The following is a 72,089-nucleotide window of genomic DNA, read 5'->3' on the forward strand; positions in this document are numbered from 1 at the left end:
TTAAGCAGACCACTCTTACCCAGTCCAAAGATCAGGGCTTGATCCATCACCGTTATTTAGCTCACTGGGACAGGAACAGACTAATTTGCATATAGCCAAGTTCTGAGCTGGGATGGTGCAGTGAGCTAAAAAATGGTGATGGATCAAGCCCTGATCTTTGGACTGGGTAAGAGTGGTCTGCTTAATTCAGGCACTCTGTTCATCACCACCCCCTTTTCTGAATCATTTTGTCCACCATAAGCGTGGAAGGGTATACTCAGATGTGAGTCCCTTGCTCATTGCACCATCAGGATTCAAGCAAGCCGGGATGACGACGCCTGAAATGGCAGAAACCGGTCCCCGGAAGCTTGTTTCCTTCCCAGTATAAGAATTGGCTTGGTAGTTTGGTTTGCCCTGTTCCCATCATGCACTGGGACAGGAACAGACTAATTTGCATATAGCCAAGTTCTGAGCTGGGATGGTGCAGTGAGCTAAAAAACGGTGATGGATCAAGCCCTGATCATTGGACTGGGTATGAGTGGTCTGCTTAATTCAGGCACTCTGTTCATCACCACCCCCTTTTCTGAATCATTTTGTCCACCATAAGCGTGGAAGGGTATACTCAGATGTGAGTCCCTTGCTCATTGCACCATCAGGATTCAAGCAAGCCGGGCCGACGACGCCTGAAATGGCAGAAACCGGTCCCCGGAAGCTTGTTTCCTTCCCAGTATAAGAATTGGCTTGGTAGTTTGGTTTGCCCTGTTCCCATCATGCACTGGGACAGGAACAGACTAATTTGCATATAGCCAAGTTCTGAGCTGGGATGGTGCAGTGAGCTAAAAAACGGTGATGGATCAAGCCCTGATCTTTGGACTGGGTAAGAGTGGTCTGCTTAATTCAGGCACTCTGTTCATCACCACCCCCTTTTCTGAATCATTTTGTCCACCATAAGCGTGGAAGGGTATACTCAGATGTGAGTCCCTTGCTCATTGCACCATCAGGATTCAAGCAAGCCGGGCCGACGACGCCTGAAATGGCAGAAACCGGTCCCCGGAAGCTTGTTTCCTTCCCAGTATAAGAATTGGCTTGGTAGTTTGGTTTGCCCTGTTCCCATCATGCACTGGGACAGGAACAGACTAATTTGCATATAGCCAAGTTCTGAGCTGGGATGGTGCAGTGAGCTAAAAAACTGAGATGGATCAAGCCCTGATCTTTGGACTGGGTAAGAGTGGTCTGCTTAATTCAGGCACTCTGTTCATCACCACCCTCTTGTCTGAATCATTTTGTCCACCATAAGCGTGGAAGGGTATACTCAGATGTGAGTCCCTTGCCCATTGCACCATCAGGATTCAAGCAAGCCGGGCCGACGACGCCTGAAATGGCAGAAACCAGTCCCCGGAAGCTTGTTTCCTTCCCAGTATAAGAATTGGCTTGGTAGTTTGGTTTGCCCTGTTCCCATCATGCACTGGGACAGGAACAGACTAATTTGCATATAGCCAAGTTCTGAGCTGGGATGGTGCAGTGAGCTAAAAAACGGTGATGGATCAAGCCCTGATCTTTGGACTGGGTAAGAGTGGTCTGCTTAATTCAGGCACTCTGTTCATCACCACCCTCTTTTCTGAATTATTTATAAGCCCAGGCAACACTTTTGTGCCGCATTTGCGTAATTTTTCGTGACACAGCGGCGGCGTAAACAATGCGCCCCATTGCACAATATTTACAAGGTGACGCATCTAGGCAGATGCGTCACTGTGTAAAGCCCAGTGCCACAATATAACTGCATCATGTATAATACACACAGGGTGGGCGTTCCCACGCAACAAAGACTAGTAAGTTTGGTGCAGTGACATCTATGAGATTTCACTGCAACACTTCTAGGAAACCACTGCATCAAAACCTTACGCTTGCCTCATGACAGGCATAAGAGTTATTCAGTAATTTAAAGATAGGAATCCCCCCTGCATTGCTGGAGTTGCGTCACACATCCGACACAACTCCAGTAATGTCTCAGTTTTGCGCCGGCAGATACTTAAGAAATACTGACATTTCTGTCACTCTTTGCGACATTATGCACAATACATTAAATACAGCGCATCCATGGTGTCGCAAGCAGGGTGCAGTCAAAACTGTACCAGAACCAAGGACTAAAGAACAGGCTACCCACACAGACCAACAGAGTTTTGGAGAACGTGAAAGGCTTGTTTAGGGCTACTTGATTCGCTACTTTACTCTGTTTGGTGTAATTTCGCTGAAAAGGGCTTTTCATGAGCAGGTGATTGTGGAGTGTCGAGTACTCCCTTAATTCCATAGTCATTTTTGCCAATCTGAAATATACAGATGAGTGAAACCTCAAATTAAATGTCGTAACAACCTTTGACCTGACATGTGGCCAGCCCTGAACCTGAATAACTGAAAGATTTACAAATATTTAACATTTGAGTAAGTTATTTGGAAATATCTTTCCTAAATCAATAAACATGCCAAGTCACTTACAGTTTCCATTAACAATGACTAAAAAACTGCCTTTCATACATTCACAGATATTTATGGAGAATTGGCCTCTGGCCAGCCCTGTACTTGAGAATGAAGAATGAAGAATGAAGATAAAGGTAAAGATGAAGATAACGTGAATAACAAATATGTAACAGTCGACAAAGTTCTTTCGAAGCCTATCTGTTAAATCATTAAACATATCTGTTAGTCAAATGCCTCTAAAGCAGTTTTTTAGTAATCTCTCAGTTAAACCATATCTATTTGTAATATTCCTACAAAGCAGTTTCCATAGAAATGTTGCACAAACTGCTATTCATGAAAGGTCCAGATGCTTCTGAAGAAATGCCTAGGAACTCCTGTGTCGCTTTACCTTTTGGGTATCTGATGTCCTGCTGCTCTAATTGCTATATTTGGAAGGAGTTCCCGAGGTTTCATGCTGCCTCGCTGCAAGGTTGTCACTTACAGAAGAAAGTTGTTCATCAGGAGTGCTAATGACTGTGCTCAACAGAGCACAACACTCCCCTGCTTTCTAGAAGGTCCAAGGAAGGAGCAGATGCAGTTCCTTCAGCAGTGAAACTGGTCATAATTGAGTTTGAGCACCCTAGGGGCTACAGGAGTTGGTGCCAAGTCAGTTTCCAATCTTCTGTTCTAGCAAGTCTTGATGTCTATATTCTTCTCTCAGGTCAGAAGAATCTCATTTTCAGGTGCCAGGGGCTGCCCTAAATATGGGTTTAGAGGTGTTAGGGGAGCGTAGGGTAGTAGCCAATGGGCTTGTACCCCTGGGGTCACTATAACCCATATGACCACTTCCTTTTGGGAGTGGGCATAACCCTGTCCCAGAGTTCCGAGGTTTGCCATAACAAAGCTGTATCCACTTCAGGTAGCCCACCTTAGGTGTGGCACTAGCCTGTGGAGGAACACACCTGTCTGACTACAAATATTCCCTATCGTCCATGTGCCAAAAGGGCTCTGGTTAGAGGGTTCTGTTTTTTCTCCTGAGAGGGAAGCCAGATTACCATACCAAAGGCTGTGTGCTCTTTAAAGCTCCATGCCTTGGAATGTTAATTTACAGGTCATCCTGTGGCAGGGGGCGTAAACACCCTCTGCCAGAGCAGGTTTTGTTCCTGACCTCCTGAGAACAAAGGTCCTCGCTCTGGGGGAGGGGAGGTCAGAATCTCTAACGCGGGGGCAGGCTGCCTCTAAGGTGCCCCCTGGGTGCATATATCAATAAATACATCAGTGGAATCAGTGTAGGTTTATTAATATGACATTTGTTATGTTTGGTTTCAGTGGTCATCATCATTTAGATGGGGAACTCGTTTTAACAGTGCCCCACATATGTTTTTAAATGGCTTCCCTGATCACTTGCATTGGTAGTACTGGAACTGACCAGCACAGGGGCATATCTACTCATGCAGATATGTGCTCACATGTAACATAATGCACCCTGCCTTAGGGCTGTAAGACCTGCTGTAGAGGTGACATAAATATTACTTGCAGGTTTAGGGGACATGGCACATAAATGTGTGCTATGTTATGTTTTCACTTTTTAGAGCACCCTCTAGTGTCTGTCTGTGAGGGTTTTGTGCTGGGTTCCTTTCAATGGAAAGAATACATGATGGATGGAATGCTGAACAATGTCAAACACTCACCCCCCTGTTCAGAGATCTGGGCCTAAATCAAAAATTTGTTTGCTTACCACACAATTCCAGTTTGCCAAGCCATGGCCTCCATCAACCAGAAAAAAGCACCCTAGCACCTGTTTTGGGTTATCATCCCATATCAGCCAGGATAGCTTGACTCAGGAGGCTTGGTAAGCATGGGACCCACATCTCTCCATACCCGTCCCACTTAAGGTATCAAACTCAAAAAATAACAAATGATCACAGGCAAAACTGTACAACAGCTGGTACGACGGAGGTATAGCAATCCCTAATCTCCAGCTGTACTACTGGGCCGTCCAACTCAAAGTCATAAATCGATGGATACATGTCCCCCATGATGACCCGGCCTACAGCACAGACAGGGCACAATTGGGAACAAATAACATGCTAGTGGCGCTCTACAACAGAGGCCTGGTCGCGAAACTATTGGGGGCCCACTAAACACACAGCGCTGATTTGGTATGCAGCACACGCCAGGCTGGGGTGGAAAGGGGTGATAACGAAACTAACCCCGCTCTGGGACACAAAGGCACTGGGACAGCTGCGGCGGTGCAAGGGCTTTACACAGTGGAAAACATAGGTATCTCCATGGTAGGGGACCTGTGGGACAAAGGAACGGTGATATCCTTTACACAGCTGCAACAACAATACAACCTAGGCAAATGCAAATACGACACGCTTTACTGACTGTACTCCCACCAGACACTGAAGTCCCTGAAGCTTCCCCGTTAGAAGATCGGTTACTGACGGACCACATGTCCCAATGTGCCACTTCTTTCACATATCGAAAACTTCTTAACAATCTGCCAGACCCCACAGGGATCTTGAAAGAGAAATGGACTGCAGAGATAGGAGACATGGATGACCCAGAATGGAGAGAGGCCCTAGCATCACCCAAGGAAGTAGGCATCTCGGCTCGGCTGAGGTTGGTGCAGCTTAAAATCGTGCACAGAATATACTATATTATGACAACCCAACATAAAATACATAGGGAAACACACCCATTTTGCCTAAGAGGATGCGGGGACGAAGGAACCTTTTTTCACACAGTCTGGGATTGCCCAATAATAGCTAACTATTGGAGACAGGCGCTACACACTATTTCACAGACAACAGAAACAACACTCCTGCCAGAGCCAAGAAGATGTTTGCTAAACATATGGGAACCTAATGACCTCACACGATATGGACTGGCATGGGCTACACTAGGGCTAATAATCGACAAGAGAGACATTGCACAGAAATGGGGAACGGCAGAGGCACCGACACTTTCTGCATGGTACAGACATGGACCTAACAATGATCACTGAACGTACAGTATATACCTCAGGAAAACGCCCACGGAAATGGAATAAAGTATGGGCGGCATGGAACACTTTCAGAGGGGACATTTGTGATCCATTGCCAGATTCTGATGGAGATAGCTCAGATGAGGAAATGGAAGGGGAATAGCAAGGGGATTGAATAGGATAGGGAACTGACACAGCAGTAGGGCACATGTAGCGTCGACGAATTGAGAATCTATAGGAGAAATGTGAGTCAATATCTAATGGAATGTATTTGATTTCTGTTTGAGATGCCAATCTTTACTGATACTGTAACATCGCCAACCTTACTGATATTGTAATAAAAACAGTTAAAAAAAATAAAAAAAATAACAAATGATGGATGGAATGCTGCACAATGTCAAACACTCACCTCCAGTACAGAGATATGGGCCACAATCCGTAGTTTTTTTTGGCTCACCACACCCTTCCTCTTTGGAGCCAGCCGTCAGCAAATCAGTCATCGCCCTGCTTCCCAAGGGAACAGTCCAGCCCGAACTGCCAGGCCTTATCCTCCCTGCACAGGAAGTAAGCATCCTAGGACCGGTTTTGGGGTATCACCACTCATCGGCCAGAATAGCCTGACTCCAGTGGCGAGGTAAGCACAGTACCCACATCTGTGCATGCCCGTCCACTTATGGTGACAAATGCAAAAAAAATAAATGATGGGAGTGTTAGATTTGGGGGTCTCTGGTTGGCACAGGTAGGTACTTGTGACAAGCAGGGACCCTGTCCTCCAGTCAGTATAATGGGATTACACACCTAAAATAACCCCTGCTCACCCTCTAGGTTGTGTGGCGCTAGCTGTCAAGGCTTATTTCAGAGGTGTTGTAAGTTAAGCAGTTGAGACCACATACAGTAACCCAGTGACAACACTACAAATGGACACCACACAGGTTTTATATTAAAAATAAGGAAACTTTATATAGAGTTACCTCAAGACCATAAACGACAAAAATACAGACTATGATTACTTTAAGATGGTAGATTTAAGCTTATTTCAGTTCAGTTCTTAGATGCGTCACTCTGCGTCAATGTACCTTGAAGTTGCATTGCGCTTCCACGACAAGCAATGTCGCAGCATTGGGAAATGCGGCAAAATCAGGTGCAAAGAAATAAAGACGTGAAGATTCTTCCAGGTGCGGCGCACTTCTCAGGGATGCGAGAAACTCTCGGTTCGATGCATGGACTGCAGCGGCGACACCCTTACGATGCGACGGCAACAGCTCCAGCAGCAACGCTCTTCTCCACGATGCGTGAGGCTACTGCTCGATGCGACAACTACAGCGGCGACATTCAAGATGCGCCGGCAGCAGCTCCGACGGCGGCGCTCTTCTCGGGGATGCGAGGTGCATTTTGTCGATGCGCTGCAATGTGACAGTTCCAACGGCGACACCCTCCGGCTTCGGAGTTCTAACAGCAGGCACAGCGATTGCAACATGCTCTGACCTCGTTGCAAGATTCTTCTCCTGATGCGGTGCAGTGCGACAATCACAGCGGCAACTCCCTCCTTCTTCGTAGTTGCGACGGCAGCAGCAGCGAATTGCGGCACGCTTCTCTCCGATGCGGTGCAGTGAAACAGTTTTAGCTGCGACTCCCTCCTTTCTTGTTGACTCACGCTTCCAGCTCCTTGCAACACACAGTTCCACAAACTGCCCAAAACAGCAGCAGGCACTTCCAATGGATCCTGGGGAGCTGGGGGGTGAAGTCTGTTGTCCCTGAGACTTCAGCAGGAGGCAAGCTCTTTTCCAAGATCTTGGAGATCCTTCACAAGTCGAAAGCAAAGTACACAAAGTTCCTTTCTCCTTCCTGTGGCAGTAAGGCAACCACTGCAGGCCAATCCCCCAAGCAGTACTTCAGCTTGGGAATAGTCTCTCCTCAGTTTCTTCAGGTTCCTCTCCTCAGTAAAGGTATCTTCTTCTAGTCCAAAAGTGATCTAATTTCATGGGACTAGGGTCCCAATACTTGTACTGTCGCAGGGTTTCTGTTCTCCCACAGAACTGTGCACAGAGGATTGGAACCTCGGCGAATTAGGGTGACCCAAAACTCACCTCAGTACCCAAAAAAACCCTTACCGAGCTAGCTACAGTGTCTCATTGGACATAAAGGAACATCCAATGTTTAGACAAACCAGAACATGAACTCATAATACCTCAGGTTACGTGGAACACATGAGCACTCTTTCGTTATACAATCATTTCAATTCAGAACGTGGAGTAATGAGGACACGTGCATATTTGAAATATTTATTTACTAATGCCTTTGTCTCAAACGCAGTATCTTAGACAATACAAGGAAACATATTATCAGAAGCAAAGTTATCAGCATAGTTACTAGTCCATAGAAAGCAAAAGGTGACAACATGCTATTATGCTGAAATGAATACATGCTAACCACATATAAATCTCACACTCCCTAATGGGTATATTATATTAATATATAAGAAGGTCTCTTTGGGTTTGTCAGGGCGGGCCCATACCTCAAGTTCCTATTATGAAGAAATCACATCTGTCTTCACCAGGTCTCTGCATGAGAACCGCATCAAGTGTGTCTATGTGCCCCGAACATTGCAATATAAAACCCGCCTAAAAACAGGATTTGGCAGGAGCTGCACTTATGTTATGTCTATGTAGGTGCGGAGATCAGTTCTCACAACAATCTGTATCTCATTATCTATGTGGCTTCAGCACTCACTGTACAGACATTATTTATTTAAGCAACGCTGATCTGAAAGCAATAACATATTATTCTCAAGTAAGCTACTAGGGTGAGAGCTAAATCAACAATTATGTAACGTGTGCAGAAGCAGCAAAGGAAAAAATGGCGTTTAAACATTAAATGAGCCTACGCTAACTTAACACAGTATCTAGAACATCAGTAGACATATGACAGTACCCCAAATTATTTTGTTCTTTGAGGGGAGAGGGGCCTCTGCCTAATCCAAACCAGTTCTGAAGCACTCTGTTTACCAGACTTCTCCTTTCTTTCACAGTGCAGGGCAGGCACATCAGATGCCCCACAGGAGGTAGAGCCAGCATTGTGAAAGTCAAGTGCAGTCCTGGAGCACTCTGTTTACAGGACTCCTTCTCTTCTTTCAGTGTGCAGGGCAGAGACATCAGCCACTCCCCAGGGGGGAGCATTGTGGAAGGCAGGCACAGCCCTATTCAACCTTCAGGTGCACTCCTCCCTCCCATATAGATGCAGATCTCTCTATTCACCACTGGGTGACTCAGCCTGTGTCCTGGAATTCCCCAGTCCTGTCACTCACAAAACCAGACATAGGAATACACAATCTAGCAGAGGCAGGTTTGAATGGTTAGACAAGCAAATACCTACTTTCTAAAAGTGGTATTTGCAAACACAGAATATTGAAATAAACTTCACGAAAAGATGTATTTTATTATTCTGAGTTCAGGCATACTAAACTCAAATTTCTACCATGTTCTCTGAGACAGTAGGATTATAACATGTAATAACTCTAACAGCCCATTCTGGCCTATGGAGAACAGATAGCCTTGCACTGGTGAAAAACGAAAATGGCTGTAATTCACTATTAGGACATGCCACACACATCAGGGCTTGTCCTACCTTATACTTACAATGCACCCTGCCCTTGGGCCTACCGTAGGGGTGACTGATATGAAGAAAAGGGGAGGTTTAGCGACTGGGAAGTGGGTGCACTTGCCCAGTCAGCATGACAGTACCAGTCTGCACGCAGGCTCTGAAATGGCAGACCTTAGACATATTTTACAAGGCTGCTTCTGTGGGTGGCACAACCAGTGCTGCAGGCCCACCAGCAGCATTTGGATTACACACCCTGGCACACTCAGTGCACTAGACTAGGGTCTGACAAGTAAACCAAATAGCCACACATGGAACCACTGATCAGTACATCAATTTATAGTAGGGAGCACTTGCACTGTGGCACTGAATAGAAGTGGCACAGTGCCCAAAGCATCTAACACCAGCAAAAATACATGAGGCAACAGCAAAAATGGAAGGGAGACCCACGACAATGGTGCCAGGTCTAACAGGGAGGAATGTTGAACAATGTCAAATATTCACAAACAGTACAGAGATATGGGCCTGAATACATTATTGTTTTTTTGCTTGCCAGTCCATTCCAGTTTGAACCAGCCATATGTAAATCAGTCTTGACTGTGCTCCTCATTGAAACAGTCAACGCTGATCTGCCAGGCGATGTCTTCCTGGGACCTGAAAAAACATCCTAGGACCGGTTTCAGGGTATCAACCTTCATCAGCCAGATTAGCTTGACTTTGTTTGCATGATGAGCACATGACTCACATCTGGGCTTACCCGTCTCACATACGGTGACAAAATTAAAAAAGAACAAATGATTAACGGAATGCTGAACATTGTCAAAACACTCAACCCCAGTCCTGAAATCTAGGCCTAAATCCATCATGTTTTTGCTCACTGTGTCTTGACAGTTTGGACCAAGCTAATCAGTCTTGACCCTTTTCCCCCGGGGTCCCTTAGAGTTGCACAAGATATGCTGCACTTCTTAGGGACCCTCGTTAGTACATATGCCATAGGTACCCAAGGTAGCACCTACTAGGGACTTACATAAGTGCTGAAGGCCTGGCCACATGGGATCAAGGGACCAGCTGTTTTTATTTTGGATGAAAGAACACAGGCATGTGGGACCTAGTTAGTAGGAACCCAGTGTGCTTCAGTCAAAGTTGCATCAAATACCAGGCAGAATGTGGGGGACTACTGCAACAACAACCTAGTTTCCTACAAGGGTTCCCTCTGTGTCTCCTCCATTGGGCCTAAGTGATCAGGGTATCCCTACCTTGCCTCTTATATATTTTTTTAACTTGTTCAGGACACTGGGGCGTAATCCCTGAGTCCTGTAATGGCAGGCAGGAACCTTTTTCTCAGGTTGCTGGCAGCAATTTAAAGCACTTGCCCCCACAGTAGTTTGACTCCTGCGGGAGCAAGATGAATGAAGGGAAATAAAGCTCCGCTGGCCTACCATAATGCTCTATGTACTAAAAGGATTTACACCAAATCACAAATAGCACAATCTGTGGACCAAGATCCAGCCTCCTGACAAATTTGGTATAATTTCGCTGAACGGTTTTTGCTGTAGCCTTGTCTAAAGAAGTCTATGAAAAATATTTTTCTCAACCTCCGCTTGGCGGTCTATCCCGAAACTTTCCATGCACAAACTAGTAAAAAAGTAGCACCTTTTTGGAGCGTTTCATGGAGATTCATCAAACTGAGCCAACATTTTTAAAACAGATGATCTAACTATACACCCCGAAAATCATTTTCCCACAACATAAAATGGACCACATTGCACAGATTGCTTATGTTGTCTGTGGAACATGACAAGAAACTAGACTACTTGAAGTCATCTGGTGGTACGAGTCATGATAAAATTGAAACTTCTCATTATTGATTAATCTTTTTTGGTTGACCATCTGCTGGGAAGGTGCTCCAGAAGCAAAAATTAGAGCATATTTCTGTAAATTCACACTATCTTCCTCAGCCTTATGAGAATAATACATGACATTCTCAGTAAATCATGTATACTATGTCAGGACCTTATGCGAGGATTATACATTACTTTCTTCACTCTTAATTCACAGCAGGTTCAAAGGTAAAAATAAAAATACTGCAACAAACCTATACTTTGAGTAACCATGGCCAACAATATCCCAATCAGGTAACAGTCCAGGGGCCTCATTTATGAGGCCCTGCGTCAGTTTTGCTGTGCTAATGCGTCACTTTTTGTGACGCATCAGCGGCGTAAAACATGCGCCTTGTTGCGCCATAATTAAAAAGTGACGCATCTAGGTAGATGCGTCACTTTTTAAACCCCTGCGCCACATTATGCCTGCGTCAGGTATAATGTATGCAGAGGGGGCGTTCCCCCGCAAAAAGCCTCGTAATAGTGACGCAGTGAAATCTATGAGATTTCACTGCGTCACTTTTAGGACGCTTTGCGTCAAAATCTTGCGCCTGCCTCACAGCAGGCGTAAGATTGACGCAAGCCCTTTCACATGGGTCTTTCCCCATGTGAAAGGACGCATTGCTGGAGTTGCGTCACTTTTGTGACACACTCCAGCAATGCGTCACTTTTGCGCTTACAGATACGTCAGAAATACTGACGTATCTGTAAGTCCTTGCGACATGATGCGTCATACATTAAATATGACGCATCATTGGTGTCGCAAGGAGTGCGCAGTGAAAAGTGACGCATCGCTGTTTTCACGCAGCGATGCGTCACTTTTCATAAATAAGGCCCCCAGAGTCTATGTAATACAGATCATTCCAATTTCTTCCTCTTTCTTCACTGCTCTAGATCAGTTAAGTTGCATTCTCATTGCTTCCTGCGTAAAGGTGGGCGTAGTTGCTGTTTCATTGCTTCCTGAGTAAGGGTGGGCGTAGTTGCTGTTTCATTGCTTCCTGAGTAAGGGTGGGAGTAGTTAACAGAATACCTCTACATGGAATTCTGCAAAATTGATTAAAAACTCTGTGAACTCCACTCAGATATTCAGTTCTGTCTCAGCCCAATTTACAAAATAAGAACCTTCACATACCCTTGGTAATACAAGTAACTACCAATACATACAAAAATGCATATAGCCATCTCACAAAAGTGAAAATTAAAATTCAGCAAACGGTGAGAGAGGTGATGATTTTGGTGTCCTCACTAACCTAGGGAGAGAACCAAGCAGATGCCTTGAACATAAAAGCAGACACTGCTGAACAAATGGTGGTGGTCCCATCCTCCTAGGACCACCCTAAGCACAGTTATGGGCACAAATACAATCCCAACCAAAGGCCCTGCAAAGCATTATGGGACGGGATTCTAGAGTGCAGTGAATATTATAGTATCCTATACCAAAACATTCCTAAAGGGGCAGGCTCTCCAGGCTCAGCTGAGAGCCAATACTATAATATTCACTGCACTCAAGAATCTCGCCCCATAATGCTTAGCTGGCCCTTTGGTTGGCATTGTATTTTTGTCGACAACTTTGCTTGGGGTTTTCCTAGGAGGATGGGACCACCACCAAATCGTTCAGCATGATATGATGTTTGTGTTCAAGGCATCTGCTTGCCCTCCCCCTAGGTTAGGGGTGATCCCAAAATCATCACCTCTCTCATTGCGTGGTATTTTTCTAAGTTCACTTTTGTCAATTGGGGATGTGCTTTTTTAGCATGCAAAGGTAATGTTTTTTCAAAGGGTTGTCGGTGCAGTGGCTTACTCCACCATGTAGTGGAGTCAGAACTATTGCACAAATTCTGTCTTATCAATGAATTGAGTAGTTACCAAATCTCTATCATTGCCCACTGTTATTCCTGATCATATAGTTAGTGGGATAGATGGGGTTCTGGCGCAGCAATGTTTAATAAAGAGGGATATTCTCAAGAACGTGTGATAACTACTGCAAAAGTAGCTTAATTCAACTACTCACATGTGTCGGGGGGAAAAGAAACACCTTTTCAACGTGGTATTCTCAACACTGCGTCACCATGCGATAGGACCACGATAACGCTTCAAATGTCCGTGATAAAGTCAACGTGATGCCACAAAAAGGTGAAACACCAACGCCCAAAAAGTTGCGATGAGGCCAATCACGACACAAAAACCACTGAAAACCGGCCACAGGCCAGCAATTCCCACGTGTCATGCGAGAAAATGCACCATAAAAGACACGAAAATAAAAGGAAGATAAAGGCCAAGGAGACAAGTGAGAGGAAGACGGGGGCAGTACGTAGGAAAAGCAGATCAGCGTCATGGAGGTAACAGAACAATACCATCAACTGACACAAAATTAGACCACCGTGAATGCAGTCGGAGTATCAGGGAGGTCAATGGAAGAGGACAGGAGGCGCTGGCATGAAGTGAAAAGCCAAAACAAACACAAACCCGCTTCCAACCGGAAGGCAGCAAAGGAAGCAGGAGGTGGGAGTTCTGCGCCACAGGAAAAGTAGGAGAAAACTGAGGTCACAATTATCAGTGTGGAGACGCTGCAAGGAGGTGGGAGTCAGGACACTGCCAGAGAGGACCTGACGCAACATCAACAGGGTGAGTAACGACCAGGGATTGGGAGCGGGGGTAGATGGGCACATTGGCACACATGCACAAGTAAATAGAGCACACTGCACACCCACAATGACCCTGGATCATGCCCCTGAACCCCGTGGCACACCGCAGCACACACACACAGCAATAACAGCACATCCAATGACTATGTGGCACAAAGTGCAACACCAACACTGCAGAACATAGGACACAACTGGGTACGCTCATGCGCATGAACAGGCCAATCACATCTAACATAGCAGAAAAATGTGAGATGGAGATGCACGTGTACAACCACACATCCGTCATGTAGACGGATGTGTGGACCAAATGTCTACTGTCCAGCAACAAAGATCCAACACCTCACAAACAGTCACAATGTACACAGTCATACATGTGAACTAGAACAATGTTCCAACATACATGTCAACACAATGTCAACAACTCTACAGTGATGCTGGAGAGAACACCACACCTTCGACCCTGCCGCACCACAACAGCTCATGGACATCCCTGGTATTCACCCACCAGGACCATGGCAGCCAAGCTACATAGAGAAGAACCCAGCCCTTGCACAGACCACACAGTCGGAAGCACCCGCCACTACAGCTGGCTCCCAGCACCTCAGCGAGCCACATATGGCATTCCAATGCTATGGGACAGGATGCCAAACGGAGGTGGCCGAACAGGTGTGTGTGGGGTCTGAACCCATGGAATACGAACTAGATCACATGCGTGGGTGTCTAATTCCCCTCAGGGACCACCTACACCACACAAAGGAGACACCACAATGCAACAGAGACACATGCATTTGCACATTTCCAGTACTGAACCATGCCCAGAGGCTTGCAATTATCATCCACACACCTATGCTGGACCTGCGTACAATAGCTGAGTACACTCCCCTTACATATTGAGTGGGTGACGATAAAGCTACATGTCCAAGGTCTAACACACTGCCTGCGGTAACATATTGGCGTCCCCTGTACACAACACAATGTAATGTTGTCGGGCCCGGGTCCCTCATGCATACATCATGACCACACGGACACACGAAGATAGTTTGTGGAAGTGGCCACAGGCATGTGCGCCCGGCAATTTATTGGCAGGACCACTTGTACAGTGAAGCCTGTGCTGGATGTGTGTGGGGTGAGTGTAAGACAGCCCGCAAGGAGTGGTTGGTGCAGGTAAAAAGTGCTTGTAAAAACTTGAACAGTGAACACCAGTAAAATGGAAACAGAAAACCCCATCATATCAGAGTCAACTGTGGAGCATCAGGGAGGTATCCGGAGCAAGTACAGAGGTCCCCCAATATGCAAACAGGGATGTATGACATTACAATGCATGCTTTTACCACGCATGCCTTAACAACGCGGTATTTACAACGCATGCCTTTACAACGCATAGCGCTTTGGGGTGCTCGATAGTGGAATAGTTTAATTTACTATTCCAACTCCAGTCCCCGTGGATAGTAGGGAAGGTGTTGGATAGCAAATTAAATCTATTCCCTATCCTAGAGCGCCCCCCAGCGCAATGCGTTGTAATGGTTTGCGTTGTAAAAGTTGTGTCGTAAAGGCACTGCGTGGTAAAAGTTGCGTTGTAAAGGATGTTTCCCATTTCAGGCATCTAAGTCGTGTGTCATTTTTAGGTTGGTAATCCTCCCCTGCAACACTGCAATGTGCTCTCTCTTGAGACACAATTTGTATTTAACAAGTAAGAGGCAACTGCATTCTAAATTTGCACTTCAATTGTTTGTTTTCTCAAAATTCGTTTTTTAAAATTGCTTTTGCTGTGTTATGATCACCACTGTTAGAAGCTTTTAAAATGACCTGTATCGTGCAGCAGAGCCTCGCTCAGGATGTGCTTAGAGCACTGCTCATTTGGTGGGGGGATTAGTGGGTGCTGTCCGTCAGAGCACCTGCCACACATAAGACTGGCGCCAGCTTGGAAGTGGCACTGGCACGCCGGGATGGGACTAGGGGACAGCCAGGGCTGGCCCTAGGACTTGCAGATCCCTCGGAATAAGAGTAGGTTTGAGGCCCCTCTAAGTTGGATGTGACATCATAGAAAACCAACATCACAGGACTACTGATTACAAAACTGCTAAAAGCCATCGACCTCCAAGCTTAATGGGATAGCCAGTAACCCCCGAGGAGAGACGTCCTCAAACTGCTCTATTGGGAATGGGTAGACCACCAGGAGAGTAGCAACTCTAATGTGGGCAAATTAATGCAAGAGTTTCTCATGCACAACCAAAACAGATACCACAAACCTTTTTTGATATAATTCAGGTCCCGAGTGATAGGAAGTTGTACATACACTTTAGGTATGGAACTCTTCCTCTTCGCGAAGTGACTGTCAAGTGCCACTCGTGCAATGAGACCTCAAAAGGCTTCCCATGCTGCAATGCCCAGATAGAGAGTGTAGCACACCTATTGTTTGCCTGCCCGGCATACAAAAACTCGCGAGGTAAGTGGATAAGATCGATCTGTCAGCAATTAGGCACACAGGACTACCAGGTAACACTGCGCATCCTCAGGTCCGATCCCAGACCTCTCTGTGCTTGTTGCGTTGCAAAGTTTCTGGGCCAGGCATGGATCACTAGGTGAAAGGTACTTTTGAGAGTCGCACGCCGGCAACCGGACTGAGGTTGCAACACACATGTGCGACAACCTTGAGCCTGCTTGACCAATTAAATCAAATCAAATTAAATAATCTTCTCGCATGCACAAGCCCTTTATTAGTTATTTCTCTATTATCCTATGGCAAATGTAAATGTAGTGTTCCCTCCAAATACCACCCATCTAATACACTTTTGGCAATAAGATGAAATGCCATTCGTTTTTAATCTGTTTTTACAGTATATTTCTATTTGTTGTATTAACTGTTTACTTTCATCTGAAAACCCTATTTCTTAACAAATTGATTATGACAATTGTTTTATTATGTCTAGGATCAAACAGACCATTCATGATGCATTGTTAGTTTATATGATGATTATGGTATTGTGTGATTGTTCTTTTATACTTCTTTTTAAAAAAAAAATATTCCGATAGCTTTCATGATATTATCTGTTGAATAAAGTTTTACAACATTGACTACTGATCTTCTTTGTCGTTGCTGGAGAGCGCTAGTGTTGATATCAGTAACATGGATTAAAATATAAATATCCAAATGAAATACGTCCATCTATTTTAAAACTTATTAAGTGGATTACATTACTCATGTTAGATGGAAAAGCTAGACACAGATCACACAAAGATGGCTATTCTTACTCAATGTTAACTGATTGTTAGTAGGATTACTGCATAGTAATAATTCGAGAGCATTGCAATAATAAATTGAATGCCATTTTGGGTGGTTGGCTTTCTAGCTCTCTGGCTCCTGGGCCCATTTAAATGCGCGCTGAACGGGCCCGCAGTGAACACGCCCAGCGGGCGTGCCGAAGACGCACCAAAGACCACCCCGTCTGCGCCCGTCTGCGCCCGTCAGCATCCCAAAAGCGTCCAGCGTCAGCCATGCTGCCCTAAAGTCCCCAGGTAATGAGCCAATGATAAGTTACTGTGGAGCTTCTCTTAAAGCACTGGGGGGCATATTACCAACGTTAAGCGATATTTATCGCTAACGATGCTTAGCAACGAATCTTTGAACGCTAAGCATCGCCAGAAATTATCGCAGATAAACCTTGCTATTATCAAGGTTTATCGCAAAAGCGATAAAAAACGGCCACAATGCATGAATATCGCTGAAAAGTCAGCGATATTCATGCATTACCGAGCTAATGCTCTTAGCCATGTTATCCACCTCCCATTGGATAACATGGCTAAGAACTGCTCAGGGCAGGTGTTAGCTTTTGGAGATATTCGCGCTCAGCGCGAATATCTCCAAAAGTTGGTAATAGGAGATAGCGATGTTAGCGACTGTTTCCAGTCCCTAACATCTTGGCACGCCCACTTTGCATGTCATTAGTGATAAAAATCACTGATATGCAAAGTGGGGACCAAGATCGTCGCTATCTCCTACTAGCTGTCACTAACTGGTGTTAGCGACAGCTAGGTAATAGGGAGATAATTTTATCTCCGCTTTCTTGGCTTTTAAAGCCAAAAAAGCGGAGATAAACCCCCTTGATAATATGCCCCTAGATTTCTTGGCTCGTTGTCACCGCCAGACTTGGGATGTGTCGATGCCTCCTCCTGCCCCCTGCATAGATTGTGGCTTTCATTTGAAGGGAGAGTGGGCTCCTCTTGCTATCAAGGACCGCTCTTCGGCTCAGAGGGCTAAGGAAGTTCATATTAGAGCTGCTCTGATTAATGTCCGTTCCCTTAGGAAACACTACGTCGATGTCCATGATCTTTTGGAGGACAACTTTTTAGATCTGTTGTTCCTCACAAAGACATGGATTGACGCTTCTTCCGACCCTATTGTTTCCTTTGCTGTCCCCTCAGGCTATAAGATTCTCAGAGCCAACCATTTGGGAGGCAGAGGTGGCGGCGTGGCCGTTGTTTTCAAAGATATATGGGAACTCCGTCTTGAAGATTCATCCCCCTGGGCCAACTGTGAGGTGCTTGACTTTAGTGTGCACTTCTCAGCGCACTTTACTCTGGGGGTCTCTTTAATCTATAGGCCTCCTGGCTCCGCGGGCTCCTTTCTTTTGAGCTACGGGGATGTTATTGCCTCCAGGGCAGTTAGGTTCCCGCATTACTTGGTTTTGGGAGACCTTAATATTCATCTGGATTGCCCTGACACTAGGGAAGCGGCTGACCTGTTGGATATTCTCCATCTGGCTCAACTTGTCCAAAACGTCCACCTTCCAACTCATCAGGCAGGCCATCTTTCAGATCCTATCTGCTCTAATTTCCCCCTTTCCATAGGAGACCCTTGCCCTGTGTCCTGGTCTGATCATTTTCTATCCCATTTCTCCTGGGCGCTTTCTAGTGCTGCTCCACAGGTCCAATCCTGCCTGAAACCGGTTTCTGGCAGGATCGATCCTTTGGAATTCAAACTGGCCCTTGACCATTCTAGACCTGTCCTGCCTGGAGATCCGGAGGAGTGTTTGAAAGGGTTCACCACATGGGTTACCAAGGTGGCGGCCTCTGCAACCTCTTCTCGTCCCTTTAGACCGGCCAGAGACTCCCCGTCTAAACCTTGGTTTAATGTGGATCTCAAGGGTGCTAAGCATGATTGCAAGGTTCTGGAGCGTACCTGGTCTCAGAGCGGCTACTGTCTTACGGCTAAGAGGAAACTGAGAGCTTCGCGAAAAATCTATTATGAGGCTATTGTTGTGCCTAAAGGACAATTTTTTGCTGCTCGCATTGATTCAGCTAGGAATAATGCCAAAGAAATGTTCTCCATAGTGCCGAATTTTACATCTCGGCCCAGGCGAGTGTTATTCTTCTCCCGCCTGGTGTGACACACTCTCCCGCTGCTTTAGAGAGAAAATTCAGGCCATTCAGTACTCCTTCGCTCCGGGCAACGGTTGTTGCATGGGACATTTGGTTGCTCAACCCAATGCCCTTGCCCGCTCCTTTACAGCTTTCAGAGCAGCTGCTCCTCTAGAATCTCTTAAAATCCTCAGGGGGCTTAAGTCTGGCTCTCCTTCTGACCCTTGCCCAACGAGGCTCCTGGCAGCGGTGGCAGAGAGCGTTAATACCGAGGTGAATGGTTTTGTCAACTTGTCCCTCCAAACTGCTGTGGTCCCTCTGAGGTGGAAGCAGGCGAAGATACTGCTTCTTCTTAAGAAAGCCTCTTTGGATCACCTTACCCCAGGGAATTACCGTCCCATCTCCCTTCTCCCTGCCATTGCGAAGGTCTGTGAGAAGGTTGTTAACAACCAACTCACAGAGTTTGTGGAGACAGAGGGACTCCTGCACCCAGCACAATCAGGGTTTCGTGCCTCCCACAGAACTGAGACTGTCTTAGTGGAGGTGTTTGAGGCCATTCGGGAGTGTTTGGACGCGGGCGGGAGGGCAGCATTGATTTTGCTTGATCTCTCGGCCGCGTTCGACACGTTCCCCCATGCTCTTCTTCTGGCCCGACTGACTGAGATTGGGGTATCGGGAGCAGTCTGGGGCTGGCTTAGGTCCTTTCTGGAAGAGCGGGCTGAGCAGATTTGGCTCCCCCCTTTTTCCTCCTCTCCCTAGCCGGTCACTACTGGAGTACCTCAGGGTTCCTCCCTTAGTCCGCTCCTCTTTAACATTTATGTTACGCCTTTTTTATATCTGGCAGAGGAGCTTGGGGCTAAGGTGATGGCCTATGCCGACGACACGCAGCTGCTGTTCACCTGGGATAAGACCTCCAGTTCTGTTTCAGCAGCTCAACAGTGTCTGGTCTCCATCTTTTAATGGCTGGCCGAAGCCCAGCTGAAGTGTAAACAAAAATCTGAAACCCTACTGTTTGGCAGGTTTCCCGTTGACTTTCGTGAGCAGCTGTGGCCCCCTGACAGCTCCTCCGGTGTCGGGATAGCCTGCTAAAAACCTGCAAGTATGGTTTGATGAGAGTCTCTCTTTCTCCGCCCATATTAAGAAACTGGCTGGCTGCTGCTTCGGTCTACTTAAGTCTCTGCAGTCCTTTTTCCCACTTCTTCCTCAAGCGGCTAGAGAAACTGTCACCTGCGCTCTGATACTTTCCCGCCTGGATTATGCCAATGCACTCTTTGCTGGATCCCCTGGTTCTCTGCTTAAAAAACTTCAGGTAATCCAGAATACGGCCGCGAGATTGCTATTGGGTATCTCGGCAAGGAATAGCGTGTCCTCTCAATTACGCTCTCTTCACTGGCTTCCTGTTGCTGATAGGGTCAGATTTAAATCTCTAGTGCTGGCCCACCGTGCCCTCTATGGTCTTGGGCCCCTTTATCTTCAGAAGCGGTTCTCCTTTTATTTCCTGGCTCGTGCCCTGCGAACTGCGACCAATGCCTTGACCGGGTGCCTCCCTTTAGGCTTCAGAAGATGGGCGGCAGTTCCCTCACAGTGAAGGCCAGTGCTGCCTGGAATGCCCTCCTCCTCTCCCTGAGGTCAATCCAGAACCCTGTCATTTTCAAAAAGAAACTTAAGACTCACCTTTTTGTTTGTTAATTTCCTCTTGTACACTCTCAGGCATCGCGCCGGGACACTTGTGAGTATCCGTGCGTACTACAAGTGGATTTAACATAACATAACAATGGCATCACTGGTAAACATTATGCAACAGGGTATAGCAATATGAAGTTGAATTCTAATAAATATACCTGTTTCATTCTTATTTGAGGGCTTCATAATTCACGGATCAGAACAAAACAAGCATTGGCAGGTGCCAATAGGGCGAACCGTATATTGGAGTTTAGTATATAAAAAGTATTAAAGAGCAGTGAAACTATTAAAGAGAAGTGGTAGCAAAATGGGAAACAAACCCTGACAACGTCAACAGAAAAGGAAAAAATAAATGATCTACCGTATTGTTTATTAACAAGCAATGCTTAATATTAGAAAAAAAGAAAATGCTCTGTCGTTTTCTTATAGTATTTTTAAGTTTAAGATTAAGGTATAGTTGTATTAATCACACCAACAGACACAGCATTAATTGGGGGGGATCCTGCCGGTGATCACCATTGTTAGCTCTAAAAAGCTGGTGTCGAAACAACTGCATATGCCCTGCAATTTACTTCCAGCCACACCTTACATGACTCTGGCATCTCTGCCCATGTCCGCTGGCAAAACGGAAAACAAACCTCGACAACGTCGTCAGAAAAGGAAACTAAAAATGCTCTAACGTATTTTTGAATAACACCAGCATTAATTGGCCCGGATCCTGCAGGTGCTCACCATCGTTAGCTCTAAAAAGTGCATATGCATTGCGATTTACTTCCAGACACACCTTGCGTGACTCCAGCTTCTCTGCCCATGTCCGCTGGCAAATGGAAAACAAACCCGACAACGTCGACAGAAAAGGGAACTAAAAATGCTCTAACTTATTTTTTAATATTACCAGCTTTAATTGGCCTTGGTCCTGCTGGTGCTCATCATCGCTAGATCTAAAAATCTGGTGCCAAATCAACTGCATATGCACTGTGATTTATCAATTTCAAAAGTGCTTTATTCGAGTATTACTCATAAAAGCAGACATACAAACATATAATAAAAAGCAATTAAATTTACAAAGTCATTTAGACACAAGCACATAACAGTTTTTTTAAAAACTATAACTCGTCATAGACACAGGTGCAAAGTACAATACTATTAAAAATACCGAAAAAATGATGATCACAAAAGCATTAAAAAATCCTAAAATTTCATACCAATAAGATTTCATACCGATGATACATTAAGTGAGCATTTACAGAGAATAGACACTAGTCTAGCAGTCTCTGATCAGCTAAATAAACATTTACAGAGAATAAACATTAGTCTAGCAGTCTCTGAGCTATTAATAAGCTGTTACAGAGAATAGACAAGTGTCTAGCAATCTCTGAACAACTAGGCAGTGAATAATTAACCTACCAGCAATCTCTGCCTTATAACCCACGCCCACCCCAAGTACTTTGCGGTGGCAATTATGATCCAATTTACAGAAGTAGATCTTACAATACGCAGCGCTACCATGCTACTTTTTGTGCCTAAGTTCCTGCACATAGGAGCCAACCAAGCTTGCCTTGGTGCGGAATATACTGGACAGGAAAACAAAAAGTGACCAAGAGTTTCATTTCCTACCCCACAGACTGGACAAATTGCTACACCCCCTGTTTTCCACTGTGATTTAATTCCAGCCACACCTTACATGACTCCAGCATCTATGCCCATGTACGCCGGCAAAACGGAAAACAAACCCTAACAACGTCAACAGAAAAGGAAACTAAAAATGCTCTAATTTATTTTTTGAATACCACCAGCTTTAATTGGCCTGGGTCCTGCTGGTGCTCACCATCGTTAACTCTAAAAAGTGCATATGCACTGTGATTTCCTTCCAGCCACACCTTACATGACTCCAGCATCTCTGCCCATGTCCACAGGCAAAACAGAAAACAAACCCTGACAACGTCAACAGAAAAGAAATGAAAAATACTCCAAAGTATGTTTTATTAACACCAGCTTTAATTGGCCTGGGTCCAACCGGTGCCCAGCTTTATTTGCTCAAAAAAGCTGGTGCAGAAACAAGTGCATATGCACTGCGATTTACTTCCAGCCACACCTTACATGACTCCAGCAGCTCTGCCCGTGTCCGCTGGCAAAATGGAAAACAAACCCCAATAACATCAACAGAAAAAGAAACAGAAAAATGCTCTAACATGCTCACCATTGTTAGCTCTGAAAAGCTGGTGCAGCAACAAGTGCATATGCACTGCGATTTACTTAAAGCCATACCTTACATGACCCCAGCATCTCTGCCCATGTCCGTTGACAAAATGGAAAACAAACCCCGACAACGTCAACTGAAATAGAAACTAAAAATGCTCTAACTTATTTTTTAATAACACCAACTTTAATTGATCCAGGTCCTGCCGGTGCTCACCATTGTTAGGTCTAAACAGCTGGTGCCGAAACAAGTGCATATGCACTGCGATTTACTTCCAGCCACATCTTACATGACTCCACAATCTCTGCTCATGTCCGCTGGCAAAACTGAACACAAACTTCAACAGAAAAGGAAATTAAAAACGGTCTACTGTATTATTTAATTAATAACACACAATGTTTAATATTAGTAAAATAAAATGCTCTGTGTTTTTTTATATCATTTTTAAGTTTGACTGTTGGAATAAAAGTCATACTGCAGTTACCATCGTGATATTTCATAGCAGATGCATGTTAAAACATTATCAAAGGCACAGGACTTTTTTAGGTCGGAATTGTAGTTAAGATAAGGATACTTGCTAATAGATACATGCTGACACAGAAACGAAGCCACAGAGCTTCTTTAGGTCAGAATGGAAGTCAGACTGCAGTTACAATAAGGATAATTGCTAACAGATGCACGTCTCCGTAAACAGGGGCCATCACACTCAACACAGTGTAATGGCCAAACTAAATACTCACTAAGTGAAATCGCCTGAAGGAGAGAAGGGAGGGACTCTTGCAACCCAGCACCAATTCAAAGTCTACATTTTTGAATGGCATGGCCAACAGCCAATAAAAAGCAGTTAATTGTTGAAAACACATAGAATACAATACAACATGTCTTGTAGACAGCACAAGCTCTGTCTAGGCTCAACCTAAAAAGGGCAGCAGAGTTCTGTAGAAAAAAAAGCTTTCAGATTTGGGAACAGAATGAATATATTCTCCTCACAGGGGATGGAAGCCAGGTGAGGAAATATACATTTCTTATGAAAATAAAATAAAAGGAAACATTGCAATCTGATAAGATAATGAGATGCGTACATTGATATTGATAAGCATATAAAGTAACGGTATGCTGCAGATTTAAGGGGTTTTCATACCAAGGCTTTTCATTTGGTGTCACAATTGCAGAAAGTGGAAGTGTCAGAATGGCAGAATTATGATGAAAATCCCTCAATCCTCCCAAAAAGATAACCCTATTGTTGTATATATTTCCACCTTTATGTGGTAGTCCAACTGGGGGTAGGGCAGGAATATGAAAAAAAAGAAAATGCCATCTTCATATCATGTCCTGAGCACATCTGGAAGTTATTGGTAGAGTCTGCCATGTTTCTCTTACATCCTAATACAAGCATATACATGTAAAAGTTTATCAGAAAGCTCTCTCATAACAAACATGGAAATAATACAAGGCAATACAATTAGTGTTATACTTACCTTCTGCTTCAATGATTAGGTGGTGGCGATCCTCTGAGCCGATCAGGATATTCCTTGAAACACTGGAGATCAGAGGTAAAGTTAACTTGTGAAGACACATAAAGAGCAGTTATATCAAAGAGGGGGGTGGTGACCAGAAGCAGTTAGGTCCAGCATACAACCTCCTTACTATATATAATGATCCAACAGTTCTATAAAAAGATATCCAGTATAGTGCCCCATTGTAGGTGCTGTGTGGCGGTTTAAGCTCAGAGTGGATTTTCCCAACTCATGCCCTTATATAGGTAAAATTCACATTGCCCTTATATAGGCATAGAAATCAAGCCTTTATTTAGGCATAGCCCATGCTATCCAAATACAGGTATGGCTACTTCCACCCATACCAAACGTCACAACAATTTCTTGGAAAACCAGCTTAAGCAGTTAGGGAACTTCCCCTTGCTTGAATATTGATTTGTCTAAGAACTCAGTTACTTTACAAAGAACAACTATTCCCTCGGGGTACTTTCCTGGCGTTCATATGCCCGACTTTGCGTCAAACTATGGCATTCCTAAACACCTTCAAGGTATAAATATACCTACACTTGCTCAAGCAAGATACGGTGGTTCGGAGCAGTTCGAAGACCTACTTGCCCGACGCAGCTCGCTACAGCAAGTGCAGAAGGAAGCTGACTCTCCAGCTGATGCACTGATCAGGAAGCTGCCTATCTCCTGCCAAGAATCCAGCTCCAGTGTTTCCGGCTCCCCTTGCGGGGTGTTGGAAAATCGAGTCCGGATACAGAGATACCAGACCTCCTTCATTCTAACAAGGTATGGAGCTGATTAGAACCTAGAGAAACCTTTGGTAGAGTCTTGGCAAAAACAAAACATATGCTACTTACTTCTTCCCGCGTACTAGACTTAGGTTAGGTACAATGGGGTAGGCATATTTTAAAAGCACCAGTTGAGTATTTTAGTCAATGTTATTTATGTATGTATTTTTATATGGCTTAGAAACCATACAATGCTCTTACAGTATTATTTCATATTACTGTTTACGTTGTACACATTATACTTTGCAGTCTGCATAACGATTGTAGCAGTTGACCTCTCTTGCATGAGAAAGAAGACTGTTCAATAAACCCTTTTATTGAAAATGCCCGTCTCACTATTTCTCTGCAACTCTGTAGAAATGAAGCATGCACGATCGACTGAGCAAAATACTTATCTATTGTTTCCGTGACTCTGAGATATAAATTCTTATTCTTGGGAAACAAAGTTGTCATGTTTCTGCGGTTGTCAGAAACTAATGCCTTCTTGTGTATTCAAGAAAGTTTCTAGTGACCTCTAGTTAGCTGGCACGCACACAATTAAGTTATTCGATAGAGATCTAGTTGACCTCAGTCCTACGTCTAATCTATAGGATATATTATTCCAATGTGCAGAGTCTATTGGGAATATAGGAACTACACTAAATGGTGTAAAAATCTTCAAAGCACTAGTAGAGCCCCAGATGTCCTCGGACTTCGTGTGATCCGACATAGGAATCATGAACACACCGGTTCCTGATTCAGATGTCAGATCACACGATGACCGAGGTCATCTGGGGCTCTACTAGTGCTTTGAAGATTTTTGCTTGAACTACGACTGAGTGTATGAAGAGTCTCCAGACTCCTTTGCCCTGATAACATCTATTTGTCATACGCCGATATTACGATCTAATCGACAAGAACTTATTAGTCTAGCAATAGCCCTGAAGAAGTCTGTGGTCTATACCACCAAAGACGAAACACGTGTTGGCGGCTAGATTTTCTTAAGAAGAACAACATCGTAATAAATGAAGATATGAAGATCATTCTCTTTGTGTTTTACTTGAATGAACTGTGTTGACTCTTGCTATTAGCTCAGGATATCTTCTGTATTGTAATTATATGTGGTATTGTGTTTTCACTATCCATTTGGTTCATGGTGGATGGCCATCACCTTATCCTTGGAGCTTTTATACTGATACTTCAGATCCTGTCACGACCCAGCACTATTATCACTAAGCCATCCTTCATCTATTGTTTTCTACACTACATGGTGCCCAAAGTTTGGTAAGGCACTAATTTAACACTAGATACTAAAGTAACTCAGTCGTGCTTTTCTCAGAGACCCCTTTTTCTGTAATACTCCAATAGACGTCTGGAGTGGGTAAAGGGATATTATCCGCCATAGCTGAGTAGGACGGAAAATATTATGTATTAGTATAGTATGAACATTGAAGGATACAGTGTTCCAAAATACTGTGCACCTTATCTTTGTTTCCTTGAAACCTGCTCTGCAAAACTTTCAGTCAACAAAAATGTCCCTCGATAATAATACTGAGGCCTTTGGAGCTACAGACGACAACGCGTACAAACTTTAAACTTTACAGGTCTCCAAGACACCGACGAGGATGCTATTAGCATTCCAGAAAATTTAAGAAAGCCATCACTATAAAACTCATACGAAATGGCCTATCAGCAAGAGTTGGTAGGGTAGTTTTTGTGATAGAAGCACATGAATATCACCAGAGAGAGGTATTCTATTCATGGATAGTCTTCCCTGAAGCAGATCCAAGAACAAAAGTGTTTCACTTCTACAAAGAAGATGAACCACCAGAGGAATACATTCCTTTCGAGGACATAGAAATTCCACTATCTTACCAGGTGTATGCGCTCTGGTTTAAAGGCGCCCTAAAACATATAAATCACATTCCCAGGCTCGGTCCACTAGGTAGACCAGGAGCAACATGGCTAGCTTTAGACAACTACAGACCTGACCCTGACATGTCAGATGATGAATTACTTAGTAATATTCAAAATGTAATTGTATCATATATTTAAAGGTCTTTATTAAAAACACTCCTGCTCCTCCTAAAAAGAAGTGGGAGAACACTAAACAAACTTCTAAAGAGAAGCCTTCTCAATCCAGAGGTAGGTCTTCTCAAAAGGAGTCCTCTGAAAGGAGATATATAACCTCAGGAATAGGCATAATTTGAGAAAACCTCATAGATATCAAGTTACTGATACACATTCCTCTCGTACCTTTCAGACTTCGTCACAGAAATCCGAAAGAAAAGGACGGTCAGATCAAAAGGAAGAACGCGTGAAGTGCAAAGACGATCATCGCTTTTAGAAAAATAAGAAAACTCAATTCAAGAAAAAGAAGGTAGCAGGTCTAAAAATTAGACATACCGAGGATCTTGAGGACACAACTCAAGAACGGGGAATGGGCTCAAACGGTGATGGACAGCGCAGCAGAAGTCACCATAGCTCGCAAGAACTTGAATGATCATCTGGAGACAGTGGACTTGAATGAGTATATCCAAGTTCAAACTGCAGATACCAGGGTTAGTGTCCCACATAAGTTATATGAAGTAACACTCCAGATGGAGGGGGACATAAATAGAAAAATAAGAGCACTCTTTTGGGAGAGGCTCTCTCAGGGTTATGACATTCTTCCAGCTGAACCAGACTTGCCACCTGAATTTGTCTGGGAGTGCCCAAATGGTGAATAAATCATTATGCCAGCTTTCTCCAACCACATTCCAATTCATTTAAAATATACCTATGCCAGGAAATGGGCAGTAGCCCAGGCTCCTGCATTATATAAAATTCATGTAGGATGGGATGAGGATTCTCATTACCATAAAATCCAGTTAAAAAATAAACCAACTGCTCAAAGGCAGTACCCAGTTAAGCAAGAAGGTAAAAAACAGGTCAGGGAGATATTAGATCAACTTGAATACCAAGAGGTGATTGAAACATGCGGCTCGTCCATGAACAATTCTTTGTTTCCTGTATCCAAACCAGACAATACATATTGTCTAGTATTGAATTACAGACATTTAAACTCTTGTTGCAAAACTTTTGGAGTACAAAATGCACACAGTGCAGCATTAATGAATAACATTGTGCGTAAAAAATATAAAACCACATTAGATATTTCTAACGGTTTCTTCTGTCAAAACATTGCACCAGAAAGTAGGTACTTGACCGCTTTCTCAACTATGGGGACACAGGGTCACTTGTGTTGTCTCCCTCAGGGATTCAAAAATAGTCCATGGTTATTTTCAGCCACAGTAACAGAGTTACTGCAAACCTATGATGATAAGGCATTATCATAAGTCGATGACATCTATCTAACAGACGATGACTTGGATAGGCACTTGAATAGGGTGAACACCATAATATTGGGCTTCGCCTCTGAAAGGTATCAATTCTATTTCAAGAAATCGAGAATTGCCCTCCTCAATGTCCTTTTTCTAGGATACGAGTTATCAAGTGCAGGCAAAAGCCTGGCAGCAAACTATCTAGAGAAATGTGCGCAACTCCAACCTCCAAAAACGCTGAAAAACTTAGTCGATTCTATGTTTCCTGAATTTCGGAAGAACAGTTAATTGGACTCAAAAACACACATAAAGTTTGCGTTCATTGCAAACAGACCTGTTAGCAACAAAACATTTACAAACACGCATAAACGTATGCAACTTGGTGATCCGAATCATTCCAGGACAATGCAGATTCACATACTTAACCTTTACCGGAGGTGAAAAAGGACTGTTGGACTTGGCCCTTTCGGCAGGTTCACCCCTGAACTTTTTGTCTTTTAATATTACATAATTATAGTGATTTCTGGTCTTTGCGCACTTTAGCAATGTGGCCCAGTGTAAAGTGTGTGCGCTCTCTGAGTGCGGGTGGTGAGATTGGCCTGCCCTCCCATAGGAATGCATGGGGCATATGTGTGTCCATGGTAGTTCCTGATGTGTGGGGAGTGCAGGGGCGAGTTTGGTATGTGTGAACTAGTGAGATTAAATGCTTCGCGATAATGTGTGCAGATTTAATGTGCCTAGTGTGGAAATGCCAATTCTAGAAGTTGGCATGTCTGTGCAGTGAATGGGAATTGACTGTCTGGCTTGTGATTGGCTGGGGCTGGCTGGTGTGTCTGGCTCCAGGACTCAGGATGGGTCTGCCCGGTGGTAAATGGAGAGATCTGCATGTTGATGGGAGGGAGTAGTACACCTGGGACCTGAATAGGGCTGGGCCTTCCCTTCACAATTCTGGCTCCACCCCCTGTGGTGTGTCTGATGTCCCTGACCCATCCTGTGAACGGGCAGAGGGGCTGAGCAAAACAAAGTGCTCAAGAACCAGTTGCATCTGGTTCGCCTCTTGCCTGCACCTTTGACAACAAAGAATTTCTGTGTATAAAAGAGGGTCTGTGACTCACTCGTCCAGTGCAACACACCATTCATCCACACCCCCCTAGACTGGTGAGACAGTATCTACTGTCCCTGAATCTCAACCTGCAACCCTCTTACTGAGCACCAGGTACCACACTCTGAGAACGGGATGCGGAATACATGCACTGGAAACACTTATGCTGGTACCACTGGTTCCGGTGGAAGCAACACCATTCATCCACACCCCCCTAGACTGGTGAGACAGTATCTACTGTCCCTGAATCTCAACCTGCAACCCTCTTACTGAGCACCAGGTACCACACTCTGAGAACGGGATGCGGAATACATGCACTGGAAACACTTATGCTGGTACCACTGGTTCCGGTGGAAGCAACAAAAGTTTGTCTGGATTCACCAGTGAGGATGGGATCCAGTGGTAGCAGCATAAATGTGTCCAGTGCATGTATTCCCCGTCCCGTTCCCAGAGTGTGGTACCTGGCACTCAGTAAGAGGGGGGGGTGTGGATTAGTGCGATTCGTATTATTGTGTTAAATCTTACAATGAATACTTGAAAAACTGGATTTAAAACTGTTAAAAAAGATGCAAAAGGTGGCACAATCAAGCATAAATTGCTTTGGGAACAAGTAGTTCAGTTACAACAAGAACTACAAAAGGCTCACGTGATACATACACTGAGTCATCAACGTGATGGCGTTCACTTTGCAGGCAATTCATTGGCTGATAAAGCTGAAAAGGCAGCTGTGCAAACGGCTTCTGTTGCTGCAATCACTCGTTCAAAAATGAAACTAGACGGCAAAATAATCCTAGCTGTCAATGCCACAAGCAAAGGCAGCGGTGCCGCGTTACCTCAAAACTATCCACTCAAATACTCATACATAATTGACGCAAACTCCGTTCCTTTTCCTCGAATTCCTGGAGTTGGGATAGAGTAATTCCAAACAGGAAACGTAGAGTAGCTTTGATACTCGAAGTACATTTGGGAGAGGGTCTGATCACATCAAAAAGGAAAAGACTTCTTTCTTCTGCAATGCTTCAGACAATGCTAAAAAACAGGCCCAAGGAGCTCTTCAAGATCATTCGCCAACAAACTTCCAAACCCCCAGCAGCCTCAGTTCTGGCTTCCAAAGAATTGTGTGAGCACTTCGCTAACTTCTTCAATGACAACATTTCCAAGATTGAGTTCTCTTTGATGTCACACGCAGTCCCCCACACAAGAGTATGCCCCTGGGGATAGGAGCTGCCACTCACAAGCTCCCACCTACACACTGGAAAGTTTTCAACCCATCTCCGAAGCAGAGATAGTCAAAATGATCTCCACCGCTAAACCCTCCTCTCACGACTCCGATCCTATTCTGGCCCAGTTAGCCAAAAAGCTCAATCTCTCCTTAGCCCCGCTCTGGACCAAGATCATTACCAGCTCCCTCTCTAATGGATTCATACTAGACTGCCTAAAAAGTCGACCAAGTCACGCCACTTTTGAAAAACCGGGCTTAGACACTAACGACTTAAACAACTTCAGAACAGTCTCTAATCTTCCTCTCCTAGCCAGACTCCTGGAAAGGTGCGTTCTCCTCCAATTGACTCAACACACTGACAACACTAACCTCTTAGACACTCACAAATCAGGCTTCAGAAAAAGTGCAGCAGAGAGACAGCGATCCTCAATGTCATTGACGACCTACACAAATCTCTAGATGCAGGCCAGTGCTACCTATTCATTCTCCTGGACTTATCGGCTGCCTTTGACACGGTAGACCATAACTTGCTCATCAAGGTACTTCATGAGAGGGTAGGGGCAGACGAGGTGGTCCTAAAGTTATCCTCCTCCTTTTCCAGAACCGCAGCCAAAGAATAAAGATTAGAAACTTTTCATCAGACCCCCACCCCATCAACAGAGGCGTCCCCCGGGGATCAGTTATAGCACCTCGACTGTTAAACATCTACATGGAACCCCTCACTACCATGCACAAAAAGTCAAACATCCCCTCCCACCTTTACGCAGATGACAACCTTGAAACCTAAATCATAGATTATATTCACAGACACAATGACACTCTAAGAGTCTTCCAACTCTGGTTATCACAAAACCACCTGAAACTCAATAAATACAAAACGGACATCCTCCTCATCTCTAACAGAGAGGAGAACACCCAAATCACAGAAGAGCTAAACTCAATCGACGCCCTAAACGACAATCTCACACTGGCGGATTCCGCAAAATCACCCCGGAATCACCCTGGACCCCAAACTTGACATGACCAAACACATTAAGAACACCGCCAAGAGCGCCTTCCTTAACCTGAAGCTTCTTAACAAAATTAGGCCCTTCATCCCGCCGAACGACCTCAAACTAGCCACTTAATCCCTGGTGCTGTCAAGACTAGATTACGGGAATGCTTCACTCACAGGTACAGCAAAATCCCACCTAGCCCCCCTCAGATCTACGCTCAATGCAGCAGCCAGAATGGTCACTGGAGTGAAGAAGTTTGATCACATCTCGCCAGCACTCAGAGAGCTAAAATGGCTCCCAATTTAATTGTGTGCCAATTTCAGAATGGCCTGCCTCACGCACAAAGCCCTTCACACAGGGAAACCAGCATACCTGGCAGCCAAACTCAAGAATGCTGGTCAGTCAAGAAGCATCAGAAGCTCCAACACTCTACTCCTCATCCCGCCGAAAATCAGGAAACAAAAAACTGCTGCACGATCCTTCTCTGGAAATGCCCCCAAAATCTGGAACTCCATCCCAGTTCATATCAAGACTACCCCCTCCTTTCTACAATTCAAAAGACAACTCAAAGGCCTCTTCCTTAACCGGTCTTTCCCGAATGGATAGTCGCTGCCGAAACACCGTAGCCTGCATTTCACAGGTCATAACCACTGCCTCACCATGACTTATGCCTCTTCTCCCCCTGGCTTATTCTCACTATTGTGACTCCCTTTGTTTTCCTTTCCTATAATATTATTCAACACACAAGTCTTCCAGTTACGCCTTGATTCAATGTCTTTACGATCGCCTTAATATGTTGCCTCAACTCATGTTGTGAAGTTCTCCGATACCTTTGGGTCTGTCTAGCGATATACAAAACTCTACAATAATAATATAAATAACAATATATCATTGTATGCCTTCAGGCACCTGACCACTCACAGTTTGGGGTTATCTGGAAAAGCTGGATAAGATACTGACCTGGTACTTGTCTTTTTCCTCCTGGAGATGTTGAAGCTCACACCCTCAGGAGTAAAAATTCTAATGGGGAGGTCTAGAGCCCTCACATTTGAAGTTCTCTTACATGAAATAAGACAGAGCAGCATTCCCAGCTTTGCTGATATTTCCTTCCTAGAAAGGTACTGCTTGTCCTGCCACAATCAGGTAAACGCAGACTAGATTGATACCAAACCAGCCTGGGTATCGGGGCTCCGGGGGACAGGACATCAGATACTCTTTAGGAGTTTATAAAGAAGAGGAAGGTGCACCAGAATGAAGTCAGTGAGCTTCAAATGTGTTCCAAAATATATCCTTTATTGTAGTATCAACCTATCCTGCAGAAAGGCATCCACAGCCTCCACTACGGTGTTCGGTCTCCACCTTACATAGAGAGGAAGTTGGATGTTCCATCTGGAGGCAAGTAGGTCTACATGGCAAGGACCCCAAAGCGACATAGGTGCCTGAAATACTCCTGGGCGAGTCTCAAGTCACTGGCATCCCTGATGTACTTAGAGATCCAGTCTGCCGAAGAATTCAGCGCTCCTGGGAGGTATTCCGTCATCACTGAAATCTGTCATTGGAGGCAGTAATGCCAGAGTTCTTGACTAATTCTGCGGGAACAAGTGAACGGGTACTATCCAGCCGATTGATATATTGCACTGCTGTTGTATTGTCTATCCTTAAGAGTCTGCAGCATGATACTTTGCCCCTTGTGAGGGATTGAATAACTTGAGACAATTGATGTAGAGGGTAATTTCCTCCTTCAACCACCTGCCTCCCATGGAGATCGAGCCGCATCTGGCTCCCCAACCTAGACTGTTGGTGTCCGATTCTATCATCAGGTCTATGTGGGAGCCGAATATTGCCCGCTCGTTCCATGTCTCCATGTGGTTCGTCCCCCATCTAAATGGTGATGACCACTGAAATCAGTTATAACAAATGTCATATTAATAAACCTACACTGATTCCACTGATGTATTTATTGATACGTGCACCCAGGGGGCACCTTAGAGTCAGCCTGCCCCGCGTTAGAGATCCTGACCTCCCCTCCCCCAGAGTGAGGACATTTGTTCTCAGGAGGTCAGGAACAAAACCTGCTCTGGCAGAGGGTGTTTACGCCCCCTGCCACAGGATGACCTGTAAATTAGCATTCCAAGTCATCTAGCTTTAAAGAGCCCACAGCCTTTGGTAGGGAATCTGGCTTCCCTCTCAGGGGAAAAACCAGAACCCTCTAACCAGAGCCCTTTTGGCACAAGGACGATAGGGAATATTTGTAGTCAGACAGGTGTGTTCCTCCACAGGCTAGTGCCACACCTAAGGTGGGCTACCTGAATTGGATACAGCTTTGCTATGGCAAACCTCGGAACTCTGTGACAGGGTTATACCCACTCCCAAAAGGAAGTGGTCATATGCGGGTGTAGTGACCCCAGGGGTTCAAGCCCATTGGCTACTACCCTACGCTCCCCTAACACCTCTAAATCTCACATTTAGGGGAGCCCCTGGCACCAGAAAATGAGATTCTTCTGACCTGAGAGAAGAATATAGACATCAAGACTTGCAAGAACAGAAGATTGGGAACTGACTTGGCACCAACCCTCAGGCCTGTCTGCTGCCCTCGACAATTGCACCAAAAAACTCATGTAGCCTCTAGGGTGCTAAAACTTATTTATGACCAGTTTCACTGCAAAAGGATCTGCATCTGCTCCTTCCTTGGACCTTCTAGAAGCAGGGGAGTGGTGTGCTCTGTTAAGCACAGTCATTATCACTCCTGATAAACAACTTCCTTCTGTAAGCGACAACCTTGCAGCCAGGCAGCATCAAACCTGGGGCACTCTTTCCAAAGACAGCAATTAGAGCAGCAGGACATCTCATACCCAAAAGGTAAAGCTACACAGCAGGTCCTGGGCATTTCTTCAGAAGCATCTGGACCTTTCATGAATAGCAGTTTGTGCAACATTTCTATGGAAACTGCTTTGTAGGAATATCACAAATAGATATGGTTTAACTGCGAGATTACTAAGAAACTGCTTTAGAGGCATATGACTAACAGATATGTTTAATGATTTAACAGAGAGTCTTCCAAAGAACTTTGTCGACTGTTACATATTTGTTAATCATTTATCTTCATCTTTACCTTTATCTTCATTCTTCATTCTCAAGTATAGGGCTGGCCAGACGCCAATTCTTCATAAATATCTGTGAATGTATGAAAGGCAGTTTGTTAGTCATTGTTAATGGAAACTAGGAGTGACTTGGCATGTTTATTGATTTAGGAAAGATATTTCCAAAGAACTTACTCAAATGTTAAATATTTGTAAATCTTTCAGTTGTTCAGGTTCAGGGCTGGCCATTTGTCTGGTCAAAGGTTATTACGACATTTAATTTGAGGTTTCACTCATCTGTATATTTCAGATTGCCAAAAATGACCATGGAACTAAGGGAGTACTCAACACTCCACAATCACCTGCTCATGAAAAGCCCTTATTCAGCACAATTACACCAAAGAGAGTAAAGTATTGAATCAAGTGGCCCTAAGGAAGCCTTCCACGTTCTCCAAAACTCTGCTGGTCCGTGTGGGTATTATGGACAGGGGGTCCCGGACTTGAAAGGACAGATATAAGTAATTATAAAATATTAAAGCATGGAATCAGAAAGAAGAAAACAAATTTAAAGTACCATGTTTTTATTCACAAGGTACTCACAGGAGCTTTAGTCATAGATTATTTGATATACATCAATACTCTTAAGATTTTTCAAATTATTTAAGCCCACATATGATGGAGAAGTGAGGGAAGGGTAGTGCCGTGAGGGAATTCAGTGAAAAAAAGTGAACAGTAACACAGTTCTCATTAATCCAGCAGAGAAAATGCAAAAATCAAAATTTCTCTATACAATCTTAAAATGGTCCCATGGAATCAGGGCCACATGAGAAAATAGCAAATGTCATTACACATCTTATACATCAAACAACCCATATAGCTGTTCAATTATTGCTGTTGATGGGAGTTGATATGGGACAGGAGGGGAGTCTGCGTTTCGACCCAATATCAAGTAGGGAAGCTTGCCCTTACAACGGGGGTCTTCTTCAGGACAGTGGGGGAAGTGGGTAGACCTCCTAGGGTAAAAGGGAATGAGAAAACTAATCAGGGTTGAGGGTCAAGGAGAGATCCCTACAAGGCCATAGCAGCAAACCTGCTTGGGCAATACATTAAAAACATACACGAGGCATGACATTCAAAGTTCATCACACATTACTTAGGCCAACACACCAGGAGGAAAGAGGAAGAACAAAAAATCCATACAAGTATGCATATTTTACCTCAATGATCGTGCGTCAGATACTGAACGTCACTGGAGATCATTGTCTGGAAAAAGGAGCGGACTAATTAGGTACTTGGGACTTAACAATCACCAATTGGTAAAACGGAGAAAAAGGGGGTTAAAAAACCACCTAGTATTAACTCACCATCCATGACACGATGAAATCGCGATGGGAAACCAAGGGGGAACACGGACCGCTTGTGTTCTTTGATATGGGTACGTCTGGGACTCAGTTGTCACAAGACGGACGGTACCTGAGGGAGAGGGTTAGGATTATTGACTGATCCCATAACCCGGTGAGAAGGAGAGTAAAAAGGCAAACTCGATATCGACTCACCTATCCAATAGGTATTTCCACACGGAAAAATCACGCTCGGGATAAAGCAAACAGCCGTTTTTCCCTGGTCCCGCAACCAGGAAGTTGGGATAGGGGGCGTGGCCACGTATTTACCGCGTTGGAGAGAAAGTAAGGAAAGACTAAGCGTCCATGTCGTGGCATGGTTGCCTCGTGACCGCAAACGCCAAAGACGGATCAAGTATCAAGTGATCAACTAGGTAATTGCCCAATTCAGGGCTGATACATTTGAAAATTATTTAAGAAAAAACGGACTGTGGCAGAGTTGGATATTTGCCATGGGAGTACTCGGATATAAACGTGTGGGTAGCCTGTTCTTTAGTCCTTGGTTCTGGTACAGTTTTCACTGCACCCTCCTTGCGACACCATGGATGCGCTGTATTTAATGTATGGTGCATCATGTCACAAAGAGTGACAGATATGTCAGTATTTCTTACGTATCTGCCGGTGCAAAACTGACACATTGCTGGAGTTGTGTCGGAAGTGTGACACAACTCCAGCAATGCATGGGGGAGTCCTATCTTTAATTTACTGAATAACTCCTATGCCTGTCATGAGGCAAGCGTAAGGTTTTGATGCAGTGGTTTCCTAGAAGTGTTGCAGTGAAATCTCATAGATGTCACTGTACCAATCTTACGAGTCTTTGTTGCGTGGAAACGCCCACCCTGTGTGTATTATACCTGATGCAGTTATAGTGTGCAGCTGGGCTTTACACAGTGACACATCTGCCTAGATGCGTCACCTTGTAAATATGGTGCAATGTGGCGCATTGTTTACGCCTCCGCTGCGTCACGAAAAATGACGCAAATGCGGCACAAAAGTGTTGCCTGGGCTTATAAATAAGCTCCCCTGTTCTTTATCTCAAAGTTGCCTTTGTCATGCAGTTCTATAATGGGGGTACATATAAGCACCACAGAAAATTTACTCAGGCTATTAAGGACTGTGGATGCTTCAGGGGGGCCAAGGACCAAATTTCCATCTTCTTTTCCTTGTGATTACCTGAAATGAGTTGGTTATTACACTCTATCAGACGTCTTCTATTGGTACTAAGTTGAGCACCAATTTAAGACTGTCTGTCTACAAGTTTGCTTAATTACATTTGTACAGACCTCTGCTATAATGCCCTTTTCATGTAAGATCAACTGAATCTAAAATTACTTTATCATGCGCTGTAGAATGTTTCACCAACTGGAATGTATTTCGCAACTGTGTACTATGTAGCATGAGGAGTCTTGTTGAATTCACTTTATATTTTCGTTGACCCTAGATGTGAGCCTTGCTTGAGAATTTTCTTTGACTGTGTCTCCTTCTCATAGTGGACGCTTTGTGTAGAGTTCTAAAAACTGACTACATCTGTGCAGTACTGCGTTCAAAAGCCACATCGCTCTAGAATCCCAGAGGCCTTTGCTTCCAAAGTATCTGCTTCGGTAGTTAAGATCCATTCTCTTCCTTATGTTATTGGAAATCTGCATTCACATGTCTTTTACAAGGGTATTGACTCATGGATAATAGCTGATCTGTCTCTATCTCTTTAATTTTTCTGCTCAAAGCCAAAACTCAAATAATTGACACAGATAGATGGTTTGTAGAAAAAGATTAGCAGAGAAAGTGCTGAAGCCAAGGCAGAAAAAAAGAGAGAGAAAATTAATAAGGCTAAAAGACAGAACACATGGTATAGAGAAAGTGGCTTCAGCACTTTCTCTGCTTCCCTTTTTCCACACACCATCTCGCTGTGTCAATTGTATGAGTTGTGACTTTGATCAGAACAAGTGATAAGACGGAGACAGATCAGGTATTATCCATTACAGCGATGCAGTGAAGATCGAACTGTATAAACAATGGCAAGAACAGAGCTGTAGAGTATGGCTCTAATGTTGTTTTCATTTATAGATTGATAAAACAATCGACAACTTGGCGGAGTATGGTCCCGACCAGCTGGTATGGAAATACAGAATCTCTTTTTCCAGTATTCTCACCGCATTTCTTACAATTTTTTAAGATCAGTGCAAGGGATGCTTAATAGAGAGGAATGGTTTGAAACAAAATCCCTATAACTGCACTTCGTTGTGTAATCTTCTTATTACAATATAGAGTTCTACAGGCCACTCCACCCAGACATACCTTGAGGCTCAATTTGGCCATAAAATATATACGTTGCAAAAAGAAACTGTAATTATGTTTCATGTTGTGTGCGTCCTGTTTTGTCCTTGAGCACAAGTGTTTTTAACACATTTTTTAGCTTTGCTTTCTCACAATAGTGATGTCAAGCACTAATTACTGTTACTTTCAAGGGCACTGACACCATTTTATGAAGTACCTTCATTTACGTGCAGCGGAATGCCATAACCTACCCACGGGAGTGGTGGGCAGGCAGTATATATTAACTTGCATTTTGCTTTTTCTTTTCCATGACAGATTCTACTTCTTCAAAATCAACCGTTTGTATTGTTTCGAAATGCTCACACAATAGGTGTGCATTCATTATCATTTTTTTTTGGGGGGGGGGTTTAAACAGACCTTTATTGACATAATTATATGTAACACAGCCGGGTGCCTACATCCTAGCGGGCTGGCACATCAGTACTCGACAGTCGATGTAAGGGACAATGGGGATGCAAACACAGCAAGCCACCTACAACCGAAGGGGCAGGCCGCGTCAGGTGGGCAATCATAACAGGCGGTTGTCAACTCAGGTCTCCAAACAAGTTCCCCCAATACAGCATTGTCCATTCAGGTCCCATACAATTGTACATAGCCGAAGGTCAAGACCCCACGTCATTTGCTCCATTCCTCACTACACTATGAAGCGCTCATGTAGTCCCATATCCGGGGAGCCCTATGCCTCTGCAGGTCCCTCTCCGTCCCGTCCCTCGACCACACCTTGTTCCGGACCCGGTTCCGTGTCCCCAGTGTCAGTGTGTGCCAAAAGATATGTCTGAAGAGGGGCCCAGATATCTTTAGAGCGTGAGGAGGGTGGCATAAGTTCAGCATAGGTGTGCAGCTGTTCTTGGCAATGTATGAGGTCATTAAACCAGTCCTTGAATTTGGGGACTCGGCCATGCCCCAATCGCAGGCTATTCACTGCTTCACCAACAAGAGGACCAAGGAGACAAATCTCCGTACCCTGGCAGGGATTTGCTCCGTGCATCCTAAGAGAACAGTAGGGAGATCGTCACGCACATGTATATGAGTCATTTCGTCAAGCGCTTGCAGTACTTCCCTCCATTATTCCCGGGCAAGCGGGCAGTCCCATGCCAAGTGTCCAAAGTCAGCATCCCTTGCCCCACATCTATCACAGCAGTCAGTGTCCCGCAAATGTAGCCGCTGTAGCCAGGCAGGTGTGAAATATGATCGGTGAATATATTCATAATGTATCAGGCGTATTCTGCTATTGGCAGAAATCGCACCCATTTGGCGGCAGTAATAGGTCCATTGTTCCGTCATGATGGGAGTTCCCAATTCCGCCTCCCATTTCCGCTTTGCTGGACCTAGAGCCCTTTCCCATTCCCCTTGAGTTGAACGATATAATCGCGACACTACATGTTCCGGGGGAGTTTGCTGTAGGAGAGTATGTACGGGAAGCATAATCGGGGGTTCTAATGGAAAGCGCATGTCTTGCCTGAGCCTCACATAATAAAAATGTTCCAGGAGAGTGGGGGTAGTGGTACCAAAAAACTCCTCACTAGATCTAAACTTCCCATTCCAAGAGGAACCTCCGCTGCTGCTGGCAGCAGTGGAGGTTCCTCTTGGACGGCGTTTTGCTTGAGAGACTTATCATGGTCCATGAACAGACTATAGAAAAACGAACAAACCTTCACGCAGCAACACTTCTGAATTGACCAAGACAACTACCACAACTACTGATTTTGACCGTGGATTATACTCTATGCACTATATAGTAATACGAGTGAGGCGACCTTGATTATTAGGATCGCGTCCTCCCGGCCTACTTTTTTCGGATTCATATTAATTATGTGACCATCGATTCCTCCTACACTTTTGCTGCGAGACAAGATTCGTCGAAATAGAACATCCCATAATAATATCTATTGCCTTGAAAAAGTCTTCTAAAGACGAAACACGTGTCGGCGGTGTATGCTGGAAAACTTTTAAAGTTTATGAAATAAAGAATTTGAAGTATAAACATCTGACTTGGATCCATATTTTGAAATCTACAAATCCACAAATGAACTTCACATTTACAGAAGTGAAGAATTACTGTTAATTGAATTATTTGCCTTACTCACTTCAGGACTTGAGAATGATAATAACTATCTTTTGAAACGCTAGCAATTTAGAGAGTGCGTGATTAACCTGTTCTCTCTTTAAGCGTGCGACCATAGTTGGAGCGCATCAGCTCCTCCTGGCATCGAGAAATCCGGATGCCCAGTTAAGTGATGGTTTCCGCGCACTACTTAAGAGGATTGTCAGGGGTGAACTCCAGTGTGACTTCTGTGAGAGGGAATATTTGGGAAATCCTCCAGTTCACATTTATCCCGGACAGTTGGCCAAAGAGGATGAGCAGTTGGAGAATGCGGTTGAGGCAAACTGCAAGGTCCCATATGTGCAATGTAGGATCATCAGCATATAGGGAGATTAAAATTTGCCTCTCTGGGTATATCAGTGCATAGTCTCGAAAGTGTTGTCTAACCTTTCCCACTAGGGGCTCAATGGCTATAGCAAAGAGTGAGGATGACAAGTGGCATCTTTGTCGGGTGCCCCGTCTGATCGAGAAGGGGGCCGATTGAACTCCATTGACCATCACTCTGGCTCATACCCCTGAATACAGCAAGTTGATCCATTCCCGAAAGAGGGCAGGAAACCCCATGCGTTGAGGGACAAAGGCGAGATAGTCCCACTCCAGGGAATCGTATCCCTTAGTGGCATTGAGAAATATAGCTGCAGCATTGGTGTCCGGGTCTTTGTCATGGAGAAGTGCAAATAGCGTACGCAAGTTACGAGAAGTGCCTCGAGTGGGCAGAAAAGCCTGAATGATCTGATAGCACCAGCACGGTCATAAGGTAACTAACACGATTAGCAATTAATTTGGCTAGCATTTTGGTGTTGCATTTATTAAAGAGAGGGGCCTACAAAAGTCGCATGAGGTTTACCCGGCTTAGGTATGGATATAATGCGTGACTCACGCATAGAGGGGTGGGAGTATACCAGTCTCCCGAGCTTCCTCAAAAACATGCCTCAGTATTGGGATGAGTAGATGATGGAAGGTTTTATAAAATTCAGGCTGGAGGCCATCTGGGCCTGGGGATTTCACTGACTGCAACTGCATTATGGCCGTTATGATTTCCTCATCTTCATGATGTCTCAAAAGAAATTCCCTCTGCCCATCTTCCAGCCAGGCTATCACCGTATCCTCAAAAAAGGGGGTGAAGTCCATTGAGCTATATGAGTTTTGTACAGACCTCTGTAAAACTCCTGAAAGGTCTCCACGATCTCAGTTGTGTTGCTATGCATTTGCCCATCCTCCCCTCAATCTCCAGCACAGTATTCGAGAACTGCGTAGGCTATACCAAGGCCGTGAGCATCTTTCCAGGTTTATCCCCTTCTCCATATTGGCGTGCCCTATGATATTTCCCTCTGTATTTACGTTAGCTCTCTGCTGTCTCTTGGTATTCACTAAGCATGCTGCACAGCTTATCTTGCAGCTAAGGAGTGGGGTTATGCTGCAGTTCTGCCTCAATATGTTTGAGCTCCATCTCCAGACGACGCGATGTGGATCAGATGTCACTCAAGATCCTGCCACTCTTTGTAACTATAAAAGTTTCTCACATCATGGAGAACTGCTCCACCGAACCCTCGTTTCGAGGAAAAAATTCAGTGATCTCCTGTTCAAGTTCCCGCTTGAATACTGGGTTGAGTAAGGATAGTGGATTCAAACGCCAAAACTGAAAAAGAGAATCAACCTGTGGGAGGGTCAGAGCGACCAGCACTGGGGAATTGTCTGAATAAGTCAGAGGGAGGTGGGAGGAGTGTGTCACCCAAGGGGCAAGGCCTTTAGTAATGAGCCATGCATAAATTCTGGACCAGGAGGCCGGGGCCGTGGTATAGCATGTGCCCTCCCCCCTCCTCGGGTGTATGTGTCGCCATGCATCAACTAGTTCATGGTCCTCAAGTAATGCTTTGAGAGTGGATTGTGATTGAGAATAATGGTATGGTTGCGGGTGCGAGCGGTCCAGTATAGGATTAGCTGCTACATTAAGATCCTCTCCCCATAGGAGATGTGTAGAACCAATCTCCAGTATCTTTCCCCAGAGCACACGGAAAAACTCCGGATCGTCCGTGTTTGGCCCATAACACGAAACAAGTGTAAATGAGTGAGTGGCTATTCTGCCCTAGAGAATAGAGTACCGGCCTTGCTGTTCCGGATGGTTCCAAGTGGTGTGTATGGGAGGGACTTCCTCACTAGGATGCACGTGCCGCGAGCATATGATGAATAGGAGGAAAAACATGTATGACGTGCCCATCGAGCAGCAAAAGTGGAAGGGACAGTGGGATGAAAGTGCGTCTCCTGCAGCATCGTGCAGTGTATTTCATGATGATCTAGGTGAGTTAATATGTGTCTGCGCTTGCAGGGGTCCCCCAAACCTTGCACATTCCAAGTGAGGAAGCGGTATGTGGGGGATCACGAACGTTCAGCCATGGCAGAGATTGAAGTTACGCATTCTCATGAAGTGGTCTGAGACAGATTGGTAGAGGTATCTAGGCGTGATATTGTTAGTGAAATCTATGGCCTGTGACTTGTCATAGGGTCTTCCCCAATTTGCATTCGCAAACAAAACCTTCCTACCCCCCACCCACATCAGCAGCCGAAACCTACCTTGGCCCACTTCCCTCCCCCACTCCCCCTTTCTATCAATACAGTATTACCAACAGGGGAATGCAACTTAGTCTGTACCAAAACTATCAGTAAGAAACTAACAACCATAGCAGTAAGGGTTCACCTGTGAGGTGGAGACCAGAGGGCGACCAAGGGTCTTCCTCGCCAGGGTGAGGGTGTTTGGGTGATCGTATGTATGGTCATCTTGAATCTGGTTTGCAAGGTATCTATCATTCCGTAGGAGGCTGCCCACTCAGCGGCACCGGGGGTAGAGTGTATTTGTCCAGAGCAATGCAGACGGTCAGGGGGACAGGGAGACGGCCAAGTCATTTCCAAAGCATTCAAAGCATCCACTACCTCCATGGGAGTGGCAAGTTTCTCGTGTGTTGTCGGTCGGTGGCATCTCCACCTCGACGGGAGACTGTCAGCTCTCTCTCCGGGTCCCCCCCGCGATGTCCAGTTACCCCACTCTACTATATCATCTGGCTTATTGTCATGTTGCATGGTCTCAGATCGACGAGCAAAATCAGGGGATCTTATATCATTCCACGTCTGAAGTGCCGCCACCAGCGTCAGAACAATGGGGCATGGAAGGCTCGCCCCACCGCCGGCTTCGGCAAGGTTTTAAGGAAGTCTTGTGCAAGTTGCGGAGTGGTGAAGAAATGCTGTTTACTTTGATAAGTCACTTTCAGCTTTGCGTGGAAGATCATCACATATGGAATATTAAGCTGCTGTAATTTCTTCTTCACCGGTAGAAATGTCCGTCTCTGCTCCTGGACGGCTATGGTGAAGTCGGGATATATAGAAATGTCCATTCCCTCATGGTGGAGCTGTCCTCGCTCCCTAGACAGGTGGAGGGCAGCATCCCGGTCCGGGTAGTTAAGCAAGCAGGAGATTATCAGGCAAGGTGTTTCACCAGGTACCGGGCGGGCCGCCAACGAGCGAAGAGCCCTTTCTACCACTAATACCACTGAGAAGGCCTCCCTTCCAAAGAGCGCAAAGAGCAGGCATTCCACATACTCCTCCATCTTCCCAGTGGCGGTTGATTCCAACACTCCCAAAATGCGGACGTTGTTTCTCCGAGAGCGTAATTCTAGGTCCTCGTTCTTGGCGCTGACTCTCAGGGCCCTCTCCATTTGCATCGTGCGGGACGTTGTAGTGGTAGAGGTGTCCTCCAGGTCCGATATCCGCCGCTCCGTCTCTGCCAGTCGCTCTTCATGTTTGTCTACTTTATGTGCTACTCCATCTAATCGCGCCGACATGGAGTCCATCTTGGATTCTATGGAGGTCAGTTTGGATTGCATAGCCAATAGTAGGACCTTCAGATCTGCAGTTGAGGGCGCCTGAGTCTCCACCTGTTCTTCCTCCGGATCTGTTTGGGAGCGGGGACCCTTCCTTGCCTCAAATTTAAGCTTTGGTTGGCACCCGTCCGGCTTCCCCAATGCTATCTGGAAGCGCAGTGAGGCCCCCCAGGAGAAACCGTTCAATCCACTGCGTTGCGCCTGGGCCTGATATAGGAGAGGGGTCCCACCGTTCCGTGCCTCTCCCTTCAGGATTTCAGCACACTTCCAGTATTGGGGCCCACTCCGATGCGCAGCCAAGGGGGAGGCCAAGATTCATCTACACAGTATTCCTAGGAGGGCGAGGGATGTCTGACTTGCTTTCCCAGAGCACTTCCAGCTAGCTAGGATGGGGTTTTCGGTGCTCTCTCCTGGTGCAGCAGCTACCTGGCGTTCTGGCAGTTTCCCCGCACTCTCAAGAGTGTCTGTGGTGTCCCTCTGCCGGTGGCATAATCTCGAGTGTCTATAGGGCTGCTCTTCATAGGTGGTTTATACCTCGGGAGGAGGCCAGGAGCGCAGGCCGCAGCTCAGCCAGCCCACCGCTCCTCAAACAACAACAGCAGCTCCAGCCACTCTGCAGGTCCTATGAGGGAGGCCACGTCCATCTGTACCGCAGGTCAACTCAGGCCCTAAGGCCTCCAGGAGTGAATTTAGGCCGTTCAGGGAACGAGGAGGCCCATCACGCCGCACCGTCTGCTTCAGGGATTATTTACCTCCCTCATGGATGGGGCCAGCACAGCTTCTCGCCGCATCCAACAATGATTGTTCCCTTCGTGCTTCGGGGGGCTCCTCCCAGTCCAGCCGGCAGGGTCTCAGTGCACAGTCTGGTCCCGGAAGGCCCCTAAGCCACCAGGCAGAGGTCCTCCCCTCCCCACGATGGCAGAGGAGCTCCAGCGGCCCCTCACCACCATCACCTCGTGCAGAGTGCAGCCGGCCCCGGGGGTGTCAAGTGCATGCCGCACGGTGCTCCGGCCATGCACTCGGGTCTCCGCACAGTCCAGCATCAGCTGCCTACTTTCGAGGTGATCAGCAGTATCGCGGCTCCTCTCCCACTTGATCATAGCCTCATCGTAAGGCGGGAGCAGCGCTGACCTCCCCCGCAGTCACCAGAGGGCTTTCAGCGCAGATAGATCACCTAGTGTTCCTAGCCAAAGGCGGGCCACTCATATCGATCGTCTCTGCGCCACCAGCTCTGCCGGTCAATCCCTCATAGCCGCCATGTCGTGCACCTCAAGCACCGCAGGCCAGCCGCGATGTCCAATGGCAGGTAAAGCTGATTTTCTTGGCAGTATACAATGCCGCCCTGTTCCTCTGCTCAAATTTCCACTTTTCCACTCTTAGAGATGTCAGATGACCAGGATAAGTGCCGGATATGTTTCCGAACTGCAAGAGGCTCACGCAAGTGCGGCCATCTTGTGGCCATCTTGCTTGGTGCCCTCTAGCGCCCTCTGCATTCATTATCTTTATTTTCACTTAACTGTAGCTCCTGCACAGAGTGGTACACAAGGGGCTGATCCCTTTGTTGTCCTGAAGAAGAGGTTTAAGGGATACCTCAAAACATGTCGACACAATACTAGGGATTATAATTGCATAGCAGTTATTTTTCCCTTTTATTAACCGGTTTTTATCCTTGCCAACTGGAAGCAGGAATAAAACTTTGGCTCACTAGTTAGGTACTTTTTTTTAAATATCACTTACACCACTCCCCCTATACTGCACTACACATATCCTCACAAAATAAGCGCTCCTACATAACTCCACAGGTTGCAGCATGCCCCAAGCAGTGGATGATTGGGATGGCCCCAATGATGAAGCATGTCACCTAGGTGCAACCCTGGGTGAGTGAGGGGACTCAAGAAAATACATTTTTCTTTTCGGCTAACTGAGGTTGGTTTTCAGCCAATTGGTGAACCACCCGTATGTCCTTGGCTAGATTTTTTGATCCGTCATCCACGGATCCTTTTTGCTGCACAGTAGAATGTTTCACCAACTGGAATGTATTTAGCAACTGGGTACTATGTAGCATGAGGTGTCTCGTTGAATTCACTTTATATTTTCATTGACCCTAGATGTGAGCCTTGATTACTTTGACTGTGTCTCCTTATCATAATGGCCGCTTTGTGTAGCGCACTAAAAAGAGTACATCAGTGCAGTACTGCATTCACAGGCCACATCTCCCTAGATAACCCAGATATCTTTGCTTCCAAAGTGTCTGCTTCCGTAGTTCAGACCCATTCTCTTCCATATGTTATTGGAAATCTGCATTCACCTGTCTTTTACAAAGCTATTGACTCATGGATTATACCTGATCTGTCTCTATCTCTTTAGTTGTTCTGCTCAAAGCCATAACTCATACAATTGACACAGCGAGATGGTGTGCAGAAAAAGAGTAGCCAAGAAAGTACTGAAACCAAGGCAGATAAAAATGAGTGAGAAAATGAATAAGGCTAAAAGACAGAACACATGGTATAGAGAAGAAACCTAGAATAATTGCTACAAAAATAGAGACTAGTGTTCACAATATAAACACAGGAGAAGAAATAGAAATAGGGAAACACAGGGGCAGGTGAATAAACGTCGAAGTAAAAAGGGCTCCCAATGTAGAAGACTTCCACGTAAGGGCCTACTCATTTGATTCAATTTATTTGGTGTTTTTCTCCTGCTGAAAAGACAAGTGACTTTGCGTCAATTTTACCCCCTGGAGGGACAAACTTGCATCTCCGACCTGGTATTCTTTGAAATTTTGCTTTCTATGGGAAATTGAGCATGAATCTGTGCTCTGATCATGGGCAGTGACTTCCTTTACTCGTTGGGGTTGGTAATTAGTTCTATCTTTCTTTCGTAGTTTTAAAAAGCGTGCAAGTACGTCAAGGAAGATGCAGAATATTGTAACATAAGTAGCCAGGTTTTCTGTGATTTTCTGAACTCTGAGTAAGGAGTCATTCATCGTTCATAAGCCCAGAGGAGGAAATTCCAAAGAGAGGCTACTTCATAGCTGAAGACTCGCCCAGCTTGTTGAGATCTCTTAATGCTATTTAAAATTGTGAGAGAGGTGTTTTCTAATATTTCCAAATAACAGAAATATAATGGGAGGCTGCGATTTGGAAAGGGTTCCTATGGTTGTGGTAAATGAGGGACCAGATGGTGGATCTTGATTTGGGACTGGGGTCTTGACCAATCACCATTTCAGTTATTTCTCTCCTTCTAGCTATGCTCAACTGTTAGTATGGTTTATTACATTCCATCCAAAGAGAGTCAGACAGAGTCAAAGTTCGGCAGATAGCACACACAAAGTGCCTCAACCGCTGGGTGAGAGCGGTTTTGAACCATACGCCATACGTCTGGCTTCGTGGCACCACCAGGGTTGGATCCGGTCCTCTGGCCTTTTCATTTCTTGGTGGTTCTGGTGGCGGTGAGCCTTGACTTGCCATCAATGCAATGTTGGTTGCCAGGGGCAGGGTTGTTTGGCTCCACTTTTGGCTCCACTTTGTAAGATATGCCATTCTTATTCCCTATGCTCATGGCTCACCCAGGCCTCCAGACCACTTTCTTGATCATTCTGTCTTGTGACATGGGACTGGCTTCCACTCTCTTGAACCAGCATACGGTTCTAGCCACTATCTTGGTGCCTCGGGTGGCCACCACCAGGATACCATTCACTTTGTTAGCTGTCCACAGACTATGTTCCTATGGAATGCGGAACTTCCACCTTGGGTGTCTGTCCCTTATTAGGACACAATCTCTTGGCTTTTTCATGGATGCCTTGGCTCCCCAGCATCGACTGGTTCTCTCTTTGGTCTCTTCACTTCTATCTTGATTATTTTTGGGGTCAAAACATGACACTTTCCTCTCCCGTCTTGTTGGGTTGTTGTATCAGTCGCAGAGATTCACTACCAGTGCGAGAGGAGAACATTTAATTGTGCACCGTAGCATGAACTTGTATGATCTCAGGAGTCTTTGCAAGGCTGTCTCAGGATCTGATTTTCCATCCGTAGTTCAGCATACACATGAGGTGTTCAAAGTCCCTGTTTACTTGCGGCAATGGGGCACTGTGACATTCCTATTCTTTAACCCCAACTGTTCAGTCACTGAACTCACCCCCTTCCACTGGGAGACCAAATGTAAGAGGATTGTCTCTAGCACTGGTCAATTATCTCCACTACTGGGTACTTGGAGCGTCCATCCACGATGACCAAGATAAGGGGGCCCTCCGGCAAATTCCAAAGTCTGAGCTGACCTTTTGTTCAGTCTTAGACGACAGGTGCCTGAGAAATATTGCTCCCTGTCAGTCAACCAGCCAGGCAGCTTCTGATTGTTTTATCAAGCATGATATCGAGCTGAGGGAACCATAACTTTTCACTTAGATGAGATTTGGCTTTTGTGGTTCCTTGATGACCTCAATGTGCTAACTCTACCACCTTATGGTGTAGCCCTTTTGCATCATTATACAGTGCCTCCTCAGTACCAGGTTATCTGCTGCAAAAAATTCAGGGCCCCTTGCACTGCTGTAATATTACTTTTTGTGAAATTCTGTGGTGCAGGAGCCTGCTCCATAATTACGAGGCTGCACTAAGCCACTTTTTTGGTCTTCTGTAACACAGATTTCCGCATTAAAGGGGTGTTTAATGGGTGTTGTTGGGGGCGTTCCCAGCAACATATGTGGCATTTTGACACTGCCCCAGATTTACAAGAAATATAAAATCTAAGAAAGTGCCAAAAACGTACTCCTCCCCAGGGGAGGCCCAGATCTCTGTACAGGGGGGTGAGTGTTTGACATTGTTCAGCATCCCATCCATCATTTATTCTTTTCATTGAAAGGAACCCAGCACAAAACCCTCACAGACAGCCACTAGAGGGTGTGTGAGAGGGTCTCTAAAAAGTGAAAACATAACATAGCACACATTTATGTGCCATGTCCCCTAAACCTGCAAGTAATATTTATGTCACCTCTACAGCAGGCCTTACAGCCCTAAGGCAGGGTGCATTATGTTACATGTGAGCACATATCTGCATTAGTAGATATGCCCCTGTGCTGGTCAGTTCCATTACTTCCAATACAAGTGATCAGGGAAGCCATTTAAAAACATATGCGGGGCACTGTTAAATGGTGATGACCACTGAAACCAGTTATAACAAATGTCATATTAATAAACCTACACTAATTCCACTGATGTATTTATTGATACATGCACCCAGGGGCACCTTAGAGTCAGCCTGCCCCCGCGTTAGAGATTCTGACCTCCCCTCCCCCAGAGCGAGGACCTTTGTTCTCAGGAGGTCAGGAACAAAACCTGCTCTGGCAGAGGGTGTTTACGCCCCCTCCAACAGGATGACCTGTAAATTAGCATTCCAAGGTATAGAGCTTTAAAGGGCCCACAGCCTTTGGTATGGGAATCTGGCTTCCCTCTCAGGGGAAAAACAGAACCCTCTAACCAGAGCCCTTTTGGCACATGGACGATAGGGAATATTTGTAGTTAGACAGGTGTGTTCCTCCACAGGTTAGTGCCACACCTAAGGTGGGCTACCTGAAGTGGTTACAGCTTTGTTATGGCAAACCTCGGAACTCTGGGGCAGGGTTATGCCCACTCCCAAGAGGAAGTGGTCATATGGGGGTGTAGTGGCCCCAGGGGTACAAGCCCATTGGCTACTACCCTATGCTCCCATAACACCTCTACATCTCATATTTAGGGGACCCCCTGGCACCAGAAAATTAGATTCTTCTGACCTGAGAGAAGAATATAGACATCACGGATTAAGCAGCTCCAATGTTGTTCCCCTAACAAGGACCGAAAGGGTGAGGGTAAAGACGGTTCAGTTCCGCAGGTGGATTCTCTTAGTAGAACTGAACTATATTGTAGAACTGCCGCCCAATACTATATTGTGATCTTAGGAAAAGCCCATCCCCCTCTATCTTTCAGTAGCGTGAGATGTTTTAATGCACGTCTGGGCTGAGCGTAAGCCCAAATAAATTGGGTGAAAATGTGTTGAAATTTAAGAAGGTCTTTTTTACTGAACTCAAAGTAGCTTAGGGAAATAAGTCATTTTGATGACGTTGCACCTGCCGACCAGCGTTAGGTGTAAATTATCAATTTGTTTTAATGCCTTCTTTGTCTGGACAGCAAGGGGAGTCATATTGGCTGTGACTATTTCCTCCAGTCTAGGTGAAACCAGTACGCCCAGCTATTTGGCCTTTGGCACCACTCTAGCGTCAGTCCAGGTGATTTTGTTGTTTACTAGAATCTGCGTTTTGTTCTTATTTAGGGCATAGTCTCCCAAATTTGTGGGCCTCGATTTCTAGTGCCCGTGTGGAATTGGCAGGGTCTGGAGTGGTAATGGCGAGATCAAATAATTAACATTTGAGTACGTTCTTTTGAAATATCTTTTCTAAATTAATAAACATGCCAAGTCACTTCCAGTTTCCATTACCAATTACTAACAAACTGCCTTTCATACATTCACAGATATTTATTAAGAATTGGCTTCTGGCCAGCCCTGAACTTGAGAAGGAAGTATAAAGATAAAGGTAAAGATGAAGATAAAGTGATTAACAAATATGTAACAGTCGACAAAGTTCTCTGGAAGCCTCTCTGTTAAATCATTAAACTTATCTGTTAGTCATATGCCTCTAAAGCAGTTTTTTTAGTAATCTCTCAGTTAAACCATATCTATGTGTGATATGATGCACAAACTTCTGAAGAAATGTCTAAGTCCAGCTGTGTCACTTTACATTTTGGGTATCAGATGTCCTGCTGCTCTAATTGCTGTATTTGGAAGGAGGGCCCCAGGTTTGATGCTGCCGGGCTGCAAGGTTGTCGCTTACAGAAGAAAGTTGTTCATCAGGAGTGCTAATGACTGTGCTCATCAGAGCACAGTGCTCTCCTGCTTTCTAGAAGGTTCAAGGAAGGAGCGAAAGCAGAACCTTGAGCAGTGAAACTGGTCATAAATAAGTTTGAGCACCCTAGGGGGTACAGGAGTTTTTTGGTGCAATTGTCGATGACAGGCATGCAGGGTTGGTGCCAAATCAGTTGCTAATCTTCTGTTCTTGTGAGTCTTGATGACTGTATTCTTCTTTCAGGTCAGAAGAATCTCATTTTCTGGTGCCTGGGGCTCCCCTAAATACGAGACTTAGAGGTGTTATGGCAGCATAGGGTGGTATCCAATGGGCTTCTTCCCCTGGAATCACTACACCCCCTATATGACTACTTCCTGGGGGGAGTGGGCATAACCCTATCCCTGAGTTCCTAGGTTTGCCATAACAAAGTTGTATTCACTTCAGGTAGCTCACCTTAGGTGGACACTAGCCTGTGAATGAACATACCTGTCTGACTACTAATTTTCCCTCCCGTCCAGGTGCCAAAAGGGCTCTGGTCAGAGGGTTCTACTTTTGCTCCTGAGAGGGAAGCCAGATTTGCATACCAAAGGCCGTGGACTCTGACTTTGGTGGCATGGTGAGCCCAGGACTCACATCTGAGCTCTCCCGTTCCACATATGGTGACAAATGCAAAAAGAACAAATGATGAACGGAATGCTGTACAATGTCAAAACACTAATTCCCAGTACAGAGATCTATGCCTAAATCCATCATTGTTTTGCTCACCATACCATGAAAATTTGGACCAAGCCAAATGCAAATCAGTCTTCACCTTCCTCCCGTGGGGTCCCTTAGAGTTGCACAAGATATACTGCACTTCTTAGGGACCCTCCTTACTACCTATGCCCTAGGTACCAGAGATAGCGATTACTTGGGACTTACAGAGGTGCTGAAGACCTGGCTACTTGGGAATCAAGTGAGCAGTTGTCTTTTTTAGAATAAAGAACACTGGCACTGGGGACCTAGTAAGTAGGAACCGAGTGCGATTCAGTCAAAGTTGCATCAATTACCATGCAGAAAGTGGACCGACTACTGCAACAACAACCTTGTTTTCTACAAGGGTTCCCTCTGTATCTTCTCCATAGAGTCTAGGTGATCAGAGTATCTCTACCTTGCCCCTTATATTGTTTTTAAACCTGTTTAGGACAGGGGGCTTAATCCCGGAGTCCTGTAATGGCTGCCAGCAACATTTTTTCATGTTGCTGGCAGCCAATCAGAGTGCTTGCTCTCACAGTAGTTTGACTCCCGCGGGAAGAAGATGGATGAAGGGGAATAAACCTCCCTTGGCCTATTATAATCCTCTATTTTAAATTGCCACTCCTATGAGGATCGATCGAGACTCTCGCAGACGCAACCATCCAGATATGCAATTATTTTTCAATCCTAATTTCTCAAACACTACTGAGAGGATTATACCAAATCACAAATTGCACAATCTGTGGACCACGATCTAGCTTCCTGACAAATCTGGTGAAATTCTGTTCTGCAGTTTTTGCTGCAGCCTTGTCTAAAGAAGTCTATGGAAAATGTATGGGAATTTTGAATTTTTGGAACCCCCTTTTCTCTCAACCTCCGCTTGACGGTCCATCCCAAAAATTTCCAAACATTAACTAGTTAAAAAGAAGCACCTTTTTGGAACATTTCGTAGTGAGTCATCAAATGGAGCCAATTTTTTAGCAACACAAATCAATTCTTTACTATACAACAGCTGATCTAACTATACACCCCACTAATCAATTTCTCACAACATAAAAGAAATGACAGTGCAGAGATTGCTCATGTTGTCTGTGGAACATGACAAGAAACTAGAGTACTTGAAGTCCTAACCCAAATCTGGAATACTTCTTTCAGGAGAGGAATCTTCCCAACCACTTGGAAACAGTCAATGTGTTACCACTATTGAGGAGACCCAAATCTTACCTGGAAGGACTCAGCACCTTTCGACCAATCTCCCTGCTATCGGCATCGGCTATAGTGCTAGAGAAACTTGCTCATCAACATCTAGCCAACTTCATGGAAGCCAATGATCTTTTACACAACTATTAATTAGTCTTCCGGTCAGGTTACATCACTGAGTCTGCCTTTGTAGAAGTAGCAGATTCAGTGAAAATGTCAGTGGTTTGTGGATCCTATTGCAATGCCACTGTTGTTAAATCTTTCAGCAGCATTTGACACAGTGTTGCATTCAAACCTGCTGGAAAGACTAAAACTCTAAGGAGTGCAGTGGGTGGTACTTGAGTAGATTCATTCTTCTCTTTAAGACCATTGCCAACACGTTTTCCTCCACCCATTCTCATCATCAGTTAAACAACTTATATGTGGAGTTCAACAAAGCTCTGCCTTAAGCCCGCTGCTCTTCAACATCTACCTGGCCCTGCTGGCGGCAATCATTACCTGAATTCATCCCCTTCCTCTGGGAGACCGAATGTAAGAGGATTGTCTCTAGCACTGGTCCTACTTTGCTGAATAGTGTGTATTCAATTATCTCCACTACTGGGTACTTGGACTATCCATCCACGATGACCAAGATTAGGTGGCCATCCGGGAAACTTCCAAAGTCTGAGCTGACCCTTTGTTCAGCCTGTGACGACAAGTGCTGGAGAAATCTTGCCCCCAGTCAATCAGCCAGCCAGGTAGCTCCTGATTGTGTTATCAAACATGATATCGATCCAAGGGAACCATAACTTTTCACTTAGATGAGACTTGGTTTTTGTGGTTTCTTGATGGGCTTCATGTGCTAACTCTACTACCCTATGTTGTAGCGCTTTTTGCTTCATGATCCAGTGGCACCTCAGTAGCAGGTCATCTGCTGTAGGAACTCAGGGCCTCATTTATGAGGCCGCTTGCACTGCCGAAACATCACTGTTTGTGGCGTTCCGTGGCGCAGGAGCCTGCGCCATATTTACGAGGCATCTCTAAGTCACTTTTTTTGTCTCCTTTAACCCCTTTGCCGCTGGCGGGATTCCCCCGCTGTGCTGGCGGGCGGGGGGGCGCGTACAGCCCCCCCATGCTCATGACGAGGTCAGCTCATCATGAGCCATGGCGCTCCGGTGCTCATGACGAGCTGAACTTTTCATGACCGCGCCCGTTCCAATGGAACGTTCAGCACAGCAGGGGAATCAGCCCAGCGTGCGAGCGTTCCATCTAACGGGCGCGGTCATGACCCGGAGCGCCGTGGCTCATGACGAGCTGACCTCGTCATGAGCGCTCAAGAGGTTAACGCAGTTTTCTGAATTAAAGGGTTGTGTAATGGGTGTTGATGGGGGCGTTGCCAGACACTTCCATGGCATTTTGACACTGCCATAGATTTCCGGAGTGGAGTGGTGTGACTCACTGGTTAGAGGCGGCAGACCCGAAGGCAGAAGTCGGCCCGGGACCAGGGTTCGATTCCCGACGCGGCAGGGTTGTGGACCAGGGTCAGCGGACTCGATAATTCTCGCCTCGTGCCTTCTCTAACCAGGGGTCCCACTCTGCAACTCTGGGCATTAGCTTGCCTAATCTCCACAACGGCCCCCTCAACGCCGGGGATGCCTGGCTCCACCTTGGGGATTCCCAGCAGGGACCATCCCACAGGGAAAGCCAGGACGAGTTCCCCAGCAGTATACAGCGCCAGGACGCCGGCTGGCAACAGTGCGCTTTACAAGTATAGCGCACTGTTGCCAGCCGGCGTCCTGGCGCTGTATACTGCTGGGGAACCCGTCCTGGCTTTCCCTGTGGGATGGTCCCTGCTGGGAATCCCCAAGGTGGAGCCAGGCATCCCCGGCGTTGAGGGGGCCGTTGTGGAGATTAGGCAAGCTAATGCCCAGAGTTTACAAGTATACACATTACATTACGAGAAATCTAAAAACTAAGGCAGTGTCAAAAACTTAAAAAGGAGGCACAACAAAGAGAAATATCTATATTTCTCCTTGGTTTTTTCATTTTCTATGTATGCTGCATTCTGCAGCACACATGAAAAAAGGAAAAAGCCTCTTGTGATTGTTTTTGTGCATGAATGTTCCCCTTGCACCATGGTGTAAAGGTGTCTGCGTTGGCGCATGGCAGCCCATTGTGCTCCGGTGTAGGGGAAAAGGACTACAATGCCCTTCTGCGGAGCTGCCCTACGGTACAACTTCATAAACGACGCCCTCAGTTCATCTCAAACTCTCGACATCTGCAACAGCTTTTCCTTGTCTGTGTCTACCCACTGATTCACATCACAAAGAATCTTCCCCCCACGACCCAACCCGGATGGTGGTGATGGTCTTTTGGAAGACTACACCATCTTGTGTTAATCTGCTGATCTCAGCAATTGTGAACACTTTGGGAAATGCACTGTGGCTAATCATCTGCATTAGTCCTCTACTGCTGATTCTTTGTCTCTTTGATCAACACTCAGTGGGATGGGGTGCCTTGTCAGGAAGTCTCCTGGGTTCTTTGCACCTGGTGCAAAGAACCAAGGAGACTTTCTGACAAGGCACCCCATATCTACTGCTGCAGCTGTACTGCTCATCTCTCCAGGTGAGGTAGCGGGTGGCTAACAGCGTGACATGTGGCTTGTGTTTCATGATCACCTTGAAGTTCATTTCACATAGGTACAGATGGAAATAGGTGCACCCCCCCCACCCCACCCCCCATTTTGGGTGATTCTGGTCTCGGTGGCTGTGAGGGTTCTCCTGGCAAAGGCAAGGGGGACCCAAAAGCCTGGTGCTTTTTTGTGTGTTACCACTGCTCTGATACTGACTTGACTTGCATCCAGTATCTAGTTTTGTGGCTTTATGGGTGTCAAAGTAGGAATTTGTGGTTTTGGTCAGTAGTGCCTACTTGATGCTCTCGAATGCTACCTCTTCCTTAGATTCCCACGCCCATTGGACTGCCATCTTCTTTAGGGCTCTCAGTGGCTCCGAGAGTGTTGCTAGGTTTTGCGGGTAATGTCCACAGTGGGTGACCATACCTAAGAAACTATGGATCTTCAGTGCAGTGCCTTACTGGATGGCTTCAGACTTCTAGTGGTCCATTTTCTGTATGTCTTTCATGAACATGTATCAAAAAAAACGATTATTTGTTGCACAACAAGATCAAACCATGATCGAACAGATGTCACAGGATGGCCTGCTGATGCCGGGGGTGTTCCTCCAGGGTTGTTGAGTAGATGAATATATTATCACTAATGTTCATTACCCCCTGAAGTCCTGGGTGAGTATGCTGCATATTGTTCCGAAATACTTCTGCGTCCATCGAAATGCAGAAAATTAGCCATTTGAATTTCCTGAGTCCTACATATCAATGCACAGCTACCTCCTCAGAGGTGTCCCAGCGCTAGTGGAAGCGAACTAGAGATATTGATTCTTGATCTGCGATTCCCCTTGCTTGAAGATCCATGTTTTTATATATTATTATATTATATATTATATATCACTTACAAAGAGCACGTACACCAGGTTGGTTTCATGGCGCTGCTCTTAAGGCCATTACTCAAATGGCTGTCTGAATAGCCATGTTTTTAAGAGTTTCCTGAATCTCATAAACTCCATACAGGATCTAGGGCCCGATGTAGGTCGGTCGGTAACGGCCGAAAATCGGTATTTTCGGCCGTTACCGATCGGTAAATAGGTGATTGGCATGTAGGGGGCTTTATTTTACTGAATCGGTAAAATTACCGATTCGGTAATTTTACCGATTCGGTAAAATAAAAAATCGGTAAATTTACCGAATCTGAGCCACCCATATGTAGGTGGGACTCTTCAGAGTCCCAGGAGCCTTACCGAATCGGTATTTTACCATCAAATCCAATTTGATGGTAAAATACCGATTCCGGTGTGCATGCACATGTGTGCATGCACACCTATGCCATGTGACAGGCAGACCTGCCCTTAGGGCATGTATGCCTGCCACATGGCACCCGAGCCTGTTTTGGGGGTGCCAGAGGGTGTCAAAGTGACATCCCCTGCACCCTTGTGAAAATCGGTATTTACCGATTCGGTAAATACCGAATCGGTAATGCCCATTCATTCCTATGGGCTTCAAAGCCCATAGGAATGCATGGGCATTACCGATTCGGTATTTACCGAATCGGTAAATACCGAAATCATCCGATTCGGTATTCCAGCACATCTGGAATACCTACATGTCGACCCCATAGATTTACCGATTTTTAATTACCGAATCGGTAAAATTCGGTAATTTAAAATCGGTAAATCTATTTCATCTACATCTGGCCCCTAATTTCTAAGGGCAGGGATTTCAAGTATCTGGGGCCTTGCACGGAAAACCTAGGGGTATATTACCAACAACTAGCGATAATTTTTGTCTCTAACTTGTTTAGAGACAAAAATTATCGCCGCACATCGGCGATTTTTATCGCAGATAAACCTTGCTATTAGCAAGGTTTATCGCAAATGCTGAAAAGTCAGCGATATTCATGCATTTTCGAGCAAATGCTCTTAGCCATATTATCCACCTCCCATTGGATAACATGGTGAAGAACTGCTCAGGGCAGGTGTTAGCTTTTGGAGATATTCGCGCCTAGCGCGAATATCTCCAAAAGTTGGTAATAGGAGATAGCGATGTTAGCGACTGTTTCCAGTCGCTAACATCTTGGCACGCCCACTTTGCATGTCATTAGTGATAAATATCACTGACATGCAAAGCGGGGCCCAAGATGGTCGCTATCTCCTATTAGCTGTCACTAACTGGTGTTAGCGACAGCTTGGTAATAGGGAGATAATTTTATCTCCGCTTTCTTGGCTTTTAAAGCCAAAAAAGCGGAGATAAACCCCTTGATAATATACCCCCTAGTTCCACCGGTACGCTTCAGCCTGAATGATGCGGTAGCAAGGAGTTGCATGTGAGCCAATCGCAGATTGCGAGAAGGGATGTAGCTTTTAATGATCCTGTCAATAAATTTAGGGCCTCTACCATTCAGAGATTTAAAGATGATACATCCCACCTTGAAGGTGCATCTCTGAGCTATTGGGAGCCAATGTAGCTTCCTCAGAAGAGGGGATACATGTTGGCGCCTGTTTACCTGTAAAATCAGTCCTGCTGCCTGATTCTGTATCATTTGCAGTCGGTGGGTGAGGTTAGCTGGAATGCCAAAATATAGAGAGTTAGAATAGTCTATATGCGAAATCACCATAGCTAAAACAACCTATATCTTAGCTTCTTGTCTGAGGAACCTGCTAATCTTCCTTATTTTCCTCATCTGGAAAAAACACGTAGAGTTCACAGCGCCAATTTGAGACTTCATTGTACTGTGGCTGTTAATGATGAGCCCCAATGTTTTGGCAGAATCCGAGGGCAGAAAAGGCTGTCCCAGCTCTTGAGGCCGTAAGGAGGCACTCCAGGGATTCATAGAGCCCCCTGCTAGAATCACCTCCGTCTTGTCTGGATTTAACTTCAGGTGATTACGTTCATCCAATCACGGAGGAACAGCATCGTAGTCTGACAGTCAAGGATGGATTCTTGGGTGTTACTAACAGGAAACACGAGTTGGAAATCATCTGCATAATTAAAGGTGCACACTTTCTTTTCTTTAAGGGCGTGGATCAAAGGAAAGAGATAAAGGTTAAACAGATGAGGGGAAAGTGAAGACCCCTGTGGAACACCACAAGCGGTATTTACCATGGGTGTTGTGACATGGCCCAGGCGAACTGCTTGGGATGGGTTTTCCAAGAAAGAACTAATCCATTTAAGAATTGAGCCCTGGATTCCTGCTCTCTCGACACAGTTGACCAATATATTATGGTCAACCGTGTCGAAGGCAGCAGAGAGATCCAAGAGTCCCAAGGCCTGTGAGTGAACCCTGTCCACCTCCCCCCGCAGGGTATCCAGTACCGACAGAACAACTGATTCTGTTGAATGGGCTGGCCGAAAGCCTGCTTGATGGGGGTCCAGCCATTCGGATTGTTCCAGAAAGGAGGATAAACTTCTAGCCACATGGGCTTACAATACTGTGGCCATGTAAGGCAGCACAATATCGGGCGGTAGTTAGGCACTACTCCAGGATCTGGCCATGGCTTTTTCAAAAGAGGGATAATAGTAGCCTCCTTGAAAGTATCAGGGACTCTGCCCTGAGACAATGATTCATTCAGGGGAGATAAGGCTGGACCTGGGAGTGTGGAAAAGACCTCTCTTAGGATCCAAGGGGGGCAGCAGTCTCTGGGGGAGCCTGATTGAACTTTTGTCAACAGGTCCAGGAAGGCAACATCACTTATTGCTGGGAACTGGTTCAGGGAGTAAGGATTTGTAGGTACCAGTACATGTACCGGATACTGACATGTGGGAATGCTGGCCTTGATTACTTTTATTTTATCAATAAAAAAATTTGGTTTAGGGCATCACATAGTGGCGTAGGTTTTAATGTCACTCTATCGGGGCTGGACAAATCATTCACTATTGAGGACATTTCTTTTGTACGATTTGTGGAAGTTATAATTTTGGAGGAGAAATAAGCAGTTTTTGAGGTCTGGATGGCTTTTTTATGATTTGTTAATGCAGCCAAATAAGTTTCTTTGTCTTCAGGTAAATTTCTATTACTCCACTTCCTTTCAGTTTGTTGCATGGCTAGTTTTAATATCTTCAGATCAGAAGAGAACCGTCTCTGAGCTTCGTGGCGTCGGGCTCGAGGTACTCTTTTCTCAAGTTCAAGTTCATAAGTCTTTATTTCGAATAAAATTCATAAAAGACCACAGAATAAAAACATTTACAAAATATCGACATTTTTACATATTTCAAGGAACCCCAACTATAAAAAGAGAAAATGCCCAAGAGCAGCATACAAAATTTAGAAACAGATTAAAAAACAAGTTAATACAGGATTACACATTCTTTACACGTATCAGCCACATCCACCCCAGAAATTTAGCAACACAAATCACAGATTTTTCATTGCGCATGTCGCGTAATTTCAACAGGGCAGTGCGATTCTCCACACAATTTAAAGTTTTACAAATTGGTTGCAGCCATTTTAGACGAGGCAAGCGATATGCTGGGCAAGCAAAAAATATGTGGCCAATACTCTCAACCTGATCAGGGCAAAAGGGACACTTGGAAGTAGAAGACTTTGTCCATTTTGCAGTAAAGGAGTTGATCGGCAACGTTCCCACCCGAAACTGAAAATACAGCTTACGGTCAAGGGCCTTGCATATCAAATCCCAAAAAGGCTCAAGGGATGGTATAATCTTATGTGTTAAAAACAATCCCGTTAGGCTATTCTCTGATGAGAGCAAAACCAATGCAGATTTCTTTGTAGCCCAAAACAGCTCTTTAAATTCTACTTTGGAGGGGAACCTAGCACATTCAGGATGTAACCATAATTCAGAAAGGCCCATGGAGTACAGAATCTGTTTGACCTCCCGCAACCAAGGGATTTTACTGGCTGCCCACAATGATCTAATTTCGCACAGTTCATGGGCAAAGAGACTAAGCTCTTGAGTCGTCCAGAGTCGTCGCCAAAAAGCGACAAGCCGGTACTGTGCCATCTCATCCAGGGGTCTACAGCCTAAATCCATGAGCAGTGGTTTTATAGGTGTCGATTGCGGAAGCCCAACAAGACACCGAAGGAACTTATTCTGTGCTATGGTCAATGCTGTCAAGCTTTTATAGCCCCAAATGTCTGCACCATACAAAGTGGCTGCGTTGACCTTGGCCTCATAGATTTTTAACGCCGGTGTAATGCGTTTTGTCAAGGTTTTTTTTTGTTCCTTTAACAAGCAGCCAGTAAGGCGGACAAATTTTTAAATTAAAACCTCCAGCTGAGGATTCCAATTTAATTGATGGTCAAGAGTCACGCCTAAATAGGACATGACTTTGACCTGTTCAATAGGGACACCTCCTAATAAAAATGAACTTGTGATTTGTTTGTTTTTATTAAAAACCATGAATTTGGTTTTATCAGCGTTAATCTGAAGGTCATTTTCTATACAAAATTCTGAGAATCTATTTAAGGCTGCCTGGAGCCCACTCCGTGTCCTCGAAAGGAGCAAGGTATCATCGGCAAATATTAACATGGGGTACTTGGCCCCCCCCAGGGTGGGTGCATCAGTTTGTGTTTCATTAAAGAAAGCAACCACCCGATTAATGAACAGGAGGAATAGCGTGGGTGCCAAAACACAACCCTGCCGAACCCCACGTTCGACAGGGAAGTTAGCAGTTACCTGGCCCTGTTTCCCCCATCTTACACGGGCAAAATTGTCCTCGTGTAGACGCCTGACCAGCTCTAGAAGTTCCAGTGGAAGGCCCATAACTCTAAGGGCATCCCATAGCTTGGCCCTTGGAACCAGGTCGAAAGCCGACCTGAGATCTACAAAGGCGGCGTACATGACACCTCCACCCAGAAGGACCACCTTCCAATATAACATGGTAAGGCGGAACACCTGATCTAGGGTGCTAGTACCTGATCTGAATCCTGCTTGCATGGGGGAGAGTACATTGTTCAGCTCTATCCACCCCTGAATTCTAACTAGGGCCATTCTTGATACCACTTTCTGAATAGTGTCAATCAAACTGATGGGACGATAGTTTTTCGGAGAAGATCGGTCCCCTTTCTTGTGTACCGGAAGTATTTCGGCCCCTTTCCAAGATTGTGGCACCCTTGCTCCCGCTGCAATAGAATTTGCTAAAGCTGTTATATATGGGACCCATAATTCTAGATTTAATTTAAAAAGATCCGCAGGAACAGCATCTATGCCTGGGGCTTTCCCGGACTGGACTGAGCGTAAAGCATGTTCAGTATCAGAGGTACAGAAGTTAAGGATATCCCCATAAACTACTGAAGAGATCCCTGCTCCAGGCTCAACAACTGAGTGAACAATGTTTGGGTCTTTAAATTGAGAGGAAAAAAATTCCACCCAATCAGCAGAAGAAACATAATTTTCCGGAGTAAGTGAGTCAGATCCCCGACCCCACCTCACCAACTCCCAGAACTTAATCTGATTAGACGATTCACAGGCTTTGAGGAGTTCCAGCCAATATGAATCGTCCCATTCCCTTTTTGTTTCCCAAATAATATGCTTATAAGCCTGTCGCGCTGTCCTAATTTCTGGGGTGTTTCTTGATTTGACCGCGGCAATTAGGGTGCTGTGGGCCTCTCTACAATTTTTGTTATACCAACCTTTGGGTTGCTTCACTTTCTGTTTTCTATGAGGCCTAGTGAGCAATTCTTTAATGGCCAGAAAACATGCCTCGTGGAGATCAACAATAGTGGGTTTTGCCCTGTCATCAGGTGAAGATGCACACATCTTGTCTCTGGTTTCGAGGACAAGTTTTTCTATTTGACTGATGAGCTCCTGATCGGCTATGACCCTCGGCCATTGAACCCGTCTTCTATTGTCACTCAAAACAAGGTCTGATGTAATGCAAGCTGTTTCTACCTGGAGGGGCCCTAGACCAGGGACCTTAAATACAAATAAGAGCGGATCATGATCACTCTCTGGCCTTGTTCCGATTGACATGTCCACTACTGTGTCCCAGGAATCAATATTGACCAAAATATAGTCAATACGACTCACACCAATCCCATTATTAAGAGGGGCATGTTTTTTGCTGGCAGTGAGCAGCAAATCCTAAAGGTCTTTCTCACTATGATTGATTGATGATTGGGCCAGCGGTACTGTATTCGTGAGTGTTTCAACAAACTGATTCTTGTTGTTAATGTTCCAGCTCCTGACTAAGCCCCTGTCAGGGGCAGGAATTTTTGTGATAGTAAGATTATGTCAGACAATGTACAGGGAATGACCACTGGATTAGTTATATCAAAATTATTTGACCAAACCTGGTCCAGTATATGACCTTTTATATGTGTGGCCACAGAAACATGCTGACTTAGATTGAGCCCTGTAAGTAGGTCAGTAAGCTCAGCAGATTGGAGGCCACCAGATATTTCATTAGCTAAATAGTTATAAAGTCGCCAATAACCAAAATGTTGACATGAATTGTTATCAGATGGGCTAAGTGTTCACACAGAATATGTGAGAACTGAGGCATATTATGGGGTGGCCTATAGAGTAGAACGCAGACCATCGGGCGGAGTCGCATTCAAGTATAATCACCAAGTTATCTACTGATGGTTGGTCGAGAGAAGTTAGTGCTGTGAATTTAAGGTCATGGTGTATTATAGCTGTTACTCCGCCTCCCTGGAGAAGTGCAAATAGCGTGTGCAAGTTATGAGAAGGGCCTCGAGTGGGCACAAAGCCTGATTGACCTGAAAGCACCAGCACTGTCATAAGGGTACTTACACGATTAGCAATAAATTTTGCTAGGATTTTGGCATAGCATTTATTAAAGAGAGGGGCCTACACAAGTCGCATTAGGTAGATGGTTTACCCAGATTAGGTATGGATATAATGCGTGACTCACGCATAGAGGGGTGGGAGTATACCAGTTTCCCGAGCTCCCTCAAAAACATGCCTCAGTATTGGGATGAGAAGATGATGGAAGGTTTTATAAAATTTAGCCGGGAGGCAATCCGGGTCTGGGGCTTTCCCTGACTGCAATTGCATTGTGGCCGTTATGATTTCCCCATCCTCATGATGTCTCAAAAGAAATTCCCTCTGCCCATCTTTCAGCCTGGCTATCACCGTATCCTCAAAAAAGGGGGTGAAGTCCATTAGCTGAGCTTTATGAGTTTTGTACAGACATCTGTAGAACTACCGAAAGGTCTCCACGATCTCAGTCGTGTTGCTATGCATTTGCCCATCCTCCCCCTCAATCTCCAGCACAGTATTCGAGAACTGCTGAGGCTAAACCAAGGCCGCAATCATCTTTCCAGGTTTAACCCCTTCTCCATATTGGCGTGCCCTATGATAATTCCCTCTGTATTTACATTCGCTCTCTGCTGTCTCTTGGTATTCACTAAGCATGCTTCGCAGCTTATCTTGCAGCTCAGGAGTGGGTTTATGCTGCAGTTCTGCCTCAATATGTTTGAGCTCCAGGATGTGGATCAGATGTCACTCAAGATCCCACCACTCTTTGTACTACACAAGCCTCGTATGGTAACTATAAAAGGTTCCCACGTCGTGGAGTATTGCTCCACCGAACCCTCGTTTCGAGGAAAAAAGTGAGTGATCTCCTGTTCAAGTTCCCGCTTGAATAGTGGGTCGAGTAAGGATAGTGGATTGAAACGCCAAACTGAAAAAGAGAATCAACCTGTGGGAGGGTCACAGCGACCAGCACTGGGCAATTGTCTGAATAAGTCCGGGGGAGGTGGGAGGAGTGTGTCACCCAAGGGGCAAGGCCTTTAGTGATGAGCCATGCATCAATTCTGGACCAGGAGGGCTGGTCGGTGGTATAGCAGGTGACCTCCCACCTCCTCGGGTGTATGTGTTGCCATGCATCAACCAGTTCATGGTCCATAAGTAATGCTTTGAGAGTGGATTTGACTTGAGAATAATGGTATGGTTGCGGGTGCGAGCGGTCCAGTGGAGGGTTAACTGTTACATTAAGATCCCCTCCCCACAGGAGATGTGCAGAACCAATCTCCAGTATCTTTCCCCAGAGCACACGGAAAAACTCTGGATCATCCGTGTTTGGCCCATAACAGGAAACAAGCGTAAAGGAGTGAGTGGCTATCCTGCCCTAGAGAATAGAGTACCGGCCTTTCTTGTCCGGATGGTTCCTAGTGGGGTGTATGGGAGGGACTTCCTCACTAGGATGCACATGATTAATAGGAGGAAAAACATGTATGACTTGCCCATCGAGCAGCAAAAGTGGAAGGAACAGTGGGATTAAAGTGCATCTCCTGCAGCATGATCTAGGTAAGTTAATATGTGTCTGCGCTTGCAGGGGTCCTCCAAACCTTGCAAATTCCAAGTGAGGAAGCGGTATGTGGGGGGTCTCGAACGTTCAGCCATGGCAGAGATTGAAGTTATGCATTCTCATGAAGTGGTCTGAGACAGATTGGTAGAGCTATCTAGGCGTGATATTGTTAGTGAAATCTATGGCCTGTGACTTGTCATAGGGTCTTTCGCATCTTGCATTCGCAAACAAAACCTTCCCACCCCCCACCCACATCAGCAGCCCAAACCTGCCGTGGCCCACTTCCCTCCCCTCCTCCCCCCTTCTGTACCAAAACTATCAGTAAAAAACTAACAACCATAGCAGTATGGGTTCACCTGTGAGGTGGAGTACAGAGGGCGACCAAGGGTCTTCCTCGCCAGGGCGATGGTGTTCGGGTGATCGTATGTATGGTCATCTTGATTCTGGTTTGCAAGGTATCTGCAATTCCGTAGGAGGCCGCCCACTCAGCGGCACCGGGGGTAGAGTGTAATTGTCCAGAGCACTGCAAACGGTCAGGGGGACAGGGAGACGGCCAAGTCATTTCCAAAGCATTCAAAGCATCCACTACCTCCGTGGGAGTGGCCAGTTTCTCGTGCGTTGTAGGTCGGCGGCATCTCCACCTCGATGGGAGACTGTCAGCCCTCTCTCCGGTCCCCCCCACGATGTCCAGTTACCCCACTCTACTATATCATCTGGCTTATTGCCATGTGGCATGGTCTCAGATCGACGAGCAACACCAGGGGGGTCTTATATCATTCCACGTCTGAAGTGCCGCCACCAGCGTCAGGGCAATGGGGCGGGGAGGCTCGTCCCACCGCCAGCTTCGGCAAGGTTTTAAGGAAGTCTTGTGCAAGTTGCGGAGTGGTAAAGAAATGCTGTTTACTTTGATAAGTCACTTTGAGTTTTGCGTGGAATATCATCCCATATGGAATATTAAGCTGCTGTAATTTCTTCTTCACCGGTAGAAATTTCCGTCTCTGCTCCTGGACGGCTATGGTGAAGTCGGGATATATAGAAATGTCCATTCCCTCATGGCGGAGCTGTCCTCGCTCCCTAGATAGGCGGAGGGCAGCATCCCGGTCCGGGTAGTTAAGCAAGCGGCAGATCATCGGGCAAGGTGTTGCACCAGGTACCGGGCGGGCCGCCAATGAGCAAAGAGCCTTTTCAAAAAACAATACCGCTGAGAATGCCTCCTTTCCAAAGAGCGCAAAGAGCAGGGATTCAACTTACTCCTCCATCTTCCCAGTGGCGGTTGATTCCGACACTCCAAAAATGGGGAGGTTGTTTCTCCGAGAACGGGATTCTAGGTCCTCGTTCTTGGCCGCTATGACTCTCAGGACCCTCTCCATTTCCATCGTGCGGGACGCTGTAGTGGTAGAGGTGTCCTCCAGGTCCCATATCCGCCACTCCGTCTCAGCCAACCGCTCCTCATGTTTGTCTACTTTATGTGATACTCCATCTAATCGCGCCAACATCGAGTCTATCTAGGATTCCATGGAGGTCAGGCTGGATTGCATAGCCAATAGTAGGACCTTCAGATCAGCAGTTGAGGGCGCCTAAGTCTCCACCTGTTCTTCCTCAGGATCTGTTTGGGAGCGGGTACCCTTCCTTGCCTCAAAGTTAAGCTTTGGTTGGCACCCGTCCGGCTTCCCCATGTTATCTGGAAGCTCAGTGCAGCCCCCCAGGAGAAAGCGTTCAATCCACTGCATTGCGCCTGGCCCTGATATAGGAGAGGGGTCCTGCTGTTCCGTGCCTCTCCCTTCAGGATTTCAGCACGCTTCCAGTATTGGGGCCCACTCTGATGCACAGCTAAGGGGGAGGCCAAGATTCATCCACACAGTATTCCTAGGGGGGCGAGGGAGGTCTGAATTGCTTTCCCAGAGCACTTCCAGCTAGCTAGGATGGGGTCTTCAGTGCTCTCTCCTGCTCCCCACGTGGGACCTCCAGGTGCAGCAGCTACCTGGCATTCCGGCAGTTTCCCTGCACCCTCAAGAGTGTCAGAGGCGTCCCTCCGCCAGTGGCATAATCTCGAGTGTCTATAGGGCTGCTCTTCATAGGTGATTTATACCTCGGGAGGAGGCCAGGAGCGAAGGCCGCAGCTCAGCCAGCCTTCCGCCCCTCACACAACAGCAACTCAAGCCACTCTGCAGGTCCTATCAGGGAGGCCACGTCTGTGGGTACCACAGGTCAATTCAGGCCCTAAGGCCCCCAGGAATGAATTTATGCAGTCTAGGGAACGAGGAGGCCCATCACTCCGCACTGTCTGCTTCAGGGATTATTCAACTCCCTCATGGATGGGGCCAGCACAGCTTCTCGCGGCGCTCTGTAGCCTCGCAGCACCCAACTATGATTTTTCCCGTCGTGCCTCGGGGGGTCCTCCCAGTCCAGCCTGCAGGGTCTCAGTGCACGGTCGGGTCCCAGAAGGCCCCTAGGCTGCCAGGCAGAGGTTCTCCCCTCCCCACGCTGGCAGAGCAGCTCCAGCAGCCCTACACCCCCACCATCTCGTGCGGAGTGCAGCCGGCCCCGGGGGTGTCAAGCGCATGCCGCACGGTGCTCCGGCCGCGCACCCGGGCATCCGGCACAGTCCAGCAACAGCTGCCTACTTTCGAGGTGATCGGCAGTATCGCGGCTCCTCTCCCACTTGGTCTTAGCTTCATCATCATTCAGGAGCAGCGCTCACCTCCCCCCGCAGTCACCAGAAGGCTTTCAGCGCAGACGGTTCACGCAGTCTTCCCAGCCAAAGGCGGGCCGCTCATATCGATCATCTCAGCGCCACCAGCTCTGCCGGTCAATCCCTCATAGCCGCCATGTTGTGCACCTCAAGCTCGGCAGGCCAGCCGCGATGTCCGAAGGCAGGTAAAGCTGATTTTCTTGGCAGTATACAATGCCGTGTTGTTCCTCTGCTCAAATTTCCACTTTTCCACTCTTAGAGATGTCAGATGACCAGTATAAGTGCCGGATATGTTCCCGAACTGCAAGAGGCTCACGCAAGTGCGGCCATTTTGCGGCCATCTTGCTTGGTGCCCTCTAGCGCCCTCTGCATTCATTATCTTTATTTTCACTTAACTATAGCTCCTGCACCGAGTGGTACTTAAGGGGCTGGTCCCTTTGTTGTCCTGAAGAAGAGGTTTAAGGGATACCTCGAAACATGTTGACACAATACTAGGGATTATAATTGCATAACAGTTATTTTTTCCTTTCATTAACCCCTTTTTATCCTTGCCAACTGGAAGTAGAAATAAAACTTTGGCTCACTAGTTAGGTCCATTTTTTTAAATATCACTTACACCACTCCCCCTACTCTGCACTTCACATTTCCTCACAAAATAAGCGCTCCTACATAACTCCACAAGTCGCAGCACGCCCCAAGCAGGGAATGATTGGGACGGCCCAATGATGAAGCATGTCACCTAGGTGCAACCCTGGATGAGTGAGGGTACTCATGAAAATACATTTTTCTTTTCAGCTAACTGAGGTTGGTTTCCACCCAATTGGTGACCCACCCATATGTCCTTGGCTAGGTACTTTGATCCGTCATTAAGCATGGGCTAAATTTGCGAATTCTCTTTCTGCGAATTCGCGGATTCTCATGCGAAATCGCAAAAATAATCAGCGAATTCGCAAATTTTCCCACCAAATCGCAGATTTTTTTGCGATTTGTCCTGGAGTACTTTCTACTGGCTAATCCAGTAAGTGCTCCCTCATTGGGTAAATGTATAGTGCTTTTACTACACTGCAGCTGTGTAAAGGGCAAGAAGATGTGTCTCCAGTCACCATGTGTACATGTAACACAGGCACGGGCACACATCGTCACTGGAGACACATCTTCTGGCCCTTTACGCAGCTACAGTGTAGTAAAAGCACCATGGGGCAGATTTACAAGCCGCTTGCACCTCTTTTGCGCCGCAGTTGTGCCTCTTTTGCGCCGCAGTTGCGTCACTTTTGTGACGCAGCGGCAGCAAAAAAGATGCGCCATGGTGCTGGGTATTAACAACGTGATGCATCTGAGTAGAGCCCTGCGCCATCAGGAGGCGGTCCGGCGCAAGGGAGGGCGTTCCTGCGCAGGAACGCCTCCTAAAAGTGACTGAGTGAAATCTACAAGATTTCGCTCAGTCACTTTTAGGCCAATGCTGCGTCAAAACCCTGCGCCTGCTTGAAGCAGGCGCAAGGCTTGACGCAGCTTTGGGGAGATAGGCCCCCCCAGAGCATTGCTGGAGCTGCGTCGCGCTTGCGACGCAGCTCCAGTAATGCGCTGCTTTTACGGCACAGATGCGTGACGCGTCTGTGCCTTTTTTGCCACATGGTGCGCCGCATTGTAAATGCAGCGGACCATGGGTGGGGGAGCTGCGGCGCACAATAACTGGCGCATCCCTGGGGATGCGCCAGTTATTGTAAATCTGCCCCTATACATTTAGCCAACGAGGGAGCACTTACTGATTAGACAGTAGAAAGTACTCCAGTTGAGTAGAGGTATTGCACAACACGGTGGCATCTTCGTGGACAAACACGCAGGGCGGGATTCATTCTGCCCCCTGTTAGACTCATTTTTTGTGCCCTTCTGCCCTCTGTTAGACTCTTTTTACCCTTGTTTTTCTGCCCTTCTGCCCTCTGTTAGACTCGTTTTTCCCTTGTTTTTCTGCCCTTCTGCCCCCTGTTAGACTCGTTTTTTGTGCCCTTCTGCTCTCTGTTAAACTAATTTTTCCCTTGTTTTTCTGCCCTCTGTTAGACTCGTTTTTTGTGCCCTTCTGCCTTCTGTTATTCCCTTGTTTTTCTGCCCTTCTGCCCTCTGTTAGACTCATTTTTTGTGCCCTTCTGCCCTCCGTTAGACTCTTTTTGTTCCTTTCTACCCCCTGTTAGACTCGTTTTTTGTGCCCTTATGCCCTCTGTTAGACTTGTTTTTCCCTTGTTTTTCTGCCCTTCTGTCCTCTGTTACACTGGTTTTTGTGCCCTTTTGCCCTCTGTTAGACTCGTTTTCCCTCGTTATTCTGCCCTTCTGCCCTTTGTTAGACTGCTTTTTGTGCCTTTCTGCCGTCTGCATCACCACATCATCACTCAGCTCTACCCCAGCATCACTCAGCACCACCACATTATCACTCAGCACCACCACATTATCACTCAGCACCACCACAGCACCACTCAGCACCACCACAGCATCACTCAGCACCACCACATTATCACTCAGCACCACCACAGCACCACTGAGCACCACCACAGCATCACTCAGCACCACCACAGCATCACTCAGCACCACCACAGCATCACTCAGCACCACCATAGCACCACTCAGCACCACCACAGCACCACTCAGCGCTACCACAGCATCACTCAGCGTCACCACAGCATCACTCAGCGCCACCACAGCACCACTCAGCGCTACCACAGCATCACTCAGTGTCACCACAGCATAACTCAGTGCCATCACATTATCACTCAGCACCACCTTTGCACCACTCAGCAACACCACAGCATCACTCAGCACCACCACAGCACCACTCAGCACCACCACAGCATCACTCAGCACCACCACAGCATCACTCAGCACCACCACATTATCACTCAGCACCACCACAGCACCACTCAGCACCACCACATCATCACTCAGCACCACCACAGCATCACTCAGCACCACCACAGCACCACTCAGCACCACCCCAGCATCACTCAGCACCATCCCAGTATCACTCAGCACCACCACAGCACCACTCAGCATCACCACAGCGCCACTCAGCACCACCACAGCACCACTCAGCGCCACCCCAGCATCAATCTGCGCAACCATTCAACAACAAGTGGTTCAAATATGTTCTCTCAATGTTTCGAGCTTTATTACAAATGTCACAAAAAGATGTTAATATTTCACTTCTGTTCTTGGATTTTCGTCACAATAAAATACACTGAACATAATCTTCACAAAAGTTATTTACAAAAGTTTAAGCTATTGCCATTATACATTAAAATCACTTTTATTTAAGTATTAATTATTTAAAAAAAATTAAAAGCCATTGTAATTTGTAATATCAATACATCTAAGCCACGTAAATACAAAACATGTTGCATTACAATTGCTATAGGTTTCACATTTGTGAAAGGTATAACTATTGGCATTGTAAATGACAAAGCTATTAATTTGGCTATTTTCTAAACCAAACATAAATACAAAATATTGTCATTTACAAGACCAATAGCTCAAACTTTCCATATGCGAGACCTATTGCATTGCAAATGCTTGTTTTTATATCTGTCAGTGCTTCCTGTTGAGGGTTAATTTTTGTGACAGGTGCCTCATTGCCTACTTGTAACTATTCTCTGACCCTGCTTCAAGTTGAAGTTAATTTCTTTGTAACCCTTTTGTAAAAGGTTACAAAAAATTTGCTTCAACTTTTGCACCTGCTGCTGTAACCCTGTAAGTGCTTGGCTGAAAATTTGTCCTGCTGATTCGCAGATTTTCCTGCGATTTCGCGAGATTCGCGAATCGCGAAATCGCGGAAAATCCGTAAATTCCACGAGCAGAACGAATTTCCAGTCCATGCTTAGCAGAGGGTAGGAAGTCCTTGTACTACCTTTCATTGAGGGTCGCTGGCATCTTTGCTACACCATTGCATGGAGCCTCTTATCACTTGTGAGCGATGTGGTGGAGGGATCAATGGGCTGTATCCGTCCAGTGCTGTAAGGATTAGGCTTTTGTGGTCGAGAGTAATGCTTGGGCAGATTTACAAGCCCCATACGCCGCTTTTGTGCCGCAATTGCGTCACTTCTGTGACATAGGGGTGGCGTAAAGCTAGCGCCATGCTGCGGGGGATTTACAATGTGACATATCTAGGGAGATGTCACGTTGTAAAGCCCTTTGTCACATTATGCCTGCGTCAGGTTTCATGTGGGCTTTCCGTCACAGGAACGCCTCGGAAAAGTGCCTAAGTGAAATCTACAAAATTTCA

The sequence above is a fragment of the Lissotriton helveticus genome, chromosome 2_1 (assembly GCF_964261635.1).
Source record: "Lissotriton helveticus chromosome 2_1, aLisHel1.1, whole genome shotgun sequence".
Taxonomy (NCBI): domain Eukaryota; kingdom Metazoa; phylum Chordata; class Amphibia; order Caudata; family Salamandridae; genus Lissotriton; species Lissotriton helveticus.